At 54.5% G+C, this 68,851-nt stretch overlaps 12 protein-coding genes across 12 annotated transcripts in view; 4 read left to right on the top strand and 8 right to left on the bottom strand.

The window, feature by feature from the left end:
- Nucleotides 1-240, bottom strand: part of KRP23_11240 (putative diacylglycerol O-acyltransferase) — a gene marked incomplete at both ends in the record, with an annotated part of 1,560 nt that extends 1,320 nt beyond the window's left edge. Inside the window, 2 exons of the mRNA XM_067881770.1 lie at nt 16-108; nt 157-240. Of these exons, the coding sequence (XP_067741052.1) occupies nt 16-108; nt 157-240 (177 nt within the window). The remainder of the gene's footprint in view (nt 1-15; nt 109-156) is intronic.
- A 23,289-nt stretch (nt 241-23,529) lies between these two features.
- On the bottom strand, nt 23,530-24,744 carry KRP23_11239 (putative zinc transporter protein; the record flags this gene model as incomplete). Its single annotated transcript, XM_067881769.1, has 1 exon — nt 23,530-24,744. One exon carries the CDS (start codon nt 24,742-24,744, stop codon nt 23,530-23,532), a length of 1,215 nt encoding a protein of 404 aa, XP_067741051.1.
- Nucleotides 24,745-25,599: 855 nt separating this feature from the next.
- Nucleotides 25,600-26,897, bottom strand: KRP23_11238 (Cysteine proteinase 3; the record flags this gene model as incomplete). Its single annotated transcript, XM_067881768.1, has 2 exons — nt 25,600-25,995; nt 26,076-26,897. The coding sequence occupies 2 exons, from the start codon at nt 26,895-26,897 to the stop codon at nt 25,600-25,602; spliced, it is 1,218 nt and encodes a 405-aa protein (XP_067741050.1).
- A 498-nt stretch (nt 26,898-27,395) lies between these two features.
- KRP23_11237 (Phenylcoumaran benzylic ether reductase PT1) lies at nt 27,396-28,448 on the bottom strand (the record flags this gene model as incomplete). Its single annotated transcript, XM_067881767.1, has 4 exons — nt 27,396-27,807; nt 27,923-28,044; nt 28,147-28,240; nt 28,342-28,448. 4 exons carry the CDS (start codon nt 28,446-28,448, stop codon nt 27,396-27,398), a joined length of 735 nt encoding a protein of 244 aa, XP_067741049.1.
- Nucleotides 28,449-39,922: 11,474 nt separating this feature from the next.
- On the top strand, nt 39,923-41,104 carry KRP23_11236 (uncharacterized protein; the record flags this gene model as incomplete). Its single annotated transcript, XM_067881766.1, has 8 exons — nt 39,923-39,984; nt 40,038-40,189; nt 40,252-40,322; nt 40,383-40,439; nt 40,504-40,541; nt 40,615-40,763; nt 40,833-40,939; nt 41,015-41,104. The coding sequence occupies 8 exons, from the start codon at nt 39,923-39,925 to the stop codon at nt 41,102-41,104; spliced, it is 726 nt and encodes a 241-aa protein (XP_067741048.1).
- Nucleotides 41,105-41,188: 84 nt separating this feature from the next.
- Nucleotides 41,189-41,550, bottom strand: KRP23_11235 (Alpha-tubulin N-acetyltransferase; the record flags this gene model as incomplete). The annotated part of the gene is made up of 2 exons (XM_067881765.1): nt 41,189-41,452; nt 41,548-41,550. 2 exons carry the CDS (start codon nt 41,548-41,550, stop codon nt 41,189-41,191), a joined length of 267 nt encoding a protein of 88 aa, XP_067741047.1.
- Nucleotides 41,551-42,374: 824 nt separating this feature from the next.
- On the bottom strand, nt 42,375-42,927 carry KRP23_11234 (uncharacterized protein; the record flags this gene model as incomplete). Its single annotated transcript, XM_067881763.1, has 2 exons — nt 42,375-42,803; nt 42,865-42,927. The coding sequence occupies 2 exons, from the start codon at nt 42,925-42,927 to the stop codon at nt 42,375-42,377; spliced, it is 492 nt and encodes a 163-aa protein (XP_067741046.1).
- Nucleotides 42,928-43,108: 181 nt separating this feature from the next.
- KRP23_11233 (uncharacterized protein) lies at nt 43,109-43,974 on the top strand (the record flags this gene model as incomplete). Its single annotated transcript, XM_067881762.1, has 2 exons — nt 43,109-43,475; nt 43,553-43,974. 2 exons carry the CDS (start codon nt 43,109-43,111, stop codon nt 43,972-43,974), a joined length of 789 nt encoding a protein of 262 aa, XP_067741045.1.
- An 84-nt stretch (nt 43,975-44,058) lies between these two features.
- Nucleotides 44,059-49,808, bottom strand: KRP23_11232 (Myosin-12; the record flags this gene model as incomplete). Its single annotated transcript, XM_067881761.1, has 2 exons — nt 44,059-47,581; nt 47,665-49,808. The coding sequence occupies 2 exons, from the start codon at nt 49,806-49,808 to the stop codon at nt 44,059-44,061; spliced, it is 5,667 nt and encodes a 1,888-aa protein (XP_067741044.1).
- Nucleotides 49,809-50,150: 342 nt separating this feature from the next.
- On the top strand, nt 50,151-51,476 carry KRP23_11231 (Rhomboid-like protein 20; the record flags this gene model as incomplete). The annotated part of the gene is made up of 6 exons (XM_067881760.1): nt 50,151-50,175; nt 50,231-50,390; nt 50,466-50,680; nt 50,749-50,837; nt 50,911-51,309; nt 51,381-51,476. The coding sequence occupies 6 exons, from the start codon at nt 50,151-50,153 to the stop codon at nt 51,474-51,476; spliced, it is 984 nt and encodes a 327-aa protein (XP_067741043.1).
- Nucleotides 51,477-52,008: 532 nt separating this feature from the next.
- Nucleotides 52,009-53,477, top strand: KRP23_11230 (Volume-regulated anion channel subunit LRRC8D; the record flags this gene model as incomplete). The annotated part of the gene is made up of 8 exons (XM_067881759.1): nt 52,009-52,340; nt 52,407-52,655; nt 52,728-52,793; nt 52,861-52,929; nt 52,992-53,057; nt 53,119-53,178; nt 53,240-53,308; nt 53,384-53,477. 8 exons carry the CDS (start codon nt 52,009-52,011, stop codon nt 53,475-53,477), a joined length of 1,005 nt encoding a protein of 334 aa, XP_067741042.1.
- A 2,146-nt stretch (nt 53,478-55,623) lies between these two features.
- Nucleotides 55,624-57,183, bottom strand: KRP23_11229 (Purine-cytosine permease fcyB; the record flags this gene model as incomplete). The annotated part of the gene is made up of 1 exon (XM_067881758.1): nt 55,624-57,183. One exon carries the CDS (start codon nt 57,181-57,183, stop codon nt 55,624-55,626), a length of 1,560 nt encoding a protein of 519 aa, XP_067741041.1.
- Nucleotides 57,184-68,851: the final 11,668 nt, after the last annotated feature.

The raw sequence follows: 68,851 nt of genomic DNA, 5'->3' as shown, positions 1-68,851 counted from the left end.
CAGGTTCGACGGCACCTCCGTCACGAGCGTCGAGAGCCCAATGTTGCTGAGCTTGTGCGTGAGGTTGCGGCGCTTGGAGGAGCCTTCGTCGTCGCCCGCGTTCTGGCGCTACTGCGACACGGTGGACACGACGCCCGAGAGCGCCAGCACGAGCACCAGTGCCATCAGCAGCATAGGCGCGTCGCTCAGCGTGGGTCCGTTGGCCGCCATGCGGGTCAGTAGACTGTTCTCCATGTCCATCGCCGTATCGGTCGCTTGTAGAGCTTCTTTGGTCGATGGTCTTTTCAGGAATGGCGCACCAAGTCAACGGCGATGACCCCAAGCGGCCGCCAGATGCGTGCGTTTGCAGAAAGATTTTGCAGTAATTTAGATTTGATACCCTTTCATAATAGATACTATGAAGATACAGATACGGATCCTTTTGTAACTTTAATTTCATATACCCTTTCTAAATGGGCTAGTATCAGTGTTGTATATTGAAAATGAATGCTGTAATAGGAAGTGTAAAATGGAACGATGACGCGCCGTCGGACCCAGCCAATGTGCGCTCGAGTAGACATGCGACATGCACTTTGACATCAACATATCGGAGTGCGTCGGCGATCACTTGCGCGAGGTCAAGCACGGGCAGTGCACTTTGGCCCGCCGCTGTATTGCTTCAGCAGGAAGTTTGACTCGACTACTGTCACGGTGGTGACTCAGGGTGAGCACCGACCGCTTTATGCGCGGCCGCTTCAGGAGCGCCAATGTGGCAGTGTGCAAGCCTTGCACCAGCGCTCTCGCAGACAAAGGCAACGATATGGTGAAGCAATTGACTCAAGTGCCGGGGGAAACCTCAATCTCGTACAATGGGATATGGAAGGCCTCTTCCCACCTCCACTCGAACCGATCCAAAGTATTGTACTGCGAATATTGTCGATATGCTGTGGCCAAGAATACCAGCGCCACATGTAGTCGTCTCTCAAAGCCGCCACGGTCTTCCAAGAAGTCGACGAAACTTAGATTGTCGTTCGTTTCCGACAAAGTGCGTACACAAAGCTACATGTACTAAGCGCCGACGAGATTTTGAGGCGTACGAGTCTCTAGCGTTCAACCTCACGCTGGACATCGTGCTGCGACTGATGGGATATCGATTTTTGCAGCTTGCATGGTCTTGATGCGTCACGCTTGGAGAACGAACGGTTGAGCAAGGTTGAGTGAATGCTGCGTGGTGTGACGGAGGATAGCTGTGGGGTGCCGATTCTCGCGCTCGATCGTTAACCAAACTGCCTCAACACCTGCGAGCGGTGGCATTTTCAAGTTCACGATTCGTCTTGACAAAGTAAGCTTTTCGTGTACAATTAAGAGTTTTCGAGTGTCGGCGTTTGTTGGGGTATGTGCGGATGCGGGCCGCAAGGACAATGTCCTAGCATGCCGAATTTGTGGTGCTTTTCATGGAGAAGGGCGGCGTCATCTGGAGGATGACGTGGTTTATTGCATTTTTTGCCGAGACAGACTTGTGCTGCTGGTAGCTATGTGGCTGACGCTCACTTGGGTCAGCGAGTTCATAAGTCAATTGAGACGCCGTCTCGTTGCCGGCACGTTCCCTCACGCAGGAAGTGATGAAGCGTTGCTGGCCTAGCTGATTGGATTAAGGTTCGCATGAAAGAAAAGTACGTGCAAAGTAGTGGACGCACTTTTGGATGACTTTTAGATAAACAGTGATGGCATTCGTACTCCGGTAGGTGAATGTACGGCCGCGTGAGCTACCTCGAAGGGTTCATTAAGACGATCTTACTATAAATACTGCGGATAGCGCCAACATCAGCTTTTTGAGGGGCAGGTTGTGTAGATCAGATATACAATTGTTATCTTATCATCTTGAAAATGTCGAATGGGCCCTAAGGATATGGACCAAGTTTGGCAAAGGTCATATCAAGATAGTTAGTTGACTATGACCTGTAGTAAAATGGTACATCCGCTGAAGTATTTTTATTTGTGTGTGTGTGTTAGGTATATTGTTTTATACCTCCGCTGAAGTACGGGCACTCTGTGTATGCACACATTGGGGTTGTTTTGGTCATTAAAGAAAACAGAGTTCCCCTTACACTGACCAGAAGCAGCATTCGCAGTTAAAGCGGCCACGCCTTCTCGAGATGCTTGAGGAAATGGTCGTCGTTTATCGGTACTTCGGTGCGGCCAAAATTGTCTTGGTCGTTGAGTGCAGCACGAGCTGCGTCCGTGAGCTGATCCCACATGATCAGATCCTGGACTTCGCCAGAAGCATAATAGGGCACTAACTCAGCGCACTCATAAGTGGGCATCATGCGATAAAGGCTTGGAGTGGTGCCATTTCTAAGCGCCTCTGCAGGTACATACTTGTGTCCATACTTGTTCTCGGACGTTGATAGCGACAGACCCAACACTTTCGGGTTTTCTAGTGCGGGGTCGTCGATCCACACAACAGCATTAGACCAATCGTGGCGCCAATATGCGCGGCTGTCCCAAAAGCCCTTCGGGAAGTACCAGGCGTACATGATGGCCCAGACGTCGTTGTGCCATTCAGCACGGCCGTAGACCTGTGAGCCCAATATAGGACCCGTACAAGCGGAAGTACCCTTGGTTCCTTTGAGGCCTCCGCTGGTCTCACCCGCAGAGTTCACAGCGGGGTACGAGGCGCATCCGTGTTCAGTGTCAATGTGGAGTTCCGGCTTGAACTTGACGCCAGATTTTTCGGTGATTGTAACAGGGTCCGGTTGAGGGAACGGCTGTACTTTGTCGTGGTCAATCGAGGCGGCCTCGACGGAGAAGAACGCGACAGCCACGACAACGAAGAGGCGTCCGATGTTCATCGCTGGAGCTGGGATTCTGAGTCGTACTGTTAGGAGTAGCTTGTGGTTGGCACAAAGAAATCAAAAGTGAGCGTTTAGTGATTCTTTCCCAATGGCTGGCAGCTAGAGCCAGTGGGATATCTTCGTGAGGACGCCAAGAAAACTCCACAACAACACAAGTTAATCCACAGCGATGGTCTACTGCACAGCTTTGGAACCGAGTCAATCCACCGTATACAAGTGATCTGTATGTATTAATATTAATACATGGTGTGTTAGTGGTTATCATTCAGGTTGATGACCACACAGTGATGAAAAGGTGTGCCGATCAGCAACATGAAGAAAAAAACTGTTTATAATATAAGGGAGAGCGAAATCTAATCCACGGATTACTATCTTAGTGAAACGAAACACTATTATTGTACTCGTCCTGGAAGGTTGGACCAAAACTTATTAACATGCCACACAAATGGCAATAGCTCTTCGCACTTTTTATCCGATCAGATTAAGACGGTCACAACACTGTTCCTTAGTGCGTTGTACGTGCATTACAACTTTTACTTCGCTAGCAACATGTCCGGGTCAAACACCAAGGCGCGAGAGCTGACCCCATGTCCGAAGGGCTTTGTCGTACGGTGTCACGAGTTCATGACTATATCGAAGGAAGGAGGGCTCTTTAGGGGGAAGCGGCCCCGAGACCTTGTAGCTGCGTGTATGAAGATTGCTCGTGGCACCGCTACGACCGTAATGGACGAATACAGAGCCGACAACATTACCAAGTTCGAGGTCGGTGCACCATATTCGCGACGCCAGCACCTTATCAGGAGTATATCGTTAACCTGATAAATATGATATTTTCATCCCAAGCCAAGCAAGCGGGCATGAAACGAGGACAAACTACCTCTGTAAATCGATGTTGGCTTAAATGATTTGAGCCCCTGGATAAAATATCTATGGACGTTTTTTTACTACATTTGCACTTTCGCCTGTAAATCCATGTGTATTGCCCCTCCTCCAATCAGAAGTGCTCCTCAAGAGCAACCCGTTTCCCGCAACTCTGAAGCCTCAGGAGTGCGTTTGTAAAGCGACCCGTAGCGCAGTAACGGCTGCGATTCAGCCGATTTTGACCTCATTTTATGAAATCTAGACCCAACTTTGCACCCTATATCTAAATGTCGCTATAGGTTTTAGGGCTGTGAATCTTCAACACCGATGGCTACAGTTTGGTCCAACGACTTGTGAGTATCCGACACCCTTCTGACTTTTGGATTCGCCCCCCTTAAAAATGATAATTCACAATCCCTGTGGAAAAGCAGACGTTTTGCTAAAACCACCGAATTAGCACTCGCGAATGCTGCCATTAGATTCAGGAGGGGGGTTACCCAGAGAACCCTCCCAGCGCGGGGAACGATTCGAACAAGGTCCAACACTTGCATTAGACGTTTACTTCTCCTCTAGTCATGATATCTACTAGATGTCTTCTTCATCAGCGACCTCACCAACCTCAGCATCAAGGAGCTGCAAACGCTCTAGTTCCTCAGCAAGAGAATTAGACGAGGCCTCAAACATTGGGTCGACAGGCGGCACAGCAAGTATGCCGTTCGAGATCGTCGAATCGGACAGTCCCTCCCACACACTGGCAACCCAGCCACGTCATTCCTGGACGGCGCCTTGACCTCGCTGCTGCTGCTCTCCCTCCCCGCCAGCTTGGTCATCAGCCAGTTTACCCAGCGCTGCCGCAGACGCTGCTTCAGCGGGCGGTTCCAAGCAATGTCCGCCGGCTGGCAGACGCCTGTGTGCCCTGCTGGTACGCCCAGCAAGTGGATGTTGAGGTCGTGAGCGCGGTTGCGTACCTCCAGCGTTCAATGTGCAGAGAAGTCGTCGAGGAGTAGAAGGACAGGCTGTTCTGGATGCTGACGTCCACCGAACTGATACTCCAGCCAAATGAGAGTCAGCGACGTGTTCCACCAACCCGTGCTATTAACGTAGATCTGGACGCCATGTCTGTCCTGGAGGCTCTCGGTCTGCTTCCAAAGATGCTTGCCGAAGCTGTGTCTTAGCTCCGTGTTATCGGCTTGCGTCGCTGCGACCTTGGATGGGTGGCCCTTCAGTATCAAAAACGGCGTCCGCTTCTCGCCGAAAGAGGACCCAAGCAGCATGCACGTCACCCTCTCCTTGTCATCGCCACATGTACGAACCCACACCGTTCGTGCGCCGCGCTTGTTGAGCGTCGTGCGCGGCACGTACTTGAAGACAACGGGCGTTTGATCGACGTTGTAGGCGACATCAACGCCTAGGCGGTGCATGACTGCGCGCATCCTGGTATTAAAGCAAGAACAACAGCCTCGCCGTCTGCGGGACTCTTCTGTCCTTGGCGCATACGCGCACGGAACCGCAGCTCATGGCGGCGCATGAATCGAGCCCGCCAAGCCCATGTACCGGTGAAAACGCCGCGCGGTATACCATCTGCTGCCGCATACTCCTGGGCCTTGAGCTGGAGCATTAGAGCCGAAACTGGCTCCCCATCGGCATGGTAGGCGTTGACCCAGCGAAGAAGCTGAGGCTCCGTCTCAGACGAAAGCACAGTGGCACTTCCTGCAGGTCTGAGCTTGCGCAGCACGCTGAACGAGCTGCTCTTCCCGGCCTTCTCGATGGTATCGCGGCGTTTCCGTCACAGGTAGATGCTCTTGCGCTTAGTCTCGAGCGAGGTGTCTTTGGCCTCAGGGTAGAACTTGGCGAGTGCAGAGGACACTCCGTGAGAATCAGACCGGTGAATGACATGGAGTCGAAACTCATACGTCGGCGTAGAGCGCTTGTACTGCTGAGCGCGGCGGCCTCCATCTTCACTTGCTCATGCGCGGCCCATGAAGAGTTGGGAAATGATTGAGCTTTAGAGGTCTGGTGCCAAACTTTTATCGATCCTTGGCCACCAATTTTTGGAGGTGTCGGAAATGACAACGATCCGGTGGTGTCCAAATTGCAGTCATCGGATTGGCTAATATGGCTTGTCGGATATAACATTCTGTCGGATACTGCACAGGTTATACGGTAGAACAAAACCCTTGGATATAGGTTAATCTTACGTGAATTACTGCATGCTACAGCGCTACACTGTATAGCGCGTATTTACTCACTACCACGATAGTCGAGTTCTTAGCTATTATTAATATGTCTTAGCAATGCGAGTAACGAGCAGTAATCCTTCACAGAATTTGTGACTTCGTGCATGACTTCTCTCGTGTTCGATATGTCTGGCTTAGTCTTACTTTGTCCCTGCGCTTAAGGAGTTTGTACTATTATTGCGTACTTAATGGCACACAGACGCTTGCGCAAGGTCTACGTGCGTGAGCAAATTGTGCATAGCTCATTATATACGTCGCAGTAGCTGCACTAATCGTACCCCGCTATTTCTTCAGTGCCATAACTGTGCAGCTGTATAATGTGAAACTTGGAACCACCTGGACATGAAGAATGGAAACCCGCACTACGTGTTATTCAAGCTTGACGCGCTGTTAGCGCTTGCGCGAAACATGATCTGATCCAGCTTACAGGACTCTCGTAGCCCGTATAGTTCATTGACTACTTAGTTATGACACCTTGCAGGCTACATCGTACGTAACGCACAGATCACAGCTCGCATGTGTTTATTGTGCTACGTATGTAAGATCATAGTACTTCATGAAAGCGCTGAGTGAGAGTTAATACAATAGTTAAACAGCATATGCCATCCTAATCACCATGTATGATCCTATAGTGTCTGCCTTCCAACGCCTTTTTGGTAAAAATTAAAGGAGCACGATAGCTTCATTCACGCGCCGTCTTCTACGCACTCAACATAATCGTGCCCTACACACGCGCGCAACGAAGATGTCACTACAGGTTGCGTAGTGTTCATGGTGACGTGTAGTGCACGCACAATGAGGGTACACCTTGTTATTTTGGCCAGCGCTACGCTACTGTGTGGTACTTCAGCGTGTAGAAGCGTGCTCTTACAATATATCGCGCATGGCTATCTCACTCCGTGTCAATGAATAGTGTGCGGTAATGTGTGCAAAGCGGCCGTGACTGCAGTTGACTGCGCTCACACAACGTATGCTCGTCGCTGACATGCAGGCTTCATCAATGTGTCCTAAGCGAGCGGTACTTACTGTATAATCGCGCGACCTAACATAGTAAATTTGTGATGTATAGTAGCACTGTCAATGTCGAATTTTATTCATGCATCTTGCGGGTGCGTCGGTGTATACTGTATAGATCGCAACCGGCTCGTCGCTGCTAAGTATCATTGCGCTAACAGCATGAAGGACTTCTGATCACGGCAGCGTATAGTGTAGGTTTATAGTCTATAGCTGTGGTCTAGCGCGCGTTAGTCAGCAGTCAGCAGCACCCCTCTAGTACTATCACTGCAAAAAGGGTATTACAAAATGCGGTTGCTACTGCGCCCGATTTGCAGTCTCCACGGCAGGTTTTGTTATAATTTTGTAATTTGCGTAATCACAGCGGGGCCGGCCGCGCGAATATCAGCCAATCGTTTGTCTCGTGCTATTGAGGGTTACCGGTTTGGTATCGGTTATTGACCGTGAACCGGTTAACCCAAACCGCTTCAATCCGAACCCACGCCGATTACGCCACCTGTGGGTACAAGATTGTAGGTACAAGATGGGCTTCGACGTGGCGCTCTCTCATTGGCTGAAGTAACTCAGTATCCAGTAAAGAATCAAGTAGTGTGTATCCAGTAGGTCTAGGGTAGCGAGAAGGCTAACGAGCTAAAGACCTCAATCAATCACTTTTGAATCTTCATTCTACCCCTCCAGTGGTTTCCAGTCTCCGCTCCGGTCGTTCGCCCAGAGTGCTGCCCTCCCTCCGCTCCGTCAATCTTCGGTGTCCAAAATCCATACCTTCCATCAGGTTATGAGCCCAAGCACCATGTTCTCTGCCCACGACGCCTCCACCAAGGTCTCCATCGACAAGTTCAACGGAGACAATTACGCGACGTGGAACCGCTACATGCGTGGCGTGTTCCTGACCAAGTCGGTGTGGCATGTCGTGAACCGAGAGACAACGCCGAGCTTCACGGACTCGCGGTCCAAGGACGAGTACGTCAAGTCGAGCAACATCGCGTTCGGACTGATGTTGCTCCACATGGACGCGGACTACCATCATGTGGTTGACGACTGCGAGGAAGCGTGGGTTGCGTGGACGCGCCTGAAGACGCTGTACGGCGGTTCGCAGAAGGCTGGTCGCATCTACCTGAAGCGCCAACTCTTCAGCATGGAGATGTCGGAAGGCGGGAACGTGTTGCATCACTGCAACGAGGTCCTCAACATCAGCGCCAAGATGGAGGACGAGGACGTGGCGATCTGCTTGTTGTGCAGTCTCCCCGAGAGCTACGAGAACGTCGTGCTGAACTTGGAGATGAGCAGCGCTGAGCTGCGATCGCCAGACGTCGTGAAGGTGCTGACGAATGAGCACATCAAGCGGCAAGGCGAGAAGACGGCGACGGTGAAGACGGAGGACGCGGCCAAGGCGTTCAACACCGACCGAGAGTCTCGCCAGTGCCCGTACTGCAGGAAATTGGGGCACACGATCGATAACTGCTGGACCAAGTAGAAGGACGAGAATCGGGGCCCAAGACGCGGCGGCAACGGCAATGGCCGTGGCCGCGGGGCCAACAATGGCCAGTGGAAGAACGACGACGCCAGCTACGACTACGATCGAGTGGCGTTCGCGGTGTGGCATTTCGATGGGCAAGGATATGCTCGGCATGTGGGCGGTCGACAGCGGCGCAACGCACCACATCTGCAACGACAAGGTCAAGTTCGCCCATTTGATTGAGCGAAACGAGGGCGAACGTTCGGTGGCCAACGGCAACAAGGCGGCCATCATGGGTGTGGGGACCATCGTGGAACGAGTGGTTCTGCCCAACGGCGACGAGCGCGACATCGAGGTCAAGAACGCGCTGTACGTGCCGAGCATGAGCAAGAATCTGCTCTCGGTGCCACAGATCAACATGAGTGGTCTGTGTCCAAGTCGTGTTCGACGGCACCCAGATGCGCGTTGCGCACAAGGCCTCCAAACAAGTGGTGGCGGCGGCGAATCTCGTGGATGGAATCTACTGGCTTCAGATGCCTCAGCGAGCGGCGAATGCAGCAACCAGCGGGAAGACGGTCGACCTGCACGCGCGTATAGGTCACGCTCCGGTGGAGGTGCTTCGCAAGATGATCGACAACGACATGATCAATGACACGAAGGCAACTTCCAAGTCGAGTGGACCAAGCGTGTGTCGCGGCTGACAGCAAGGGAAAATGGTCCAGAAGCCGTTCCCAAGCAACCGTGACAAGCGTCGCTACGACACGTTCGAGCTGCTCCACTTCGACATCTGCGGCCCCATGGAAGAAGAGTCACTGGGTGGCAGCAAGTATCTGCTGCTGATCGTGGACGAAGCCAGCGGATGCATGAAGGGGTTCTGCCTGCATGCCAAGTCGGAGAGCGAAGACTGCATCAAGACGTACGTCACGAAGGTGCAGACGCAGTTCGGCAAGAAGGTCAAGTTTGTGCGGCACGACGGAGCTCGTGAGTTCGCGACCAACTCGCTCAAGTCGAAGGCATCGAGCAGCAAACCACGGTTTCGTACGCGCACCAGACCAACGGCACGGCAGAACGCGCCATCCAGACCATCGTCACGATCGGCCGCAGCATGCTGCATCACGCCAAGTTGGACAAGTGTTTCTGGGCTGAGGTGGCCATGACGGCCATCTACGTGAAGAACCGCCTGCCGTCACCCAAGGTGGAGCACAAGACTCCATTCGAGATCGTGTACAAGTCCAAGCCAAGTGTGAAGCACATGCGTGTGTTTAGATACCAGACGTACATCCTGACGCCGAAGGAAAAGCGGCGCAAGTGGGACCCCAAGGCTCGCGCCGGGTTGTTCCTCGGCTACGAAGAAGTGTCCAAGGCGTATCGACTTTATGACATCGAGGCGGGGCAGGTGGTTATCAGTCGCGATGTCAACTTCGATGAGTCGGCCTTTGGACTTTCGATGCATACTTCGGATGAAGACGCCGATGATGCTGCGCTGGACCTGGACGACAACGATGGACCGCGCCAAGTGAACTTCAAGCAGGCGGGGAAGCGCAAGAACCGACCGCGTGGCGAGGACGACACTGCCAGAAGATCGCGCCCCGTTCGCCACCGAGCTGGCTTAGAAGAAGCAAATGCGCCGGACGTATCCTCGTCGCGCCGAGCCGAACCCGACGAAGAAGAAAAGTCTGGGGACCAAGATGAAGACGACGCCTCCAGTGTTTTGGCGTGCCAGTGCCAACGCTGTGGAAGCAGCAGCCGATCTATCGGAGCCGACGACGTTCCAAGAGGCTGTGAACTGTACTGATCAAGTGCACTGGCGCAAGGCGATCCGCGCGGAGCTCAAGTCGATGCGACTGCGTGGTGTGTTTCGAGCTGCCAAGTTGCCCACCGGCCAGCGCGCCATCGGCACCAAGTGGGTGTTCAAGATCAAGCGCAAAGCGGACGGCTCGATCGAGAAGTACAAGGCGCGCCTCGTGGCCAAGGGCTTCAAGCAGAAGTAGGGCATAGACTACACGGAGACGTTCTCGCCCGTGGTCAAGTACGTGATGCTGCGCATGATCATCGCGATCGCCAAGTACGTCGGCTGGCCCCTCGACCAACTCGACGTCGTGACAGCGTTCCTGTACGGGGTCATGAAGGAGGTGGTGTTCTGCGTGGTTCCCGAAGGCGTCGAGCTGGATGGTGACTTCGACTGCCTGGAGCTGGTGAAGGCCATCTACGGTCTCAAGCAAGCGTCTCGCGTATGGAACGAGACCTTCGACGAGTTCATGTGCTCTATCAGCTTCCAAGTGTCGGCCTTCGATCCGTGCCTCTACATCAAGGTGGTGGACGGTCACTGCGTGCTCGTGCTGGTGTACGTGGGCGACGTGCTGATTACCGGGAGTTCGCCCGAGCTGATCGCACGCACGAAGGCGGACCTGAAGACGCGCTTTGAGATGACCGACAGCGGCAAGTGCGCGTTTGTACTTGGGATCGAGCTGGTGGACGACCCGGACGGCAGCCTGACCATGTACCAGCGTCGATACGTGGACGACATCCTGAAACGCTTCGCCATGGACGGGTGCAAGGCTGTGGTGAGTCCGGTGGACATGAGCACTCGACTGGTTCCAAGCGACGCGGCGACCAAGGTGAACGCTCCGTTTCACGAAGCTGTTGGTGCGCTGATGCACCTGATGACCGCCACGCGCCCGGACATCGCGTACGCCGTTGGCTATGTGTCGCGCTTCATGGAGAACCCCCAAGAGGAGCACTGGGTTGCGGTCAAGTGCATCTTTCGCTACCTGCAAGGCACCAAGACGCATGGCATCTGCTTCAAGCCGGGCGACAAGATCGACTTTCGTGGCTACTCGGACGCGGACTGGGCCGGCGACCTCGCCGACCGCAAGTCCACTTCAGGCTACACGTTCATGCTCATGAGTGCGCCTGTGAGCTGGGGAAGCAAGAAGCAGTCAAGTGTGTCGCTGTCCACGAGCGAAGCGGAGTACATCGCGCTCAGTCTGGCTATCCAAGAGGGCAAGTGGATCCATCGCCTGCTGTGCGAGATTCTGGCGGCTGCCAACGACACGGGACCCGAGCTCATGATCCGCGAAGACATGATCAAGAACCCGGTGAACCACTGCCGCGCCAAGCACATCGACATCAAGTACCACCACATCCGCGACGAAGTGAAACGCGGTGAAGTGAAGCTCGAGTATTGCGAGACTTCTGTGATGCTGGCGGACATCATGACGAAGGCGCTTGTGGGACCACGCCACACGGATCTGACGGCGGCTCTCGGCATTCATGGGACTTCGCATTGAGGGGGCGTATTGAGGGTTACCGGTTTGGTATCGGTTATTGACCGTGAACCGGTTAACCCAAACCGCTTCAATCCGAACCCACGCCGATTACGCCACCTGTGGGTACAAGATTGTAGGTACAAGATGGGCTTCGACGTGGCGCTCTCTCATTGGCTGAAGTAACTCAGTATCCAGTAAAGAATCAAGTAGTGTGTATCCAGTAGGTCTAGGGTAGCGAGAAGGCTAACGAGCTAAAGACCTCAATCAATCACTTTTGAATCTTCATTCTACCCCTCCAGTGGTTTCCAGTCTCCGCTCCGGTCGTTCGCCCAGAGTGCTGCCCTCCCTCCGCTCCGTCAATCTTCGGTGTCCAAGATCCATACCTTCCATCACGTGCTCCTGCTGAAATTTTGCCTTTTGTCCAATCGGATGCGCGGATATGGTCAGGTTCGTGCTACCGATCGCAGTCCGTGTGCCAGTTGTTCGCGGTTAAGTCCGATTTTAAGCCGTAACGCTTGGTCAGTTTTGTAATTTCGGGCATAGTTTGGACAGTCAGGACGGTAGGGGCAAGCGGTTGGGTGGGTGCGTGCAGTATGGGAGAGGGTCACTACAAAATATGCAAAAAGGCAGGAGCAGGCAGGTAGATGGGCGGCGGACGGACAGACAGACAGACAGACAGACAGACAGACAGACAGACAGACAGACAGACAGACAGACAGACAGACAGACAGACAGACAGACAGACAGACAGACAGACAGACAGACAGACAGACAGACAGACAGACAGACAGACAGACAGACAGACAGACAGACAGACAGACAGACAGACAGACAGACAGAGAGACAGACAGACAGACAGACAGACAGACAGACAGACAGACAGACAGACAGACAGACAGACAGACAGACAGACAGACAGACAGACAGACAGACAGACAGACAGACAGACAGACAGACTTACAGGACTCTCGTCTACTGAAGAGCAGACAGACAGACAGACAGACAGACAGACAGACAGACAGACAGACAGACAGACTTACAGGACTCTCGTCTACTGAAGAGCAGACTAGGTTACGCGGCGGTAAATAAGTGGCAGGAAATTCAATTTACTTGTGTTTGAAATGCGGTCGTGATGAAAGCACTATAGAGCGCCTCAATGTAGTCAGGTGCGTGCGCCTGTCCTGATGGGAACCAAGTAAGGTCTTCATGTTTCAACTCTATCAATTGCTAAAGCATGCCAATCCTGAAGTGCTTCATTCATCCAAGACTATAGAGTTCCAATTGTCATGCAGCAAAATGTGCACCAGTATTATTTTAAAAAAAAACGACTTGGAAGGGGAAACGTTGCAGGAGGTTTTGACCATGTGCCCGACGCTCAGACGGCCTCCTGTGCTGGAATACGGTCCAGCTGTGTAACCACGTCGACATTCTGCCATGGTTTTGCGGTGTCGGCGAATCAATGTTATCTTTTGTCGCGATCCTCGCTCACATTTGACTGGGAAAGAGCTCATCAGCTGTTATCCACAGTGAAGTGATCGTCATGAGTAAAGTACCGCAAAACTCTTATCGAAAGGCACCCCTTGCAGCACCAGGGATGCCGAATGCATGGGAAGAGGCATCTTCAAATAAATAACAGCTGCATCACTCGGAATCTATTTATCAAGGATATTTTCCTGAATAGATTACAGTCACCTCGCTGGTTCAGTTGGTGAAAGCGGCTGTCGTTGATGCGACAGACTGAGGGTTCAAATCCCTTGTGGCTACTCGGAAAGTTAAGTCATCTTATGATGAAATCTTGCTGCCAGGGTTCCAAGAGAAGTAGGTGCACCTACTTACGTCCCCTCCGTTTCATTCTCAACAATTGTAGTTTCGCATTTAATTGCTGTTATCTCGCTCTGCATCTTTGAGACGTCTTCACCGATCTAGCAGCTTTCGAGAAGTTGAATTAGTACCTGCATCTTTGCATCATACGCCCCATCTTCTAGCGGGACTTCGCGCTGATCCCACGGTACGCCAAGCTTCCTGAATCCAGCAACAATGGTGCTCATAGACAACCTGGCCCAACTTACATGTAGCCAACCCACGACGATCTCTCGTGTGGGAGCTGTTAGTACAAACCTACTCTGTTTACCTTGATGACGTTCGAACTGCTTCTCGATGTCCGACAGCCACTCGGCGCGCAGCTGAACCTTGAATGTAATGGGTCTGCTTAGACCCACTACTTAAGCTTACACGTGTGCGCACGTGTATGAGGAAGCGTAGGGGTATTTAACTTAAGTTCAGTATACTTGTATCCACAAGTATACTTAAACTAAGACAAAGGGACCGAACGAAAGCTTTGGTGCTAAATGAGAACTGTATTGATTGTAAATGGGGTTTCCTCCTAAAACTGATATTTCTAATGAGAGGTTCTGCCATTGGATGGCTGGCAGAACCCCTATCTATTGAATGACTCTCATTGGTAGAAAGGTGTTACTTTCTACCAGTCATATGCCTTTTGCTATGAATGTGGACCACCCTGTGGTGGTCACCTGAATGTATCCCTTAGTGCATGTTGCACTGAGGTAGGAGGTGAACCGAATGTGTAGCCCCGCTACACCATCCCCCCGTTAGGATTTGACGTGCCGGTCTCGAAACGTCAATCCGTATTTTCTTCGGGAGAACACGTGCTCATTCCCAATGAGCACGCCAACGACGTCTTCGTCCAAGACGCCGGCCGCTTCGGCAACAGCAAGTGCTGTCGTCGCCTCCAAGGTGACGACGGCCGCTGCCTCAGCCACGACCGCTACTGGCATCGCCTCGACGGCGATGCCGACAAGCGCGGCAACAGAGAGGCGACTCTCTGTTGCTGGATACCACTCGAGATGGCATGAGAAACATGCCATCCGAAACAAGACAGGCAAGATCATTGCTGTCGAAACCGGAGTGGGCATCTACTCTCCGGGTGGAGAGGGAGTTCCCCTCGACTACGGAAGCGAAGTCGAAGAGGGGGAACTCGAAGGAGACAAGGACACCTTGTCTCCGGGCCACACTGACCCCAATGTGGGTCTGTGTCGTCCACGCGAGGACGGCTCGAACGCTTCGAGCTCGAAGCGTTCGCGCAGCGGCAGTGAAACACCGCTCGCTGCCGCTGGAGCCTTGACGACTCCGCGGGATGGAGATGACTCTGCTCCATCCGCTATTGTTGCGGCCTCGCGCACTGAACCAGTGCGCGAGCCGTGGATGCCGTCTCAGTCTGAGATCGGCAGCCGATTCGGTGCGACCGCGCCACCGAATCTATACGCGCTGTATTCGTGCAACGCCATCGTTGACGATGACGTCGCGAAGCGATTACACTTTGATCCGTTAACGAATCAAAGGCGCGACTACTACATCGGGCTCTTCCATGAGCTCCGATGGTTTGCGAGCAAGAAGACTTCTCGCAGAAGCAAAGTGCCCGAGTGGCAGGCACTTTGTCAAAGTTGGAGTGCCTTTGTTGAAAACTTCAACAAGAACCCCGCTGGCTATCGCGACCGGATTAGCCAGGCGCGGGAGCGCTACGAGAGGTTCTCGAAGCGTGGTAAACTTGAACGACTGCACCATGGTGCAGTCGGTATTGGACTTCCTTGCGCAGTGCCTCACGACACTGCTTGTGAGTACTGCTACCCCGGAGCAGTACGCATCACCGAGCGGGACGTCAACGGGTACACGTCCATGTGTGTACCTGACGACCTCAAGACCCTGCGCGCCAGTTTTCAGGCGCAGGCGTCTTCTAGTGCTGCGGTTAATCGCAGCACTTATCCGAGTGCTGTAGGCGACTACAGCGCTCGCCCAAGTTTTACGCCCTTCGGCGGAGGTGGCGGTGGCGGCCTTCGTACGCCATCACCATTTCCGGAATATCCTCCATCAGGACATTCCGTGATTCCCACGTATCGTGTTGGGGAGGAAATCCTCTCCAACGAATACGAAAATGAACCGGATCTCGGGTCTGGTTCCGATGACCAACAATTCGCTGGACGATCCAGAGAGTTGCCCCGCGTGCGTCTCGCAACGGGGGTGGGGGGGGGAGGGGGGGGGGGCGGGAAGACGCCCCGGGTTTGGTCAACCAAACCTTGAGTCTCGCTTGGAGGCTGTTGAGCGTCTCCAAGCGTCGCAGTTCGCTGCTCTGCATCAGGAGCTGAGCTTGTTAAAGGCTCAGCTCGCGGAGGTTGCGCAGACGATCTCGAACGTAAAGGTCGAGGTGGGGACGAGGCTCTCTGCCGCCTTGAAGCGCGTCGCCGCGCTCGAGAGCGCTTTGGCGAGTCACCAGACGTAGGTGACTGGTGCTGCACGTACGGCTTCAGTCGCCCAACGTAAAACGTTGGGTGCAAGCGCATGCTGGACGGTATGTCCAGTGTGTACGCGTTGCCATGCTTCGCCAATACGGTGAATGGCCCAATGAAGCGCGGAGCAAGCTTGCTTGCTCCGAAATCGGAAACTGCATGTTTAGCTAGGTTCTGCGTAGCTAACAGAACTAATGAACCAACTTTGAATTCATTTGTGTTTCCCCTGCCGGTGTTATCGGCGTTCAGCTTCTGTCGATCGACAGAAGCTGCTATCGCGTCCTGGACAAACCGAATTACGGCTTGTCGGCGCTGGACAAAGTCCATTGCATCCGAGCTGAACCCCTGGTTCAGTTCGTGCTCCTTGTTCGCAGCAGGCCCGGTCTGCGCGTGATGTTCGTTGTGGTTTAAAGTGTCTACGCCCGTCGTAGACACTGTGTTGTCGTCGCCATGACTGCGCGCAGTACGTGCGCGAGTCGTCACAGCTGATACATTGCTTGTACCAGCGTGCTTATCCGGTTGTTTTGAATTAACCGGATATCCTCCCCCACTTAAGGAAGGAGCTACCGCACCGAGTACGCTCGGTACGCGTGGGTGCCTCATGGCATTCACGTAGAACGGTGTGTGTCCTGTCGAGACATGCACCGAGTTGTTGATGGCGAACTCCGCCATCGGCAAGCAGTCGCTCCATTGATGGAACGAGTGCACATAGCTCTTCATGGTGTCAACCAACACACGGTTGACACGGTCTGTTTGTCTGTCGGTCTGCGGGTGATCCGCAGTCGACATGGACAACTGCGTCCCAAGAAGTGTAAACACTTCTTGCTAGAATCGCGCTGAAAAGCGCGGATCCCGATCCGACACAATGTCGATTGGCATACCATGGTGTCTAAACACCAGGTCAACAAACAGACATGCCGCCTGTTTGGCTGTCACCTCGGCTGGTACTGCAGCAAGATGTACCATCTTGCTGAAGCGGTCAACAAAGACCACTATACCAGTCCTGCGCTTGTTGTCTTGCGGAAGACCAAAAACAAAGTCCATTGAAATGGACTGCCAGCACTCCGACGGAGTCGGTAGTGATTGAAGCGGAGCCTGCGAGTTGGGAGCAGGCTTCATGCGCTGGCATACCTCGCAAGCACGAACGTACTTGCGTACCCATTTGCACTGGTGACTCCAATAGAAGTCTCGCGTATGTCTTCTCACGGCCAGGATGTTCCGATGTCGGGGCATCGTGGTACTCGTACGTGATCTTGAGCTTCAACTCATGATCATCCGGCATGACAATGTGATCTGCGTTGTCGTCGACTGCGCTGTAAATCAGCAGACCATTGTGTACACGATAACGGTGTACACGAGTACGAAGGTGTTTGGCCAGCTTCTGACGAGACTTGTCAGAAGGTGTGGAGAAGTACTCCAACAACTGCTTCGCATCCGTATCATGTGCGTATGCGGCCTTCACGTCATCCACTAAGGACGACGAGGGTGTAGTCGTCCTGACGACGCCAACTGCGTTGGCGCCGGCCTCTTGCACCGCATAATCTGGTCGACGCGAAAGCGCGTCGGCCACGACATTCAACCTTCCAGGTTTGTACTCAACCTGGAAGTTGTATTCAGCAAAGAATGACAGCCACCGTGCCATTCTTTGTGATATGTGCGGCGACTTGATCGCCGTACGCAACGATGCGTGGTCGGTGTAGACCACGAATGGTCTACTCCCAAATAGATACACTCGAAACTTTGCGAGTGCATACTTCATGGCAAGGAGTTCCTTGTCATGTACCGGGTAATTGCGCTCAGCTGGCTTCAGCTGACGCGATTGGTAGTAAACCACACGATCACGACCTTCGTGATCGAGTTGCATCAGTGCGCATCCGATCGCGAAATCGGATGCATCGCACACCACGTGGAATGGGCGATCTTGGTCGGCCACCGCCAAAATCGGCGCCTCAGTCAAGCCCTGCTTGACTGCTTCGAAGGCCTGCTGACAATCAGCAGTCCATTCCCATGCAGCCTCTTTCTTTAAGAGCTGCGACAGCGGGCGAATCTTGCCCGCGTAGTTGCTCACGTATACGTGGCGAGTCCAAGGAACTGCCGCAGTTCCTTTACGTTTGAAGGCGTAGGCCATTCATTGATCACTCTGACCTTTCCTGGGTCAGGGCGTACGCCGTTCTTCCCCACGAGACACCCAAGTACGGGTATCTCGGTCGCCCCGAAGATACACTTCTTCAGGTTCGCGTAGAGCTTGTGCTTTCGCATGAGCTCAAGCAACTTGCGGAGATGCTCTGTATGCATCTCCACATCCGATTTCCCATTCACATCCCGGCTGTGAATGAACACGTCGTCGAAATAGCTCGGTGCGAAGTCGCGCACCGAGCGCAACAAGTGCGTGACGCACCTGTTGAACGTCGCTGGGGCGTTCTTCAGCCCCTGCGGCATCACGAGCCACTCCCAGAGCATGCCGCTCGGAGTGCTTACCGCCGTGAGAGGGATATCACTCTCACGCATGAGGATCTGATAGAACCCGTCTCTCAGATCCAGAGTACTGAAGATAGTACTCGAGGTCATCGAATCGATGATCACATCTTTTCGAGGTATCGGCGTCTGCGCCGGTACCGTCGCATCGTTCAGCTTGTTGTACGCATGAACGATGCGCCACCCGCCTTGTGGTTTCTTCACACAGAACGTAGGCGCGCTGTGCGGGGACTTCGATTCCCGCACTTGTCCTGCATTGCGACGACTTTCAAAGAAGTCGTCGATTGCCTTGACTTGCTCACGCGGCAGTGGCCACTGTCGCGTGACGCAATACTTCGTTCCCGGCACGAGATCAATCTCGTGCTGAACACCCTTGTCCTGCGGTAACTCCGCAGGAATGTCGTCCGGGAGTACATCCTTGTACTCACGCAAGACCTTGTAAAAGGGGCTCGCCTTGAGCGAGTCCCAGCCTTGCTCGTCGAAGCGTGCCTTCTTCGACTTCGCGCTGAGGGCGTCCGCGCCCTCAGAGATGAGCTGATTCAGCTCTTCTGCTTCACACGTCATCCTCTCGACGTCCGAGAGGATGCAGATCTGCTCGATGCGTCCATCGTGCAGGTCGCGAGCGAAACGCTTCCAGCTTGTGACTGGGAGCGACATCAACTCCGACGCTAACGTCGGAGGATTATCCAGCCTCATCTTCTTGTATTGGAGACCAATACTCGTACGCGTCAAGACACTCAATGTCTCGACGGTCGTCTCCAACTCCTGTGTCTGCCCGGCAGACACTGCTTGTAGCGTCTCGGTCCCTGACCGAGACTTGCGCAGCTTTTCTCGCTTGCGCCGTTCACTTCTCGTGCGGAGCCCGGCTCCGCGAGTTTCTTCTTGTCCAGGCCCGGCCGTGGACAGTTGTTCCTTGTATTCGCCGGCGGGTTTTACCCGCGGGCGCACGCGTTCAAGCCCGGCTTGATCGCGCACCGCTTCGTCGTGCAGTCCGGCTGCACGCGAGCTCGCAAGCATCTCCGGTGTGGGACGTTTGCAACCGTCCGCACTGCTTGCAGCGTCGGCTCCCAGAGCCGACGCGCCTTCTTTACCTCTACGCCTAACGGCGGAGTGTCTTTCGACCAATTGTGTGTCGACATTACCTGTCGACACTACCGCGTCGCCCCGGACGCTTCGAGACCCTCTCGAATCGGATTGAATCAGGCCCTGCTGATTCGGTTCACATCTTCTCCCAACGACTCTCGCAGTCGTTGGCGTTCGCTTGGGGTGACCGGAGACAGCCGCGTTCCGCGCTGTCTCTAGTGGAGGGTCGCATGCACCACGTGGTGCATGTGCTGCGCCGACAGGGCCATCGCTCTCTGTCGCGCTGCTGCTGCTCCCGAAGCGCACGATCGTGCGCTTCGTCCAGTCGATCACCGGATCATGCCGTCTAAGCCACGGCATGCCCAACACCATATCGAACTTATCGTCCAGTTCGAGGACGATAAGCTCGTCGACGAACTCCTTCTCTTGGTAAGAGAAGCGTACGCGTACGATACGCTTCTCGGTTCTAACAACGACACCCGTTGCTAGTCTCACTTCCAATAGACTTCGAGGTGTTTTCACCTCCTCGAAGTCAAGCCTTGGAAGGCTCTGCAGTCGAACAAAGTTGTTCGACGCACCACAGTCCACTAGAGCACGAAGAGACGTCTCTCTCTTCGAGCTTACCTTCAGGATGACAAGGTTCGGCTTGTCATCTTGCTTCTTGCAGTGAGATTGACTCTCACTGGGGGCAGCGATCTTCATTGCAGCGTGTCCGATGTCGACACGCTCGATCGCATCACCAGCAGGGCGCCCCGCGCCTGCTGGTCCCTCTAGGTTTTTGTTAGCCCGTGACGATACCCAGTATCGCCACGACGGCTCCTCGCCGCGTGCACAGGTGCTGTGCACTCGCGGGCGTAGTGACCGATGTTTCCGCAGCGGAAACAACGCACATTCGTTGATCCACGACGCTGCTGGGAACCAGCAGCGGTCGCACTCGAGAGGTCCATTGGTTCGGGACCTCCCGACGGCCTTACCACCGGTCGTGGCATTAGCCGTGGGGCGTTCACATGCAGTTTAGCCTGCCGCAGGCTAAACTCTTCTTGCATTGCAAGCGCAATTGCAGCCTCGAGAGTATTTGGATACTCTCGGAAGAGATAGGTCTTCACAGGCCCATCTCTAAGGCCCTTCATGAACGTGACGACTTTTGTCGCCTCGTCAATCGGGTTGGTCACGATGTTCGAGACCAAGTACCGTGCTCTTTGGGCGTAAGCATGCACGTCATGCTTGCCCTGTTGCAGATCGAGGAACTCCGCCCTCGATCGGAACTCGTTCTGCGGGGGCTCAAACGCTAGTTTGAGCTCCTCCTTGAACTCTTCGTACGTGCTGAAGCACGTAGGGTCCGTGAGTCGGCGTCCGTACGCCCAACTCCTTGTTCGTCTGCCAAGACATGACATGGCGAACGCAACCTTCGACAACGGGTCGACGATACGTCGAGCCGTAATGGCAGTGTCGACCTCGACAAGCCAACGGAGGAGAGGCTCCCCCTCTCTTCCAACGTAGCTGCTTACGTGGAGTTTCAATGACTCCACGCGTGGTGTGGCCGATGGCGACACCGAAGTTCGAGCAGCGGTTTCACGCTGTTCCTTCACGATGAAACCCAGAGCAACACCGTGTTGCTCCGTCGGTGATAGCGTTCGCAACATCGTTGCTACCGCCGCTTCCCCAATGACTGTTGACAGTCGTTGGAGGGCCTCCCACTCTGGTTCCGACAGGTGGGGGCAGTCTGCACGCGCAACATGCGTTGCAGACGTGTTTGGGCTACCCACGGACATGTTACTGTCCGAGGGCAGGTTCTCAGCCCCGCGTTCGTATTCCATACGAACGTGTTAGTCGGTCGTTGGACGGACTACAAAGTGCTACCAGGTGTAATGGGTCTGCTTAGACCCACTACTTAAGCTTACACGTGTGCGCACGTGTATGAGGAAGCGTAGGAGTATTTAACTTAAGTTCAGTTTACTTGTATCCGCAAGTATACGTAAACTAAGACAAAGGAACCGAACGAAAGCTTTGGTGCTAAATGAGAACTGTATTGATTGTAAATGGGGTTTCCTCCTAAAACTGATATTTCTAATGAGAGGTTCTGCCATTGGATGGCTGGCAGAACCCCTATCTATTGAATGACTCTCATTGGTAGAAAGGTGTTACTTTCTACCAGTCATATGCCTTTTGCTATGAATGTGGACCACCCTGTGGTGGTCACCTGAATGTATCCCTTAGTGCATGTTGCACTGAGGTAGGAGGTGAACCGAATGTGTAGCCCCGCTACATTGAAGGGTTGCATCCACGCGATGTCAGCAGGCTGGCAGACTGAAGTGTATCCACCAGGGACTTTGAGCAGAAGCACATTCAGCTCCTTAGCGCACGCCTCCACCTCGGAAGTCCAGTGCCCACTAAACTCGTCTCAGATGAGGAGGACGGGCTCATCGATGTCAGTGCGCGCTGCGAAGTGGAACCGCAAGAACAACACGGAAAGCTCAGCATTCCACCACCCACGACTGTTGCAGTAGATCGGCATCCCAGTCGATGCCTGCATCGCTTTTACCTCTTCCAGAGGTCTCGACCGAAACCCTTCTGCTCCTTGTGGTTATGCTGTTCGGTGACCGGCACTCGGGACGGTGGCTGCTTGAAAACGAGGAAGGGGGCGCGCTTGATGCCTCGCGAGTCAGCCAGAACCATGGCTGTGAGACGGCTCTTTTCCTTCCCGCTGTTGCGGACCCACACTGTTCGTGTGCCAGTCTCATCGATGGTGTGCGTGGGGAGATGCTCAAAGTTGAGCGCCGTCTGGTCTGCGTTGTACACCTCCGTGATGCCGTTCTTGACCATCATCCTCTGCACCTCCTCGCGAAACTTCTCCGCCACCTCACGCGAGTCGCCGGGGGTCTTCTGGCCGATCCTGGTCCGGCGCCGCAGTGAGAGCCTGTACGACTTGAGAAATCGGAGGCGCCACGACGAGCTTGCCGAAAACTGGTCGGAGCGAAGACCCAGCTCACCTGCTACTGCACGTGCCTTCATCTGGAGCATGAGCGGAGAGACTGGTACGCCCTCGCGCCTCAGGTCCCTTATCCAAAAGGCTAGATAGTCCTCCTCCGCCCGAGGAAGAATGCAGCCGACGCCAGATCGTGGTTCCTTGCAGAGGTGCCCGTTGCCTTGGGCTACTTGTTTGGCGATGTCATCACGGGCTTCAAACCACTTGTGCAGTTGCCGCTTCTTCCGCTTTCGGGCTTCCGCTTGGAGAGAGGGATAGAAGCGTGTTACTGCTGCTGCCATGCCGTTCTGCTCGACGAAGCTATTACTAATATACTTGCGCTGGTAGCTGATAGCAGTGCGAAGGCACTGGCTTGGCGAAGCCTCGAAGCCTTTCACGCGTGGGCGGCTTCCTCGGGGCATTCTTGCAGACTGAGTACTGGCGAAGTGCAGTGCTGATGAATGGCTAGCTCGCTGCGTAACCTATCGACTGGTGGTAATTTATCTCCGGGGTGCCTTTCGATATGTCATGATAGATGATCAAAATGGAGTAATCTGATTGGTTGATATTTTTTTACCGTCGCCTGCAAGGGGTGCCTTTCGATAAGAGTTTTGGGGTAAGAACTGGAACAGAGAACCTCCGATCCAAGAAGCAATTGCTTCTTGAACACAGCAAAGCCGAGATCATGAAGATGGAGGCTTTCGAGGAAAAGGAGGAACTGAATATGCATATTCATTGTTCGTATATGCATATGCATAGGGAACTTGGTAGCGGGTAGTACACACATATTAACCTTTACCGATGAGGCTGAGACTAGTTTTTTTAATTCGCATTACTATCAATCCCTGATCCTGACGATGACAATAGTATGACCAGCTTCATCCGGTGTACTCCGGAGTTTGGAGACTCAATAGTGGAGTGTGATGGTGGCCTTTGGGGAAATTGTTGTCAGCCGACCAAGATAACACATTCGAAGTCGATTTATTTCTTGCTGCTAGTCCGCTACTCTTCGCCAGCATTGATCATGCAGAAATCTAATCGCTATTTTGCGGCGAATCCTGGCCGCACTTGAGGTCGGAGTTGCAGTCGCGCGGGTACAGCGTCGCGGTCTTCTCGATCTGGATCGTGGTGTGCGTGATGCCCTTCGACATGAGGAACCGTTGTGCACCGTGCAGCGCCGTTTCGGCGTCGTCCGACACCAGGTGCACGCTGAGCGACGGAAGTCCGGCGCTCAGGGACCAGATGTGCAGGTCGTGAACGGCCACCACAGAGGGGCAGTGACGCAGGCCACGCTCAATCTCGTCGGCGTGGATACCGTCGGGTGTTCCTTCCATCAGAACGTGAATGCTGTCACGCACAATGCCAATGGTCGTGGCTAGCACCAGAATCGAGAAGATGAAGGTCGCGATGGGGTCCGCGATCTGCCACTCGGGCTTGTACCAGATGAGGCCACCAGCGGCGCACACGCCCACACTCTGAATGAAGTCGCCGAGCGCGTGGATGTAGGCCGCCTGGATGTTGAGGTTCTCCAGCTTCTTCTTGGCGGGTTTGGGAGCTTTGCCGTTCTCGAGGTCTCCGTGGCCGTGGCCGCCGTGGGAGTGGCCGTGGCCGTGGGCGTGCGAGTGGCCATGTCCCTCCTCGTCGCTACTGGAGGCGCTGCTGCTGTCCCCGTGCGCGTGGCCATGGTCCTCTCCCCCGTGGCTGTGGCCGTGGCCGCCGCCTCCACCGTGACTGTGGCCGTGGCCCAAGATCTGCATCAGGATGAGGTTCACGAAGAGGCCGATGCAAGCCACGATGAACATGAGCTTGCCGTTCACGTGCTCCTTCGGGTTGGGCTGCAGGCACTCCATGAAGCGCTCCACGGCCGCGTACACGAGCACGCCCGTGAGCACCCAGATCACCAGCACACTCGTGACGGCGCCGATGACCTCCGCGCGCTGGAAGCCGAAGCTCAGGCGGCCCGAGGCCGGCAGCGTGCCCACCCAGATGGCGAAGAGCGAGATGCAGAAGCCGGCCACGTCCGACAGCAGGTGCGCGGCGTCCGTCATGATGGCCAGACTGCCGGCCAGGAAGCCGCCCACGATCTCGGCGCACATGAAGAGCAGCGAGCAGAGGCAGGCCAGCTGCAGCTTCCGCTGCGCGCGCTTGGCGTTGTCAGTCAGCGGGATGCGGCGCGAGCCCTTGCGTTCCATGGGCGGCGGTCCCTTGAGCGGCATGGTCTCGTCCATGCTGTTGTAGCTGCGCACCATGTGTCACTCGCTGTGAAGTCGCAGGCTGGCGGCGAAATCCTTTGTGAATGAGGAGGCGGCAGGATCGGGGTCGGAGTTTTCCATGGCCTACATTTGTCCCCTCATCCATTTCGCCGATTACGTCGTGAACCAAAAGGAGGTGGAAACGACTCTTTTTAAAGTCGGATTTTGGCGCGACCACGACGTATTTTGGGAATTGGCGAGTGTTACCTCTGATTAATAAATAACCTGCGATCGAGTTTGGCTGAAGTAAGGGGGAGATCTTGGTGTTTGTATGTGGATTGTGGACGGCCTCGCATTGTTTATGCGTCCCACTGTGCAGACGCGGCTGATCGAGTCGGAGGCAACTCGACTGGCACGTGGCTCGGGCCTCTCGCTGTCGATGTCCAGCATTGTCCATGTTGCGCGCGCCGGACCCAGGGCAGTTCCTGCCGGTGACAAACTCCCTACCACTCGTTGCGTTGCTGAACATTCCACCCACACAACGCTGGCAGTGCGAAATGGTCGCCGAAAGTTTTTCTCACTTATGCCTGCATTCCTCTAGCCTGCAAGAAGCTGCCCAAGCACATGCTGTCTGCACTGCAAACGCTGGAAGCATTCGCCGAAGTGTCTGTCACTCAGTCCGCCGTCGGCAGCTTTTATTCCGACGACGCCGATGCGCGTAGTACCTCACACATGTTCAACATATATTCCGGTGATCTTTTCATTTTGCTTCAGCTTATCCGAATAAAGGTCCACCTTGTCCGACGGCGGCGGAGTGTCGAAACACGCCAAATGCGAACAAATCAACATATGCAGGCCATTACGAACCGTCATCGCTCACCAAGAGCTCTTCGGGCTCATGCCATCTGATTCTCACAGCACCACAGGGTACGAGGCGCAGTCGGCCACGCCACACATGTTGCGGCCGCGCGCGATCTGGAAGAAGCCGTCCATGCCCCACTCGGCGCCCCAACTGTTCTTGACGATCCAGTGGTTCTTGCCGTCCTCCACGCCGTAGCCCACCGCCAGTACCGCGTGGTTCACGTCCTTCTCGCCTGAGTGGCACTCCGTCGACTCGTACACGCCCGACTTGTAGAACCGGAAGTCCGACACCACTTGGAAGGCGATGCTCACCGGACCGGCGGAACCCACGGCCGCCTTCAACTCCTTCTCGTTCCGCGCCGTGATGTTCACCACCTGGTCCACCTGCGCACCGACATGATACGTGTTGAACTTGCACTTGCCCTCCTTCGCCTCGTACGGGTACGTCTACCAAACAAAAATCAAAACAAAAGTCATCAGTAGCTGCTAGTCTCCGGTACCAAACCCAACAACTTAAAGATACGTACCTCCTCCTTGTCCAAGCCTCCGTTGTACTTGACGTACTCGAACGCGTGCGACGGCAATCCGCCATTGCAGCCATGGTTGTCAAAGTTCTGCGCGCAATCCAGCAGGTTCTGCTCCGACAAGATCGTGAACTCTCCGTGCTTGAGCTTGACGTGGCTCTCCAGGCACCCCGTGGTGGAGAACGTCCAGCACGACCCGCACTTGCCTTGATTCTTCACTGGAGACACAGCTCCATCAGCTCTCCAGTCCTTCTCCGCCGGCACTTCCCCGTACTGCAACGTGTTTTCCTGCGTGGCCGAGCACTGCTGGGGGGCGCCCAAGTACCAGCTCTGGAACTCTCCCCACGTCGTGTCCGCGAATTCGTTTAGCTCCATAATGAAGGTTCTGTCCTCCCTGCTGTTATGGGCGGCCACGGAGCGTGCATTGACCTCGAAGATGCCTCTGCGGAGCTCATTCTGAATGGGCGAGTCGTAGCTCTTACCGTGCTCGCCCTTCCACGCCTCGAAGAGACTGCTGAGCTCCGCGGACGTCGACGGAACCTGCTTCACGTCCCAGGAGAACGTCTGCTGCCCCTTGTCGCACTGGAACACAGCGGGTGGTAATTGCTCCGCCTCTTCCGCTGTGTAGCAGGACGACGGAACGGCCGCGCACATGCACCAGGCGCAGTGATTCTGCACGCACGCGTCCTTGGTCGTGAAGCCGTGGCAGGAGCCTTCGGCCGTGTTGGAGAAGACCAGGGGAAGGTCGGAGCGCGCTGGCACTTGTGCTTGGGCAGCTGCAGCCATGCAGGAGAGAGCGACGCCGACGACGAGGGGGGACTTCATGGCGATGATACAGTATCAGATGCGATCTGAGCGATAGTGGTCGATCAGACCCTCGGGATAGTGACATTTACTTCAACTTCGGAAGCATCCAGAACGTCAAGTTCAACGCCGAGCTGCTCGTGAAGTGATGATCGGACTCGCATTGCAAGTACCTGGCAGCCGAACAGAAAACGAAAAACATATTTCCTCAAAATCATAAAACCAAGCGCACAGCATTTGCATGTTGTTAGCGAAAACAAATTCAGATAACACGGATTCTTGTGACGTCAGCATTCCCCGCTCTTCATTATCGCTGGAAACTTGCCAACTTACTTGAAAACAAAAAGTGTGTTATTCTGCTATCGATGCATTTGCATTGCGTCGTTTCCACATACGCAAGAATGATAAACGGCACACAAAACGTAAATCACGAAGTATATACTTGCTGACGGTATCAACAACTTCAAGTCCGAGATACTAGTCGCGTCTACTGAGTAGCGCGTGTGACGAGTTTCGAGTCTACTTGTTCGCGATGAAAGCCTCGTACGGCGTTGGCTTCCAGTTCGGGTAAAACTTGGCTCTGGCTGCCGCCACCTCCTGATTCGTCCCCGTCACGGCGAGCCCGTCCGTGGCCAGCGTGCTCAGGAACGAAGCGAAGTCCGTGAGGTAGTTCGCCTTGTTCATCTCGTAGTCGACGAACGTGAGTTCCATCTCCTTGCCCATTTTTTTCTGAGCCAGTGCCGCGATCTCCAGCGGGCTTTTACGGTCGCCCTCGAACGGGACCTTGGCCCACTTGAGGTCGCGCTTCGGCACCGTCGACACCACCTGGGCCACCAGTTCGCCGACGTCGTTCGCAGCCGTCAGGCTGAATTGCGTCTTACCGTCGCCCACCACGTCCATTTTGCCCTCCGAGTACTTGTGACCGAACGCACTGCAAGGAAAGCGACATAAAATAAAGCCACCGAAATGTGTTAGATACCACCGCCTCGTACCATCGCATCGAAGCACCAGACACAAGTCGTATGCTAGCAGAATAACAGACTTACATGGGTGCGAACTCGTAGAAGATGCCAGCGTAGAAGATCGTGTAAGGCAGGTCGACCTTCTTGAGCAGGCTCTGCACCACGCCCTTGGGGGTGTTCGGGCCTTCCGTCACGTACACGCCGTACTGCCGGATCGAAAACATGTCACCAGAGGCAAGACGAAGAAAGCGAAGCGTTAGATGAACTCTAGAGCCAATCACATCTTAGCGAAATGCATCTCCACGTACCTCCGAAGGGGCAAAGAGCTCCACACCAGCTTCCTTAGCGGCGTAGACCACCTCGATTTGGGTACTCATCGACATCGGACCCACAGCACTCACACTGACAAAACCCGTAGACCAGCCAACCAATACACATGCGCACCGATAGAGCATCAGTATCGCCGATCAGCTCAACAACAGCAAAAACAGATATCCGCATACACTGCCTCGACGCCCATCAGTGCATTCTTCAGCGATTCGCGATTCTCGTAATCGACCTTGGCGAGCGTCGCGCCATTTTTCTTAAACTCTTGCAACGACGCCTGCATTCAGACGCAGTACAGACACCGTTGATCATCGGACATGCACGCATACGGGGAGCGACAGTGAGTTGAATTGCTAGCACTACGAACATACCTTCGTATCGTCGCGCGTGAGAATGGTTACCGCAAGGTTCTTCTTGAGCAACTCGCGGGCGACAATGCCTCCAATGTTCCCGCCTCCAACGATCGCGAAGCGCTTGAAAGTAGTCGCCATTGATGTAGAGAGGATGGCGAGTAAAGCAAAGTGGTGGGTGAAGCAGTTGTTGCTCTGGGGATTTTTCGGTTGTGAGATTGATTCTCCACAGCGATCCACTCGCAACTCTAACCGAACAACCTGCAAACCACAGATCACACGTCTTGAGACCCAAGTCAACACGGCAGGGACGCAACAAAGAGCGGGAAACTGTGAGGTTTGCGTTAAGCTAAGCTAAGAAGCAGTTCGATTGCGTAAAGCAAACATGTTTGGCTAATTGACGGCAGCAGACATAGCACGCAATTACTGCACTATCCTGGCCGGCAGAAACAGAAGAGCTGGTTGACGAGGCGACTTCGAGCCTGCGCAATCACTGCATGTGGTATGAATTCTCAAGATAGGTGTGTGCTTTTGGCGCCGCGGCAACAGCAAAAGCATGAGCTCACAGCCAGGAGTGATGAAGCGGGTCCGCCCAGGGAGATAATTCGGCGTCGTGGCGCGAAACACGTGGGACTTTCATGGAGGCCTACGCTAGTCGAACAGCCTTTTTGCCGACCCGTACTTCAGGTAACCAGGTCTCTCTCCCACGTTTTGAACAGCCCCCCCCCCCCCCCCCCCCCTTGAAATACGATTGCGTCTGGGAGGACTTTCATCGTCAACAAGATTGGGCAACAGACCGTGGTGACTATCTTGTTTACGATGGAGGTTCTCAAAGACGCAATCTCGGCTACCCGCTTGGGCACCACGACTCGTGTCGCGATTCACGAATTCTTAACAAACCGAGAGGCACGAACAATCAGGTTGAGCAAGTTGTGCTCTGGTGCAGCGACAAATTCACACGCCTAAATAAATACCTGGGGAAATCAAGCGATTGCGCAGACTGTAAGGTATTTCGTAAACTAGCTTCGTTTCTGTCGGCCAGGAGCACAGTGACATACATGTATTGACTAGCCGAGCGCCGCCCGCGTTGCGGGCGGTGGGTGCATGGTTGGTTGGTGCCCGTTCGCTCGCTCATCCAGCTCGCTTCACTACTATTTTTACTATGACAGGGTTATGTTTTATCTCAGTATATTTTACAGTAGACTTGTATCAAAAGCCTAAGCCCGCTACGGCTCGCAAGCTTCGCCTTCGCTTGTCTACCATGCACTGTTTGGTCCTGGGTTTTCACCCGCGTGCTTCGCACACGAACATCAAACCGCAGGCGTACTCGCTGCGCTCGTCTCACGTGGTTCCCGTGTGTACGAACCCTAAGCCCGCTACGGCTCGCAAGCTTCGCCTCCGCTTGTCTAGCATGCACTGCTTGGTCCTGGGTTTTCACCCGCGTGCTTCGCACACGGACTTCAAACCACAGGCGTGCTCGCTGCGCTCGAGGGGGAATGGTGACTCTCAACAATTACCGCTATGCAAAGTGACAAATGTATTCCTTTCGTAAAATATGCATTCACACGAAGTCGCTGCCTACGCCCTCTCGAACAGCTGTCGGTACACTATGTTCGCCGTGTACACTCCGTCTTCTTCCTCCCGCTCTGGATACTCGATCAACGCCTTGAATCTCGATCTCGACGTAACCCTCGACATGGCCACATACAGCTGACCGTGGGAAAAGCAAGGAGTCGCCAAGTACAGTCCCAGGTACTGCACCGTTTGTCCCTGCGCCTTGTTGATCGTCATGGCAAAGGCAGTCTGGATAGGAAACTGCCTGCGTCTCAGTCGAAATGGGAAATCGCGGATGTCGCCATCACTGATGAACACGATGCGCGGGATCAACACATGATGGCCTTGCCTGTCGCCGGCCATGATGGTGGCGTGGATGACATGATCTTTGAGTTCGACGATTCGCAGGCGTGTTCCGTTGCACAACCCCAGGTCGGGATTTAAGTTCCGCATCATGATGATCGGCATCCCCTTCTTGAGTTCAGCTTGTGGGGTGGGATGCCACTGATGTTCAGGGAGTTGAGCACCTCCTGCTCGAATAAGTTCCCGTCCTCGTCATCCTCCACTGAGTCCGTGGACACATATTCTCGAGCTGGCCCAGTCATGCGATCCGCTACGGCTTCGTTGATACGATGGACTATCGCGTTCGTGGTGGTAAGGATGGTGCGACTCGCAAAGTACTCGTCTGTTGCGACTTCCGAATTGTTGATGTCGGCGTACATCTCGTCGATCATGCGCCGCATACCTCGCGGAATAGCTCCCGGACGGATCTCCTCGTCCTCATCTGGATCACCGGCGGGGTTGTCGATGAGCATGTCGCGTGGAATCTTCATGTAGTCATTCCCCAGATCATTGTGTACCTCGCGTCTCCCCTCTCCAACCTTCAGCAGGTACTCGGAAAACGCAACCATTTCAGCAGCACTATCGGACGTGGCAGCCGTATGTTCTCTGTCAGACACCGTATGGAAAAGTGGCCGCCGTTCGGATGACTTCAGGCATGCGTCGATTGTCTCTGTCGCCGAGCCGCCCTTCACCACCGGGAGAATTTGCCTGAAATCTCCCTGAACCTCGACCACGTATGGGAATGAAAAGAAACGTTGTTGAAAGGCGGTTTATTTTGTCCAATCAGCAGTGATTTCATTCGGCTAGTTCCGATGTGATGTAGTTCACTCTACGCATTATAATAGCCAATCGCGCAGAGGCTCCACTATATAGCCAATGAGAGGGCTCGAATTATAGTATTGGCGAATGGGGAGGCCGCCTTCGCTGCGCTCGGCAGCTATTTATAGCCAACGGAAAGTCCGGATTTGCGTTACGCTCGAGGTGCGTACGGAATGACGGACAGACGGACGGACGGACGGACGGACAGGTTACTCTGTTACTTGTAGGAGATGGTTTGCAGAACAGACTGAAGCTCCAGGCGTGGGAACTCGTGAAAAGAAACGTTGTTAAAGGCGGTTTATTTTGTCCAATCAGCATCAGTGATTTCAGTCCGCTAATTCCGATGTGGTGTAGTCCACACTACGCATGATAATAGCCAATCGCGCAGAGGCTCCACTATATAGCCAATGAGAGGGCTCGAATTATAGTATTGGCGAATGGGGAGGCCGCCTTCGCTGCGCTCGGCAGCTATTTATAGCCAACGGAAAGTCCGGATTTGCGTTACGCTCGAGGTGCGTACGGAATGACGGACAGACGGACGGACGGACGGACGGACGGACGGACGGACGGACGGACGGACGGACAGGTTACTCTGTTACTTGTAGGAGATGGTTTGCAGAACAGACTGAAGCTCCAGGCGTGGGAACTCGTGAAAAGAAACGTTGTTAAAGGCGGTTTATTTTGTCCAATCAGCATCAGTGATTTCAGTCCGCTAATTCCGATGTGGTGTAGTCCACACTACGCATGATAATAGCCAATCGCGCAGAGGCTCCACTATATAGCCAATGAGAGGGCTCGAATTATAGTATTGGCGAATGGGGAGGCCGCCTTCGCTGCGCTCGGCAGCTATTTATAGCCAACAGAAAGTCCGGATTTGCGTTACGCTCGAGGTGCGTACGGAATGACGGACAGACGGACGGACGGACGGACGGACAGGTTACTCTGTTACTTGTAGGAGATATGCTGATCATCGCGGAGGCCTCCGACACAAGTGCGACAGCTCGAGGATACTTCAGTGCGCCACTCACAAGAGCAAATGCAGGCGTGGAAGAAGGTAACGAACGCAGTCCACGCCAAGAGCAGCAATATCTTCCTCCAATTGTGGCACACTGGCAGGATCAGCCACCCGTTAAACCAACCTAACGGACAGCCACCAGTGTCGTCGAGCTCCACCATGGGCACCACGACGGGCCGATTGATCCCAACGCCTCAAGGACGCGTTCCTCACGTGACACCTCGAGCCCTTGAGACGGAGGAGGTCGCGGGTATTGTCGCGGACTTCAAGACTGCCACTGCTAACACGATAGCCGCAGGCTTCGATGGTGTCGAGCTCCACTGCGCCAACGGATACCTACTGGAGCAGTTTCTCAGAGAGAGACAGATTTATCTATTTGACCTTATTGGCGACTAGATGTCTGGAATTTCCTAAGCCTGGATAGCAACGCCGGTGTCTGGTCTAGATCCGGTGGTTGTACGAGGCCCATCACTTGTGGTGACTGCTCTCTGGGCTTATGCTCTAGCTCTTGCTGGCATAGATACAGCCTCGTCCCTTGTATCATCTTGTCGGGCGTCCTGCGTTCTCGTTTCGCAAGAGCCCTCAGTTGACTCATTCCGGTTGCCCAGAATTCCTGCACGCTGCTGTCTACAGATACCTCCTCTTGCTGAAACAATACTCTGTTTCGTTGAACCCACAGGCTCGTGACGCATACACTTGCCAGTATGCGCCACATCCTATTCCACACTTGCTTGGTTTCCTTCTCTTCATCTGGTGTGTCCAATCGAATCCGTTTAAGCCTCCTATCTGAAAGTCCAGGTGCTCTCCTGCTCCCACAGTGCTGTTGAAAACTTTGAATGTTCTCCAGGTTCCTTGTCTCTCCAGTCCAGTGCTGAATCAGTTTGACCTAGCACGCCTCCGCACATGGGCACTCCAGAGTATGTGTTCCATTGTTTCCTTGGTGTCCTTGCATGCCTCCAGTTTGCGGCAGCTATTGTCTTGCCCTCGTCCGTTGAAGTATAGATTGAGTTGGCGTACCGCAATACGGTACACTACCACTCCGTCAGTTCGTGATTGTGCGCCCAGACTTGTTTTGGCGTTGGCCTCATGACTGCCCGCTGCCAACTGCTCACTTGAAGTCGTTCCTCCATCCCTTCGAGCAGCTTTTCTAGTCCTCTGCCTTCCACTTTGTACCTGTCATACGGTTGCTGCTTGAGGACTCGCAGTACGTGTTTGTTTGCTATGCTGTCTTTGACTCGCCACGGAAATCCATGGAGCCGCGGATGCGCGAAAAAAATAATGCTTCCTTCCTGCTGGTATCTCTGCATTCTTGCCTTGTCTGCAGCAGTTATCAGGTCCTGCTGGTCTGTCTTCCACACTCTCCAGTGGATTCTGTTTGGTTGTTGCTCTACCTCGATAACGTGCTCAGCTCCTTCTCGTGTTCCTCTCATCTTTCCTACTGCTCGCCCTGGGCGCTCGCTCTCCCAGTCGTATTCATTAATGAGCTTCATCGGGTGTCTCAGCTGCAGTTTCAATGACACCTGCACTGCCCCCTATTTCCAATTTCGGCGCGTTGAGCAGTTTCGCTATCCCCCACCGTCTTAACTTTGGTTATTGGTGCTGTTTTCCCCTTTCCCCGGTATTGTGAAGGAGTACGATATCCTGTCCACTCGCGTGATATTGAGTTGCTCCAGTGTGCACTCTTTAATCTTCTCGTATTTCCTGGTAGACAGCATCCTGCCTTCTTTGTCGACTACCCACGGATTATCGTTCCACTGATATGTCGGCCAGAACTTTACATCTTCCTCGTTCATGCCTAATTGCGGGGGCGGCCTCTCATGTGGTAGTTCCAGTAACCATTCTCCATTCACTGTTCAGCTGACTGCGCCTGATACCATTTCCTCCATGTCCTCTCTGTACTGAAGTATCTGCTCCGCTGATCTCTCATTTTGAGGCTGGATCCACTCCCCTTTTAACTGTTGCAACACGTTCCCCGGGGTTGCGTCCCGCAGTCCACTACGGCACTCTCTCTCCTTCCGCGGGGATATCCCATTCCCCCACGGCGCTGTCGTTTTGCGGAACATCCACTCTCGCCATGCCGCAAAGTAGACATTTTTACGTTGGATGAGCCAAAGGATTGTGTGCTTGGCACGCTGCGTAGTGGCACCGACGCAACTCCCACTCCTCCTGCTTCTCTCGGCGCGAATACCAGTCCCGGATTCATCTTGTGCCTGCTGGCCTCCATACTTGTTGATCCTCTCCATAAGAATTGCTTTTGATATTCCTTATTTGATCCGCTGCCCACTTGGGCATGTCGAATGCTGCCGCTGTGAATAACACTGAGGGCAGTAGTATCACATTGAGAATGATGACTCTGTTCTCCACACTCGTTGTCAACTGTGTTGCTGTCGCTAATCTGCGTTGAACTGCTCTGATGCGTCCAGCCCAATTTACATTCGTCAGCTCTCCGGTCCCCACTGCGTAACCCAGGTATCTTACCGTGTCTCCGTGCCGGACGACTGGAATTCCACAATAGTCCGTCTCCCGTACCGCCTTGTTCAGGAACAGCAGGTGGGTTTTGGTCGGTTGCACCCTGAGGCCTGATAGTCGGCCAAACTGCTCCACTATTTCCAATACTCGGGGCAATTGTTGCGCCTCCTGCAGGAACACCGTGGAGTCATCCACAAAGGCTGAGAAACTATGACGCTCGCCGTGACCTCCAGGCACTTGAATTCCTACTAATTCCTTATCCTGCCTTATTGCTAATGCCAATATTTCCGCTGCAAGAATAAACAGTAACGGGGCAAGTGGGCATCCTTGCCTGATGCCCGAGATCACCTCCTGAGGATCAGACAGTTCCCCATTCACCAGAAATCGTGCTGTTGTGCCAGCATGTAGTCGGCGCAACATATTCACAAACTCTTCTGAAAACCCGATTTTGATTAACGCTAGAAACAGGAATTCCCGAGAAGCCGTATCATAAGCTTTTCTGAAGTCCAGCAATAGGATCACCCTACTTTGAGCTGCTGCTAGTCCCGGTTCATCATTCGCTTGTGCTAGAATTGCTAGCATCATCATTACTGTCTTGAGCATCTGACGTCCATGCACGAATCCCTGTTGAGAGTCTCCCAAGTACCTTTTGCGTGTGGCGATCACTTTTGTGTACACCTTGTACCCTGTCTGTAGCAGAAATATTGGTCTGAAATTCATTGCATCACTTGAATCTCCTTTCTTCCTAAACGGAATTATCAATCCTTCCAGGAAGGATGGGGGTGGTTCTCCACCTTTCAGAAGCTCATTTCTTATTGCAACCATGGCTGGTACGAGTAGAGCTTGCGCGTCCTTGAAGAAGTCATTGTTGAGCCCATCTGCTCCCGCCGCTTTGTTCCGATTGAGAGCATCCACGGCTGCAGTAACCTCATCCTCTGTAATTGCCTTCGTGAGGGACTTGTTTTGCACGGGCGACACTCTCCTGTGCTCCGGTATCCTAACGAATTTATCAAATTCCTCCTCTAACCTGTCTGCCTTGTAATGATTGTGAATTACCCCCAGCGCTGATTTCCACTCTGATCCAAACCGATTAGCCGTTGATATTCCCCTTCCAAACGAGGAAATACCATAAACACTGGTAAGAATGGAGGCCAACACTGCACGTTTGAGACCAGCACCTTACCGAGACAGGACGCGCCAACAGGTTGCCTCGTCTGCCGGTGGCGGCGGTCGTCGTCACGCCACGACCAAAAATAGGACTACCAGGTAGTTACTACAGGTAGTCACTCAGAAAGAAATCCCCCCCCCCACTCGCATTTGGAAGGCCGCAAGGAAACGTGCTGAACCAGCAGTCCCACGCAGCCCGCGCTCACCCACGGAGTCGGCGCTGGGCCACGCGTCCACGGAGCCCGCGCTCACCCTGAAGCTCACGCAGCCCGCGCTCAGCCAGAAGCCCACGGAGCCCGCGCCGCCATGCGCTCTTCAAGTCCAGCTTTTCAGAAGGCGTGCGAGTTGCTGCGATCCTGCACGATATATACCGCAGGAGTGTGACGATTATTCTCGCTGGCGCAATGTCGACACCAAATATTGCGGGACCTCAAGCAGAACTGGTAAAAGAGATGAAGGGCGTGTGTTTGATTCTCGCTAGTTGTTATCTCTGATGCCATATCTGTGACCGGTGTTCATTCCATATGCAGCGCGTGGCCATTGACTCTCGGGCGTCCGGCCGGTTGCGTTCTTGCTTGCGCACATTTGCGCTTGTTGGTTCCCCGGTAGAACAGTGTCTCTCTACCAGTGGCGTCGAAACACCTACGGCGCCGAGAGCAAACAGCAGATGAACGCACGACCCGTGCTTCATGTTAAAGCAGCATGGGCAAGTCCGAGCTTCAGTGTCCACTTCCCATCCACACAGTGGCATGTCCAAGCGTTCCATCCTGGCCGTATCGGAGTTCAGCTGCGCTGTGGCGGGGTGGTTTTCGCGCGACCGGCGCTCGAGATCATCAAATACGTGGGTGGCAGGAAGTACCATGACGCGGATGGAGCTGGTGGTGGTCCGTGACGGCGCGTCAGCAAGAAGAGATGTGATGCTTCCTCGCTGGAACACCTTCTCGTACAGAAGTCCATCGCGGGTCAGAGCCCGAGCTCGCCTGGCAAGACGGTCCGAGAACGTGGTCGTCGTTGCAAATGGCTTCGCCCGCACACTCTCGCCACCACAGAGGATCATTAGCTGGTCCACCAGCGCGCCGACCTTCAATCGCCGACGCATGGTGACATCACGCTTGATGGCCGCATTGAACGTCTCGCACGGGTTGGTGGTGGTGGTGTACCCGCTGGCCGTGTGGAAACACTGCCACCGCCAAACCTTCTCGTTCAGCCACACCTTCTCGAAGTACGCTCTAATCCAACGATCTGCACCCAGTTGCTCCATTCTGCTTTCACCTCTGCAAGCTTCTTGTTGAACTCAGTCTCGGTGCTCGTAAAATGAAGCTCGTGTAGGTGACGCAACACCATGGCTGCGACGCTGGACTCTAGGCAGCGAGTCTTCTCGTATACTTTTTTCGCAACATGAAAAAAGCACATTAGAAAGCGAAACGCGCTGTTGATGCTGAAGGCGTCCTGCAGCGCAGCCCACTGCGCTAAGTCAGCATCGCCCATGGCATACTGCACGCACATGTCCTTGCCAGTCACCAGCTGATACACCCGACGCAAACTTGAGAGAACCTCTGTGTACTGCTCCTGCGTCTCTTAAGAGACCACAAAAAGAGCAACAAGGTGGAATTGCCGGGCTCTATCGGACACGCCGACCATCGCCACGGGGTATCCAACCTGAGAGAGTTTATACGTCGCATCGATATGCAGGATGAAAGACCCGGGATCGCGGTCGGCATTTTGCAGCAGCTTTTTCGTCGTGATGCCGACTACGAACGGGTCTTGATCGGTACCGTTACCGATAATGGGCCTCCCTTCGGTGTCATTGCGCCACGAAAACGTAAACGCAGACGAGTCTTCTTCGTGCCTGGTGTAGCCAGCATCACGGATCTTGAGGCGGACAGTCTTGAGCAAGTCGCAGCCCCCCAGCGTGCCCACGACCTAGATGTGGATGAAGCGCTGTACCGTTGCCAACGGCGGCGTATCAGCGTCATACAGGTTGAAGCGACGCATCAGCACGTGCCACGCGCGCAGCGGGCGAAGGCCCTTCGCGGCCCAGTCGCGAGCCACGTCCTTCATCGCTGAAGCCAGCTTTGGCTTCACCGCCGATTGGAGTGGCGAAAGGTGAGCGTGCAGCTCGTCGACATTTGCCACATTCAGTGTGCTACATGTTCTTACACGTCTCGCCAAGGGCAAGTTGCACCAGTCGTTCGCGCCTTGCATGCATCGCAGCTGCAGCGTAGGAGCTGCGTGCGCATCGAGTGGGGCGCTGCAACTGTGCAAATGCAGCATTGACCCAGGTCGCTCTTGCTGACCGTGAAGCTCTTGAACGTCTCCAACAGCATATCAGCGTCCGCACGGGGGAGCGCGATAGCGAGGTTGACCGAGGGAAGGTAGCGAGGCATCGCGGCGGCAGGTGGGTTGGTAGCTTGGTTAGCTTGGTTGGTAGCTTGGTTCGATGGAAGGAGGAATGGTGGACAAAGTGCATCTCGATCAGAGCTCCTGTTTCTATTGGATAAAAAACCGCGAAATAAAGCCAATCGATTGGCCAATACTTTGCGAAGTGCAGGGATTTTCCTTTCCGTGTCGGCGAGCGATTGGTGGTATTAAAGGGGCTCGTGGGGTGGTGGCCGTGAAAGCAGAGTGCTCGACGGATTTTAAAGTGCTGGTAGCACAGGTCGCATAGAGTTCGGTGTTAAGAGCTGGTCCTCCTTCCAAACGGATCCCCGTGGATGTGCTGAATGGTAGACACCGTTTGATATTTCTCCCAGTTGGAAATTCGTTTAAATCTCCATCTCAACTGCTCTCGGGACCTCTCCAGCCTTTGACCCATCCGAACTAAGTGTTCATCCTGGACGTCCGCTACGTTTTCTCGTAATAAGTCTTTTCGTGTGATCAAGTGCACTCTGTTCTGCGCCTTAATCTTCTTGACTAGCGCTCGTCGCCTTGTGGTCTCACGTGTTGTCAGTCGTTGGATGCACTCAACACACGTCCTCGTAGTACTGTCCCACGAACTTGCCGTGGCTTCCTTCCCGACCCCAGTCTCTGCCAAATCATGGAGGAGTTCGTCATGTATCCTTTCCTGCTTACTGGAGCAGTTTCTGCACGACGGGATCAACGACCGCACCGACCGCTACGGCGGCTCGGTCGAGAATCGCGCCCGCATCGTGTTTGAGGCGCTGGACGCGATGCTCGAGGTTATAGACTCGAGTCGCTTGGGTATCCGCTTCTCGCCGCACAGTCTGAGCTTCAGGCAGCGCGACTCCAACCCGGTTACGACTTACCAACACGTGCTGCAAAAGTTGAGTTCCTACGGCCTGGCGTATGTTCATTAATCGAGCTGCGTGGATTCTTCCTCCACGAGAGTCCGCATGCGCCAAAAGGCAGCATGGTGCATCTCTTCCGGCCCCTTTACGATGGCACTCTGATCACAGCTTCTGACTACGACCGCAGCTCGGCGATCAAGACCCTCGAGGACAGGGAAGCGGACTTGGTCGCCTTTTGGCCGCTACTTCATCTCGAACCCGGACCTCGTGAAACGCTTGAGGCTGGATGCGTCACTCAGCTTGTACAAGCCCAACACCTTTTACCTCCCGGGCGCTGCGGGGGTACCTTCCTGGAGGACACGCAGGAGTCGGCCGGCGTCTCCTCTTCGTGAAAGGTTGAGTTCACATTGCTCGGCGTGTGCTTCGTAGTACTTCTAGAAGTATACAGGATGCCTTGATCTTGATCAGAAGAACATGGGTTTCGGTAATGTCGGGATGGAATACCATTTCAATTGCCTCTCTTGGCAAACAAGGCTTCTTCGTCGTTTTGGTGTCAAACTTTCCCTTATACTTCATAACGCAGCATCACAAAGCAACGACTTTCGTTTACGCTGATCCAGGTAGGCCCCGCTGCTGCCTTGACCGGAAATAAGTGCTCTCCTCAGGAATAGCCGGAATCCAATAATTTGTTTACCCCAATTTCCACGAATGGACTGTGAAATATTGTGGCCACAACTGCAAATATTGTGACCACTACTGCAAATATTGTGAAATCGTTTCCAGGCTCGTGGACATGGACGCCGAACGGGAGCGCATCGAGCGCGCGCGCGCCAAGAACCTCGCGTACATCCGGCAGTAAGCGCTATACGAAGCTCAATGTCTGTCAGTTGTACTCATTCCAGCTGCAGACAGGACGAGCAGCAAGCGTCTCAAGCGGCGGACGAGCTGCTGAGCTCCGTCCTGACATCTCCTGCAGCCCAGTCGAGCGCCAAGCGATCCACTGGCAACAGCAGCGTCTACATCACAGGCCTGAGCACGTACATGGCCTGCAGACAGCTCGGTCGGTTTGCGTCCTGGTCTGTCCTTCTTCCGGTGGCTCACAGTGTGCTGCATTTGTGTCAGAGGGCGTGTGCTCCAAGATCGGCAAAGTGCGACGCGTCAAGTTCTACAAGGACGAGCGAGGAGGACTCAAGGTGGAATACAGAGGAAGCTGTGGACGGAGTATGGAGACTAATTGGTGGGGTTGACTGCAGGGCGACGCAGTGGTGACGTTTGCGTCGAGGACGACGATGGCCAAGGCCGTTGACAGGGTTAGCAACAGAGGCTTTTGTGGCTGGTGGGCATGTTGCTGATGAGCGCTCTTGTCCCGTGCAGTTGAACCACTTTGAAGTCAAGCCGGGCGTGATTATCACGTAGGTTGCAGTCTGCTGCTGGGGTAACTTCACTGAAGGTCTAACGTTTGACGTGAGAGGTTGGGCAATGCAGGGCGACGGAGGCAACGTTTTCGAGTAAAAAGAGTTCGAGTACGGAGGGAAGCAAGGCGGATGCAGGCACGAGTGATGTTGGTGTTCAGGAAGCTAAGCAGGGGTTGTCGGAAGTAGCAGCAGCGCCTGCGACGCTGAAGCCCTCGGAAGGTGACACAGCATGTCTGGACTTGCCATCGCGCTCCATCATTCTGAAGCATATTTGGGACCCGCTTGAAGGGAGTGATGCCGCATTCTTGGACGAGCTGGAAGACGACATGCGCGCGGAGTGTGGCAAACACGGAGCGGTGGAGCACGTGCAGATTGTAGCGGACGGGTCGGTGGTCGTACGCTTTGTAGAACTGAAAACTGCCGTAGTTTGCCTGAAAGTGATGAACGGGCGGTGGTTTGCTGGACGGCAGATCGAGGCGCAGTTTGATCAATCCACGACCGAGGATCCCGGCGATCCAGATACGAAGGTCGAAGCCTTCCTGGCCTCTCTTGGCGAGTGATGCGCAACATGCGGTAAGTTGATAGTACACAAGGCTCACGCACGCCGTAGCAAGGCACTGGCGAGGTTGCATTTAGTTTTCTTCTTACTGACGAGATTGGAAATACGCATCGAAAACGACGAAGCGGTTGGGCTGCGGGAAGTACTCCGTCAGGCCTGCGTGCTTCTTCAGGAAGGCGAAGAGCTTGGGCGATGGCCGGTCGTACGCTAGCTGTGCTGGTGCGACTCGCTCTTCCTGGAGAAGGTGCTGGAAGAGCTGGATCCCCACGCCGCGACGCTGCCAGGCCACGTCGACGTAGAAGTCAAGCACGCAGATCGGATCCACCTCGACGTACTCGCCTCTAGGGCTCTGTGTAGCAGCAGCAACAACAGTAACAACAGCGCAGGGTAAACACGCACGTCTCCACCATCCGGCACCACCAAGCGAGCCCCAAAATTTGTTACCATGTAGAACAGGTGCTTGATCCCGGTCTTCAAGAAACCCACGACGCCCTCCACGTCGTCCCTAGCCAGCGTCAATGCCTGCTGTGATGCCGCGGACGCCGCAAACAGATCGGCCGAGGTGATCTCATGGGAGAGCTTGGGCCTGCCGCAGGAATCGTCAATAAATGGCGATGGAAGTGATGGCCCATCGTTGGTGGTACATCGGATGGACAACGTACAATGGCCGACTTGCTCCCGAGAGTATCAACGACGTCGCTCAGCGCTGCCGACAATGGCCCGGGCGCGCGCACCACTTCAATCTGCATGGCGGTCGGCGCGAATTATACACAGCGCCAGCCGTTTTCGGGGTGTTACAGACGCTCCGTTTCTTAACCTCCCAGTCTGCGGTCGAGCATGGGCGCCGAGCTGTCCAAGCCAGCGGCGCTGCCGAACCCTTGCGCGGGCGAGATGCAGACCTACGTCAAGTGAGTGGCACGCGTCTGCTGATTCGGTGTAGCTGCCGATAGAATCCAGCGGAAGGAGGAGACTGAAAGTGTGTTCTTCCCTTCAGGTGCGTGGAAGCCAAGACCGCCGAGAGCGGAGGACTGCGCGACGGCGAGGAGTGCGAGGCGGAGAGCGAGGCCTATCGCGAGTGCAGACGGAAGGCCAAGGAGCTCCAGGCCGCCATCAACAAGTGAGCCCGTGACACCTTAGAAGCATGAGGGACAGACCACCGTCCATTGAACACAACATCGCAAACCATTTTCCCCTGTTCATACACCCGCCTTCTTGTCTATTGCTACCCCCATGTACTAGTACACTACCTACCTGCTCTCTTAGTGAGAGTCTCACTTCACTCGAAGCTCTTGCACCGAAAGTCTGTTGTTGTCCACGCGTCGGTTCGCGGGGTTGTTGGTCTCGTCGTCGCTGTACCCGAAGCTAGATGACGCCGTTTTGATGCCGTAGGCGTAGCTCTTGTCCACTGCATCTGCGGCATTGTTGCGCACCACACGCACCGTGCCCGCGCCTCGGGCCGACGAGTTGCTGACTCTGGACGACGAGGCGTAGGATGAGCGCGACGCCATGTGGTGGGGGCCGAGTCGCTGGCGGCGCTGGGACAGCACCTGGATGTCCTTGGGCATGAAGGCGTCCGGGATGAGTTGCTCCGAGTTGGACAGGATGGAGGCCACCGACGAGTCCGTGGCCGTCGACAGCGAGCGGCCGCGCTCGCCCGACGTCCGGTCCAAGTCGCTGCCAAAGTCTTTACGCTGGTAGTGCTGCGGGCGTAGAGTGCGTTAGGCTGCTGGGGATGTAGCAAAGAGATTAACACACGCGTACCAGTTGCGGGTCGTGGTTGCCGTCGCTGGCGCTCAGGCCACACATGGACAGCGCTGCGCCCATGGTCTGGCAAATCTGAAACTGAGCTCGTCGGGTTTCTGATCCCGCTTAAGTACGAGTCTGTGTCCAAAAATTAGAACTTGGCTTCCAAAACTATCACAGTACATCTAACGCAATATTACATGCTACTGCAATATTTGTGAATACGGGAACTGGATTTCCTCCACAGTCAAGCTTCTTCGAGATGGCCGTGCGAGTGCGCCGCTGGAGCGACGTGGAGGCGCGGCGGCGGCCGCTGCATCGCGCCGCGTACGCCAACAGCACGCCTAGCCCCGCGCCCGTGGCGCCCGCGTCGGCCGCGCCGGCCCCGTCCTCGGCCCACGTGCCGCTGGCCGTCATGGAGGACGCGCCCGAGTGCGTCATCTGCCTGGACGAGCTGGCGCTGGGCCGCGCGCTGTTCACGGCCGAGTGCGGCCACCGCTTCCACTTCAGCTGCCTACTGGAGAACGTCAACCACGACGAGGCCAACTCGGACAAGTGCCCGATCTGCCGCAAGGCGCAGACGCAATGGCCCGAGCAGACCGAGGGCCTGGTCAAGGCGCATCCATACTGTGAGTTTGTTATCAACCGCCTTCTGATATGTACAGACCACTTAGCTGTTATGTATGTCGTGCTATTTAACGGACAGGTACAAACTGCGGTAAGCGCGGGTCAGGAGGACAGTTCTGCGACGGATGTGGACAGTCGCTGGCCCACACGCCCACGGCCCAGGAACGCGCTCGGGCGGCGGCCGCAGCGGCCGCGGCAAGGAGCAACGTGGTGGTGGAGTGCCCCACGTGCCGCATCCGCTGCCTCGTGAGCACCACGGCGCGCGGCACGCTGCAGTGCCCCAACGGACACTTGTTCCAGCTGCGCATGCCGCCAAGCACGGGCAACTCGCAGGGGCTCAGACAGAGCTTCAATGGTGGCGCGCCCATGACGTCCGGGCCCAGACCCATCATGCGCCAATGCCCTACGTGCTACACGCGCGTGCAGATGCCTCCGGGCAGTCAGGCCGGCCAGTACATGTGTCCCCACGGCCACACGTTTTACTTTTCCCCGTTCCAATAGATTGATGCGCGTTTCACTGCTCGCTTCGAGTTGACTTTTGTATTCAAGAAGGTAAGGAAGGGACTAACGTGCGAGTAGTGGGTCTTACGTGTCGTACGTCTGCGCTTGGGAGATCAGCATCTCGCCGGAGAGGAACGCGTCGGCGCGGTGCAGAGTGTTTCGCGACGACAGATCTACTGGGTACTTGTACATTTCAGCGGTGAGAGGCGCGCTGTTGGCCGTGCGCTGGTCGACTTGCAGGTACGTCCAGCACTCGGGGACTAACACGCTGGCACCAAGAGTTGGAGACGTAACACCGTCATTCGTTGGCGAGACGGACGAAGTGCTGGTACTGGCAAGCTCGATTACGACGCAGGCTGCGTGTGGCAAGTTCTCTAACGGCGTCTGCATGTGCCACGTGAAGCCCCAGAGGAGCGCGTTGGAGGCTGCCACAGGCTGTACGGATACTTGCTGCCTCATCTCGACGAGATTGCGCTGTCCGTCCATTACGGAGATGACGATGCGCGGCCTTCGACTACCCAGTGATGCCGCATCGTTCAGTCCGATGAGCTCGACGAAAAGCGACACGTACGAGCTGTGGCGCACTTTACCCGGCTGCTTGATCAAGAAAAGCAACGGTAGCTCTTCCTCACTTGCACTCAAGCGCCGTGTTAGCTTGTTGGGTCGCTTCAGTAGGGCTGCCAACAGCGAATTTGCCGTGCCACTAGGTGGCTGAGGAGCGTGTGAGATCCCTACGGATGCGCATGCAGCTGAAGAGATACTTGTGATAGCAGTCTTCGCCAACTCAGCCTTCAAGCAGCGTACCAGAATCAAATGCGGCTCAGAAAGCCCTGACGCTAGTGCCCCGCGGTCCAGCAGCAGCTTTGCCAGTACCAAGTGACCGGCTTGCAGCGCCAACTGCAGTGGTGTTTCCTGCCGTGTTGTCATCGCGTTGATATCGGCTCCATTCTCCAGCAGCCACTGCGTCGTCTTCACTAGCTCCAGCTCAGCATCCAGGAGTGACTTGGACTTAGAAGAGGCTGCGACGACGGTAACATCCAGCTGTATCTCACTGTTGGTATTGTTCGTGTTGTTGCCGCGATCATCATCTTCAATCGTCGCTAAAATCACGAGACTGTTGCAACTTGCGACCAAGTGCAGTGGCGTCTCCTGTCGCGGCGACGTACTTTGCAGATTGCAGGCCTCCTGGCGGGTCTGAAAGTCTACAAACTCAAGCTTGTTATTCTGGGCGGACCGGTGCATGGCAAACACGCGCGACTCGATGCTGCTTGGGATGCTGTTGCGCAAATGTGCGAGCCAGCACTGAATTTCAAGAGCACCCGATGCCGCGAAGTACAACCGACCCTCCTTGTTGCGCCCACACAGCAGTTGTGGAGAGTGCAGCTCGAAGGCGAAAGGCAAATCCACGCTTGTCTTCAGCAGAGCATTGGTCAAGTCGATCTGACGAGAACTGGGTCCAGCCAGCGTGGCCTTGCGGTCGCTCAGGTAGTAATCTAGCTGTGGACGATCGTGCTTATCCGCAGCTACACTGAGCACCACGTATCGACGCATCCAGCGGGAAGTTTCTCGCCGCTTGCGGAGAAAGCCACTGAAGACCACAGTTCGCTCCACCTCTGTGGTTTCAGGCTCCCCGTCTTCTTGCTGGTTCCCAGTATGATCCGATAGTATCGCTGTATTGGCATCCACCTGCTCCGGTCCCTCAGTAGAGCTCGTTTTGACAGTTTGCTCTGGTGCTTTACGGGTTGACGAGATGGGATTACGAGCTCGTGTGGCTGTCAATTCTGTTGTCTGTAGCGCAAGGAATTTCACCATTGCATGCTGGCCGTAGGTGCACGCCTCGTGGAGCGCGGTAAATCCGCGGCCGTTCTTGAGTCCAAGTAACTCTTCGTTGGAGCGCTCAGTGAGCATGTACTTTACGACATGGAAATCACCGCATGCTGCCGCTTCGTGGAACAGCGAGTTGTAGCCGAAGGTTCGTGGCTGCAACGTAAAGAAAATATCCGGGTAGCTCCGCAGCTTGGCCATTCGTCGGTCCGATTCCTCCATGCGTGTGTGCTGTGTCCAGGACGAAGAAGTGATACCGCTGCCTGGTGCTGCGGCATTTGATCCTCGATATGCAAAGACGCTAGCAACCTCTGCTTCCCAACGAACTCGCCGATGATGCGACCGCCACGACTTCTGAATGCGTCTTGACGCGGTACGAACACGCCGGAATCGCCGGCAAAGCAACCAGCTCGTTACACAGTACTGAAGCGTTCGAGTACTTTGCTTCAGCGAGACGTAGCGGCACCTCGCGATCCAGCCGATCACAGCGTGCTGAAGGCAAGCCACCGCAGCTTTTCGGACGTTAAATATCTGTCGTGCGGTACGCTGACGGCGTAGACTCTGGACGCAGACGAGAGCTCTACGTAGCGCGACAAAGCGACTCCGGGCTTCCCACTTGCGAACCATCGCTTGTGTTTTCACGATGCAGGCTTTGAGCTTTCTAAAGCGCCTTCGCTGCAAAACCTGGCGTGTAAATGCTGCCAATACGATTGCTGCCTTCTTCTCGCTCAGGAATCGACGACGCTGGGTACGAGCCCGGTACTTCGTTTGGACACGAACTGCTGCTCGTCGCTGGATCAAGAAAGTTCGACGATGCACATGCATGCGCTGCCACGACTGCAGCCTGAGTGTAGCGCGAGCGCGCATCTTTCGCTCTCGCTCAGCTGCAGTGCGCAACATGAATCCTCGAACATGACGCTGAATCTCAGTTGCGGCCCGCGTGGACTTGACAAAGCGCAGGAACTTGCAGCGCGTAACATATCGCCGTGACGCGCGTGTCAGAACGATAGCAGCACGCTTCTTCTTGTGGAACAGTGCGTGCAATCGGAAGCCACGGAAGCGGGCTTGAATCTGGATGGCAGCTCTCCGCTGTTTCAAAAACTTCACACGTTGTACTCGCATCCGCCACAGCGCTTGCCAGTGTAACGTCGCTCGACGCAGCAAGTGGAATTTCTTGAAGGCTAGTCGGGAACGCACCAGCTTGGACTGCAGAATCACAATGCTCTCTAGTCGAAGTGTGGCCAATGACGCCTCGAGCCGCTCAACCTGACCGTAACGCAGGAAAATCTCGTTCTTGCCCATGGCAAAAATTTGTCGAGCTGGTGGTCGAGTGGGCTTTGCATCAGCCTCATCCTTCTCAACCTCAGGCGATTCGTCGTCTTCCTTTGTCGGGTCACTTTCTCGTTCGAGTTCCTTATCCTTGAGCCACTCACGGGCGATTGCTTCACAAGCCTCACGAGTTTTGCTGGAATTGCCTCTCGTAGCTGCTACGCCATACTTTGCGGTCGCCAGTGGCCAAAAGAGCTCGTAGAAGACGTTGAACTGTTTGCGGATTGGGAACCCCTCCTGGCGAATTCGTACAACCTCCAGCACACCGCTGTACACGAGCTGGTCGCGCACGAGTTCACAGCTGAAACCACCCGGAAACTTCAGGTTGTTTGGCTTGATGCATTTGATGTAGCTGGGAGACGTGCTCCACAGAACCTCCATGAGCTCAGCCAGCTGCGTGCGGAAGCGACTCGATACGGTAGTCGTGCCAGTGAGCGATGCACTCTGTGTGCGCCTGTGCATTGCTCCAATTGGCGTCGTTGGCCCTCCACGTTTTTTGCCGCGCCACCGATTGCCGCCGCAGCGGGGACGTTAAACATGGTTTGCAGAAGCGGCTGCGAGCTACGACGCAGCAGGTCCAGCAAGTCTTCGTGCAGATTGTCGGTGTTTTTGGCGATGAAGTCGTGGATGTCATAGATGACATCCCCTGCGTAGTGGCGAATGATGAACTCGTCGCACTCGAAGCGCGGCTTGGCGTAGCTCGAGTGCTTCTCGAGGTGGTTTCCGTGGTAGATCGTGAGCAGTTGCTTATCCGTGGTCTTGCGCTTGAGCAGCATCTGCTCCTCGAGTAGTGGCAACAATCCGAGCGGCGGTTTCTGGATCAAGTCGAGACATCGCTGGTTGTCCTGAAATTCCACAGGGGACACTGCGATGCCCTCGCGAGCGTATCGCTCCTGCTCCAGCACAAACACGTGCTTGTTGAACTGCTGCTGCAGTGTTTCATTTGTGAAATTGATGCACAACTGCTCGAGGCTGTTGCGCTTCATCACCTCGAACCCGAAGATATCGAGAATTCCGATGAACGGAGCCACGGATGGCGCCGTTGCGCCGCGCGACTTTGGCGTCTTTTTGTCGGCACCGGCTGTAGGAGGGATAAGGGATGTCTGCTGTTTGGCACAGGCATTGATACGCGCGATCACATGGTGGAAAAGCTCGCCGTACAGATATTTGCAGAAAGCATCCATGGCATTCTTGGCCTGCTCAGGGGTGAGCTTGATCTCCAGAATACTGCCGCGACCGGTAACGGTGGTTTGTGTTACCATCTTGTTGGCGAACTCCGTAGCGTCGACACCCAGCAGCATCGCTACATGCTCAAGGTTCACACCAGCATCACATTCTGGGAACACAACTCTGGTTGGCTCGTCCTCTCGACGATCATCTCCATTGCTGTTATCTTGTGTTGTCGAGCTTTCGAATTGCACGTTGCCGAGGTGAAGAATGGCTGCCAGAAGCTCGAACATAGGGCGCTGGAAACTGGCGCTGTCCATTCCAAGCTGCTCCAGACACCGTCGGAGCTGATCAAACTCGGTGGCATCGTCCACTCCGTCCACCTCGACACAATCTCCACGGGTGAGGTACGTGTAGTTCCACACGTCGTTCCGCAGCAGTAGTGGCCGATCGGAGTCTGCAGGGTCTGACGTTGTATTCGTCAATGAATCAAGCCCCGCTAGCAACTGGTAGAAGATGTGGTAGTTGCGCTCGTTAGCTTCCGGGCGTACGAGTCTCGTCTTCTCCAGCAGAAAGTGGCGGATCGAGACCCCGGCCATGCGGCCTTCGCTGCTGTAGTGGATCTGGATATACTTGCCGAAACGACTCGAGTTGTCATTGCGCGAAGTCTTGGCGTTGCCGAACGACTCGAGGATTAAGTTGGAGAGCACGACGCACTCCTCGATCTGCTCGTGAACACCTGCAGCAGCAGCTGCCGCCTTTCCGGTACTAGTGCTGGCGACGTGCTTGCTCGCTGTGGCGAGGTACTTCATGATGTACTTGGAAGCCTCCGTCTTGCCGGCACCGCTTTCTCCGCTGATGACAATCGACTGTGGAGCGCCAGAGCCCGGGACGACGCCTTTCATGCCTGTGTACGCCTTCTCCGCGATCGAAAACAAATGTGGCGGCGCACTGCTGTCGCTGTTTGAGCCGTCTCCAGTGGCCGTAGCAGCTTCCTGACGGTTGTTCATGAAGCCGACGACGTCATACAGCAGCGGAATAGATTTGTACGGGTTGATCGAGAGCAAAATGTCTGCTGTGAACGTGTAGATCTGGTCCCGCTCGAAGCGCTGGCGCAGCACATTGAGCAGCGGCGCCTCGTGCATGTTGTTCATGAGCGCCACGTCGGTGTGGTCGACGATGTGCGAGGCGTCGAAGGTAAAGAGCTGGTCCATTCGCAGGGTTTGCACCTGCTCGTCCGCTGCATCGGGAAGGTACACCTGCGCTGTCCGCCTGTCTTCGGCGATGGTTTGCACCTCGCCGATGCGCCAGAGCACTTTGGCGTCTGCCACCCACACTTTGGCGCCGATCTGCAGGTGCTTGGCGTCGATCTGTCCGAGCACGGGGCGTCCTGCATGGTTGGCGTTGTTGCTCTGCTGCTGGTTGCTGCTGCTGGGGCTGTCGACGCCCTTTCCGAGCGTCTTGGAGCTCGGTGGGCGAGTAGAGATCGTCGGGGGCGTTCGTCGCGCGAGCATCGTGGCAGATCCACCCTCTGCGATCGAAGGTGCGCCAAGCTTGGGGCAGGGCTCGAGTGCTGTAGTGGCGCCCCTTGAAGAGCCCTGCTGCCGTCGTTTCGAAACGATTTGGATAGACCGTTGCATACAGTAAATGGAAAAGGCAAGTTGAAGTTGCTCGTACTTAGTCGGACAAAAATAATTTTGACCAATCTGTCGAATTTTTGTTTTTACCAATCGCATCCTTCGAATGTGAACCAATTTTTCTGGTCTGGATCACCCTCTTGTGTAACTCTGACTCCTCGCTACGCTCCATAATAATTAGTAACAACAGCGACGTGGCCGGATAACACACACCTCAAGATGCACGGCGACTTGCGCGGCTTCTGTGCGTGTCGCTCTCCTCTCTCTCCTTCTTCTTCCTGTGCTAACGCTCTCTGTAGACGGCGCACCTGTCACGTATGCCTTCTCGCTCGCAGTGGGTGCCTGCAGCTCCGCCAGTCTCCTGCTGGACCGCGGTCGGCTCCTAGCGCTGGACAGGGACGCCATTTTCGCTCGCGCCCAGTATTGGCGTCTGCTCTCGAGCCAACTCACTTTCCACCAGTTGCGTCTTTTTTCCCTTAAATATGTATCTAGCTATTGCGATATTTGCTAACGTATTTTGTCTTATCTGTCCAGTGGGCTGGCCGTGTCATTAGGACTCTACGTCGTGTTCCAGTTCCGAGTGCTGGAGCGGCAGTTGGGCTCTCGCAAATTCGGCAGCGTCCTGGTCTTCGTGCTGCTCATTTCCGGGGCTCTGCAACTGGCGGCGCTGACGTCGACCCCCTGGCTGGCCAAGACGATCCCCGGAGGAGCGTACCCCGTCATCGGAGCCCTTGCAGTGTACTTCAACAGTACGTGGCTATCCTACTGCTTGGTGGATTGAAGAGCTGCTGACGGAGTTCGGTGATTTTTTACTCAGAGTTTGTGCCCAAGCTGCAGCCGCGCTCGTTGAGCGTGTGGGGGCTCCACTTCTCGGACAAATCGACCACGTACCTGCTCATGCTCGTGGTACGACAGCGCTGATTTGGACGTGGGGGTTGCTTTACAGGTTGTCTGATGAGGCTACTGTCTGTCCTTTTAGCTACTCGCACGTGACTCCCGCGCGGTGGTTCCGTTTCTGGGTGGGTCGTTCCTGGGCCTCCTGTTCAGCTCCACGCCGCTTGGACGACTTCGACTGCCGTCGTTTGCTTGCTCGGCTTTTAGTCTACTGCACCCGCTGTTCGAGGTGGTCCCTGCGAGTGCATTGGCTCTCCAACGGCAGCGGCGTGCGCTCGAAGCTCAGCGCCGAGTGAACGCACGATTGAACCGCGGCCGCCCAGCAGCCCCTGCAGTGGAGGGTCAAGGCTTCCGCGACCAATTGCTGCCGGGTGCAGGTGGGATGATGCCTGGTGGGGCTCCTGCAGCTGCGGCCGCTGGGGGCATGCTACCACCCCACCTTGCGGCTGCACCTCCGTCCGAGGATGCCATTCAACAACTCATGGTAAGACGCTGTGCTTGTATTTCAAACAAAGTGTCGGCTTGACTCACGACGGGTTTTGTTTGCACCTGCAGGCCCTTGGCTTCGACAGAGCGCGCGCACTACAGGCGCTCCAATCCACAGACAACAACGTGGAGGCGGCCGCAAATCGGCTCCTAAACGGATTGTAGAGGAAGCAGGTGGACGATACAGAGATAAAGACGAAGTCAGGCATCGCATGCCGATTTTCCAAGTAAGTACATACAACAAAGCCCCGTGCGTTCCCCTCATTCCAAGCGTCTGCATTGTAAATCGCCCTGCAGCCACGAACCGCTGTCGATACGTCATTTTTTCTTGGGCTATGTCGGCTGCCATCACGAGCATGTCTCCTTGCGGGTATAATGCAAGCTCGCTGCTGAAAAGTGCCCGTCCTTGGGGTGTCGTGCTATCCAGGAGTTTGGCTCCATGACGTTATGAAGAACGTTAGTCGACCGTAGTAAATCCAGAACTCTGGACTCATCGAGGTGTTCAATGGTGAAAGTGACGATCTGCTGCCGGGCAGTAGAGGTCAGTCAATGGCTGCACAAATTCCCCACCCATGTGGATCCACGAGAGGAGTCATTGTCCGAAAGACGCTGCCGAGTGGAAGCCTGACAGATGGCTAGGACTCACGTAGCGTGGCTGTCAGTGTACGCTGCGCTTGTAGCTTTGCAAGCAGTGGCGATGACACCACCGGTATGCATGAACTCAGGGGGGATCTGGGGCGGTGGCACTCTTCTTTCATCGTGCAGCGGCCAATGCAGCGGCGGGGAGCTCTGCGATGTAGCTGTCGATGGAGCCTACACGTGCCTCAACTACACAGACTCAGCCTTCGTCCTCCTCATCCGAGATTCAGGCTACGTGGGCGACGAGGACTCAGCCTCGCGGGTTGCCGACCCGAACTACGTCTCGACAGTAGCCGATCTTCCAGACGACACAGGCCTCTACCCTCACATTGACAACTGCTACCTGTATGATGTCGCCAAGCTGGAAATCCCCTCGGACATTGACCAATTGTAAGTGTTACTTCGACGTATTAGACTTGACTGTTGGGTGGATGGTCTTGCTGAATGATGTGGCAGTGTCCTGGCAGGAGGCGACACGTACAGAGCTTACTACAAAGGACGCGTGGGGTACCTCAATTTCAACTCGAACTTCATTGCCAACCAGTCGCAGATCACCAGAGTGTCACTGATCAGTCTCAACCTGAAAAACATCATGCAAGACCTCCCGTCCAAGTTACCAGCGAACATCACGCAGCTTGATTTGAAAAATACGTTGACCTACAGGTTTCCGGACCAACTCACAGCGCTCACGAAGCTTGAGGAACTGTACGTTTTCCTGAACAAATGGTTTGGCGAGAGCAATCCTGGTCTGACTTCTTAACTATCTACTGCACACAGATCATTGGAGGGAAACTACATATCGACTCTCGGTAAAACCGACGTGATACCTACGCTGAAATCTTTGTACGTGTGTGAATCGCCTGCTAGAAATGCTTGAAAGACTAATGTCTGAGCTGCTTGCTGTGGCCAGAAATCTTGCGTCGAACAACATCACTGCGATGCCTACATCCCTTTCAAACCACGAGAATCTCGAGAGTCTGTAAGTATTTAGAGTCCATGCATAAGGAACATTTTGACTTATTGGTCTTGGATTTTGATCAGAAACTTGGGTTCAAACAAGATCAAAGAAGTATCATCTTCGGACTCCTCAGACACGCTCACAATGCTGTACGACCCGACTTTGGATTGGTTTCTGTTTTGTGAACGACGACTAATCCTTACCCTGTAGGAACTTGAGCGACAACAGTATTGTGACTTTCGAGGCAACCTATCCAAACTTGGAGACTTTGTACGGCGAAAAGCTCTAGTTTTTGCTATATTATTTTGGTTCTAACGTTTGTTCATTGCAGATACCTAGGCAACAACAACTTGACTGAAATCCCAGATGCCGTATACGATTGCACCAAGCTAAAGCACCTGTACGTAATGTCAACGCCTTCATGATCTCAAAGTTTGGCAATCTCATTCACTTCCATTGTGTATGTGGCTTACAGGTATTTGTCCGGCAAAAATCCATCTCTTGTCTCCGATTTTCACGGAAGACCAGTTCCAGTTCTTGCAAGATCTCGACACGCTGGACGTTGCTGAAGATGATTTCGACACTCAAGTAGCATGTCAGTCGAACAATACGCAGCAGCTCCGCAGTACGATTCAAGTCTGCCTGACATCGACCACAACCGCGACTACAACGGAAGCATCCAGTGCGAATACCAAGACATGGAAAATTATCGCACTCGCCGTTGGTGGGGGGTTAGTGGCTCTCGTCCTACTTGTGATCGCAATTTGTATGTGCCGCCGACGTCGACGGGCTGCGAAGTTCATTACTGCTGAATTGGATGACCCACAGCTGGCACCCTTGATGTTGAAACCGGGAGATATCAAGAACATCAAGAAGATTGGCACTGGGGCCCATTGCGTTGTATGGCTTGTCAAATACCGCAAGACCCAGTTGTTGGCCTCGAAGCGTTTGCGGAAGGACTTGGCACGTCGTCGAATCACAAAAGCCTTTATCGAAGAGATCAAGTTAGTAGCGCCACTCGACCATCCTAGTGTTGTCAAGCTCGTCGGGATCGCTTGGACCGTCAAGACAGACATTCAGGCGCTCTTCGAGTACGTGGACAACGGCAATGTGAACGACTACCTCTCCAGACCTGGGACGCTCCACGAGTGGACTCAGCAAAAACTGCAGATCGCCTTGGAGGTGGCGGAAGCGCTCGTCTACCTTCATTCATTTGCGCCACCAGTTCTGCACCGAAATCTGAGTGCGAGCGACGTGCTGCTCACCAGCGGAATGAAAGCAAAAGTGAGCAAGATTGGTGTATCGCATCTGAGGGTGATGGCGAGCGGAGACAAGGATCAGCAAACCGCCATGGGTCCATGGCAAGCGCCAGAGGTTCTGATGGGAGCAGATGATCGTGATCCAGCGGTCGATATCTTCAGCTTTGGTGTGCTCCTGTCCGAGTTGGATACCCACGCACCGCCGTACAATGACGCTCGAAGTTTGAGTGGCACGCAGCTAGCAGACGCTGTGGTTCTTCAGATGATCGCAGCAGGCGCGATCCGGCTTCGATTTGGAGAAGACTGTCCTCCGGATTTGAGGTCTCTCGCCGATTCCTGTCTCGCCAAGAACCCTCGGATGCGTCCTGCTGCGTCCGAAGTGGTGTATGCGCTACGAACCATCAAGAAGCTTGTATAGTTGAGATGAGGCAGCGTAGCGTTCACGATCGTGATTTTGTGTTGTGTCGTACAGATCATCAAGTTGCAAGGCACTGCCGATACGAATAGTAATTCAATGATGAATGAACTACTTTCAACAGAGTGGCGACTTGAGAAAGAAGTTTGCGATTCCGCTAGTACTGTTAATAGTAAGCACCTGTACGCGCAGAAGTTGGCTCTGAGGTGGAGTTCGTATCGGGTGCAGATGTCGCTGCTGGTCGAGGCAGGTGGTTGACGAGGGGCTTGCGTGGTGGGGCTCTGTGCATTCTTCAGGGGGTAGTGTCGCTTCCAGTGCAGTGTGCGACTGCATTTTGCACCTCGACCTTGTTGCTCACTCCGTTGTACGTGCAGTTGGACAAGGAGGCTGTCGTGGGAGACTTCCCCGGTCCAGAGTTCGTCGTCGCGCGTTCCAAGCGATGAAAGGCCCAGGACGATGGCCAGCAACGACAGGAGGCCATCCATGGGCTCCGGAGTTGAGAGGAAGCACTAGACTTGAGCGGAGATGAGGAAATCTGAAGGTGACAAGAGCTCTAGCGGTGGAAAAACTTGACATCGGTGCAGCTACGATTAACTTGTGTATTCGGTTGAAGCTTGAGTAGGGCACGTTGGAGTTCTAGCGCTAGGGTGCAAACGGCAGGCTCTCGAACAGCAAAGTGTACTTCGCAGCACAGGTTATACCAGGATTCCGTGTACAGAACGTGACAATATGGAATCCTCGGTCAACGCAGTATTTTTTAGGTTGATGATTCCAGGCTGTTTTGTTTTTCATCAAGCAATCGACTGGTCTCACAGCAAAGGGCTATCGAGTCATATTTTATTGTACTGCTGCGCAGCTAGGTTCCGCCGCTGCGGCTCTCACGGCAGGATCCGCCTTCGTCGGCGTTGGCTTCAGGAGCAAGACCAGAGCAAAAAGTGTAGTAGCCGCTATCTCCGCGGCTGGGTCTACTGATTTACATCAATGGGCGGCACCTACAAGTGCAGCGTCTGCATTGACGATACCGGCCGCCGGAGGGAGCGTTTACTTGCCAAAGTAGTGCAGCTCGATGGGCCGCGTGACCAAGTAGGACACGATAGCGAAGACCCACGCGAGCTCGACGCCCACGTCTCCTCCGTACGGCTCCTCGCCGCACTTCTTGGCGATCGGACCGACATACCACGTCTGGCTCATGCCCAGCACGGCGCCCACGATGCCCACGCAGAACGAGAAGACGGCTGCAATCCCGTGCGGCAGCTTCTCGCGGTTGTCGTAGTCGGCTGGGTTGTAGCCCGAGTAGCCCTTGCGGAAGTAGAAGTGGTCCGTGAGGCCGATGGCCGCGTACACGGACATCCAGTAGCCGATGACGTTCATGAAGTTCTCGAGCACGCTCTCGAAGTGCGAGTAGCCCGGCAGGGCCACGACGGCGTAGATGACCGAGCCGACCAGCGTCCAGACGAAGCGCGGGATGCTGCGGGTCCACTCGCCAAAGACCTGCACAGTGATGGCGAACGAGTAGATGTTGGGGCAGTTGTTGGCGATGATGGACAGCGCCAGCAGCACGAGGCAGAACTGGCCGAAGCCGCCGAGCGGGCCGACGATCACGGCGCTGATGAGGCCGCCAGCGCCGGCCTCGTTGTAGCCGTCGCGGTACTTGCTGTCCGGGTTGCTCTCGTCCGTGGCCGTCATGAGCGCCACGCCGAGGAACTGCGTGAAGAGCAGCGGCAGGATGAGCCCCGTGTACGCCGACAAGAAGACCTTGGTCTTGCTCTGGGTCACGGGGTGATACACCGTGTAGTCGGCGGCGTAGGACGTCCAGCCGATGGCGAAGCCAAACACCGTGGCGCCGAAACTCAGCACGTCTCCGACTTCCGACGTGCCGGTGCCCATGGGGATGTGGACATAGGCGCCCGAGACGGCGAACTCGATGAGCACGATCATGAAGACGATGAAGGCCGGGATCCACGACCAGAACTCGTAGGCGTGCACGACCTTGTAGCCGAAGAGCGAGACGATGAAGGTGCAGACGGCGATGATGATGATACCTGCCCAGCCGGGCACGTCGTTGTTGACGGCGTTGATGACCTGTGCGCCCACGATCACGTTGATGCAGGACCAGCCGAGGCACGCGATCACGTTGAAGAGCGCCACGATCTTGACGCCGTGCCAGCCGTACCAGAAGCGCGAGAGCACGATCTGCCGCAGCCCGAAGATGGGGCCGAAGGTGGAGAAGTAGCACACGGGCAAGATGCCCACCATGTTGAAGAAGAGTACGACGAGGAAGGCGTCGGCCGAGCCCAAGTAGAAGAGCGACTTGCCCAGCACGCCGATGGCGAAGGAGCTGATGACCATGTTGGCCGCCAGCCACATGCCCACGTTCAGCAGCGAGTCGTCGTGTCGCTCGTCCTCGGGCACGCGCTCGATGCCGCGCTGCTCGATCTTGAGCTTGCCGGCCCAGCGCTGCAGACGCGCGTACAGCGAGCTGCCGTCCTCGAAGTTGTGCTCGGGGCTCTGCTGCAGCGGCACGTCGCCGTCCAGCTTGGAGTAGGCCGCCTTGGGCGACTTGTCCTGGTGGTCAGCCAGCTGGCTGTCGGTCTTGTCCATTGTGTACGGGCCGCCACGCGAATCGAGGAATGAGTCCCAGCGTCGCCGCCGCGGCCACCCGTGAGATGATGCAAAGATGGCACCAACACGGTAAGGGGATGCGACCGCGCGACGAGAAAAAAGAAGAGCTCCGCCAAGTGCAGAGAGCGGTGAGTGCTTGCCCAGCTGGCCCGTCACCAAGCAGGACTCGCCACAGAGTTTCGCTAATAGGAGCACGCTCGGTTAGCAAGCGAAGACAAGCGGCGAAGATCGGTGTGGCGGCGGATGCACTGCATCATGCAGCAGAGGCGTGCATGGAGGCAATCGCCTTCGCCATTGCCACCGCGCTGCGGCAAACCATTTGACTTGGCCCAAGTCAAATTGACCTGCTGACATTCGGAGAGTGGGAGCGCATCCTGCACATCGAGAGCGGATACTTTGCCCGCCGCCGACGTTGTTTGACAGTCGAACACACTTGCAATAGTCTTGTTGCCTCTACTGTCGCTGCCGCTGTTCGCCACGGTTTGCAGCAGCGCGTGCGGACAGCAGCGAGAGAGCCCTCTTCCGTAGCGGTGGCCGGTGGTCGCCGCGGCCATGGTTTGAAGCGACCAAGCAATGCTTGGCAAGCATCAACTGGGCGTCGTGATAGCCGTACATGAGACCGGCCAGCAGAGCCTGTCGAGTGAAAAGCGGCCACGGAGGTGCCTGTCACCAGTCGATGCTGGGTATGCACAAACCGGCTAGTCGCGACGTCTACAGGTCATGTTCGGCCTATGTCGGGCAGGCGCTGCACACGAAAACCTACACTTTGCCTTTCGGAGTCTCGCTCGCGGCGGCCTGATGCAACACGACCAACGGACCGCCAGACCGCGAGCGCAGATTAAAACCGGCACTGTTAACGATTGTAAGAGCTGCAGTGAGCAATAACTCGAGCTGGTCGACGTTAAAGAGTGTTGCTGCCGCCCGCGATGAATGCAAACATGACGCGCATTCACCTTCACCCACTCCCCGTTAATCTCTGTTGACGAGACCGCCACCACGGGCCGTGCGTCAGTGTCGGTGCAACCAATCACCCAGTAGGCTGGTGAATCACAAGACGTCAATGTCGGTAAGAACTTTTTACTTCGAAAGACGGCGAGTTGTCAATGCAGTTAAGTGTTGCTCCCCAGGTCCGCCAGGAAGATCAGTTGCTTATCAACGAGCTCGGTCGCAACAACGCGGATAATGCCTCTGTTATCAAACCGCGTGGGCTAGTTTCTTGAGGAGGACCGGCGAAGTTGGAAATTGTCTTCTTATTACTTCCTTGCAATCAACACGCTTTGCCCAGAACTAAAGCACGGAGAAGCTCTGGGGTTTTATCTTCTGATGTCAGCGGCTCTCACTTGAGTTACAGGCTACTCACACGAGCCACCACTACGGCATCCTACCGGGCGCTATCTTCACAGTACAGTGTCTACGGTAATTGGTCTTACTGAGACTATTTTATGTGGACTGTTTCTCAGTTTGCTCACACTAAATAGTCTAATTTAGACTATTTATTGTCAAAGACTAATTTTGAAGAATGGCAAAAATAAACATTTTCACAAGCGGAATCGAACCCGTGCCACCTCATTTGGAACGATGCCGCACACACGACTGAACCAAATTGGTATAGGTATTGCAACGTGCCAAACACTATATAAAACGTAAAAATGTACCGCTAGAGTCTGTTCATGGCCATCTCTGCAGGATTTGAGTCCACAGGCTCACCGTCAAAGTGCACTCGATGTTTCTTGATGATCTCTTGCAGGTGTGGATACAGTTGCTTCCCAGACCACGCCCCATCAAGTCCAAGCAATAGTCCACACCGAAGCATGGCCTTGCGAGCGTACGACGTTCCGTTTTTATCTTTCTGGTGATTCACTGCTCGTACCGCCTTAGCTGCTAGCTCCAGAAAAAATGTTTTCCTGGTATTTTGAAGTTTGCCAGACCACGAATCGTCCTTTCGGACAGTATTTTGCCAGCGACCGTCGTTTATCAGCGCCATCTTTTCTCATTCCACTTTACCTTCCAAGCATCTTTGATTTTTGCGATAATGAATGAGTCTGCTGGCTGGCACAGATCTATTGCGTTCGGCGGGGAGAATTTTAAGTCGGAATTAATAGCGTCGAGTTCTTCACGGCACTCATTGGCCTCTAGATGTCCAGAGCAGTTGTCGAGGAAAACAGTCTTCTTGCGTCGACGTGCGTCTGCCCTCATTGCCCTTTTCTCATTGAGATATTCTCGAAAAAGTTTGTGTCATCCATCCTTTCCTGCTGATACGGTAACACACCCTGGAACATTATCTTTTACGCCGCGAATTGGATGCTTCCCCTCAGCATTCATGAAGATCATCATCGGGGGGGAAATTTGCGCGCTTGCTCCACCAGAAAGTCGTACAACCATCGTCATCCCTTCACCGCCGGACACAACGTCGGCGTACTTAATCTGCTTCTCACCCGAGAATCCCAATGTTTTACCATTATCAAAATCCACCACAAAATGCGTTTCGTCCATATTGTCAACTGTATCTTCATCCAGCGATCCATCTGCAAACCCTCGTCGCAGTTCACCAAGATGGAAAGCTACAGACTTTCGATGTGCAAGATCTTGGCTTCACTCAGTTGCTTTTTACCCGACTGCGTCCTGAGTACGATTTGGTGGGCCTCCATAAAGGTTTGAATCCATCTCGAGGTAATTTTGTCGATGATGAGTGCCCCCTTGGCATCGACACTTCGTGCATCGTAATCTTCTGTGCTGTCGCGCAATATCTGCTTTGCTAACTGCAACAAAAGCGGTGGCTCGAATTTCACTCCCATCTTTCGGAGGCAATCAAATTCGTCAAGCAAGCGTGGGTACAACCACTCCACCCACGGGCTTCTTGGGCGCCCTCGGCCACCGATCACCTTGGTGCTAGATCGACGCCTACCACCTGCACGACGCGCCGAGATGACAATCAGCCCTCTTTTGCCGCCCATAAGCCGTTCCTGTGTCCGCCACCAATCCATTGTTTTCTGCAAGTTGGCTGCTCGCGTAGCTGAATTAAAAATATCCGAAAAACGGTCGACAGCTTTGGCATACATTCCATTCGTACCATTCTTCTGTTCATATGCGAGGAGCCATCGAGTAACTTCCAGACGGTTTGCAATGCTGGTCACGACTTGTGTGTGCCGCCTTGACGCTGGAGGGGCAATAGAGGTGTCGGTAGTCATCTCGTCCTCGCCCTCACAGCTATCCGATAGCTCAGCACTGTTAGGATCTTGACCAGCAAGTGACGAGACCGTCGTTGCAATGGAGTTCGTCCGATCACATTGGGGACATTGAATAGCCTGTCCAAATCCTTCTTCACCTACAGCGCGACCGCAGAACGGATGCATGTGACGAGAGAACACGTGGCAGCGATGAGCAGGTCCAACGGGTTCGTCGCATCCTCCACACGGCGCAGTAACCGTGTCTGCTGCCATTGTTACTTCGGAGGGTAGTTGGTAAAAGAGATAATGACACCGTGAAAAATAAAAACCTTAGGGTCAAGCGTTCAACTATCCAGCCAAGCCTTTCACCCCTACCACCTAGGTGAAGGTAACATCAGACACGTCAGCCAGTAAATTAATTGTGGTTCTATAAGCGCTTGCACTTGGTCGGCACTTCGAGAACCACTCACAGAAATGTTGGTGGGTGTGATGTCACACGCTTGCGTGTGGGTTGCACACCTGCAGATCCCGGATGGTGCGCTCCAAGACTGCATATGTTGCATGTCAAGTTGCGTGTGGGGTGCCTTTAGGATCCCATGCGGTGCATTTGGGTGCGTGTGAGACACGCACAAATAGAGTGTGTTGTACGTGTGGCTGGCGTTCCGTAGCCCAAGTGATTAACGGGGTTGTGTGTAAGCCAACTGGCGTGGGTTCAAATCCCACCATATCAAGGATCGCATGGCATGCTTTTTGTAGCATGTGGGATGCGCATTTTTATGGTGCCATAGGGCTCGCAGGACAGACAGGTAGAAAGTAGAGCAGACCAAGTTAACTCAATCAATCTCACTCACTTTTGGTTTTTCAATCTCGGTCCGAAGCCGTCTTCTTCCTACCAGCCTCCGCACGCGTAGATAGCCAACTTTCTTTTGGTTATGAGCCCCCAAGTTCAAGACGGAGCCCTTCGATGGGTCCAACTACACGCTGTGGAGTTACAAGATGAAGATGTACCTGATGTCCAAGGGATTGTGGGAGGCCGTTGAGGGCAAGGCTGAAGCCTCTTCGTCGAAGGAGCAACAAGCACATGCGGCGATTGTGCTGAACCTCAACGACTCGCAGCTCATGTGGTGACTGCGAAGAGTGCCAAGGAAGCTTGGGAGAAGCTAGAGAAGTTCCACAGAGCTCAGGATGTGGCAAATCGACTGTGGCTCAAGGAGAAGTTCTCATCGTTCAAGTACACGACGTCCTCTGTCAGCAAGCACGTGACAGAGTTGGAGCAGCTCGTGCTGGAGATGAAGAGCGCGGGCTGTGAGCCAAGTGATGAAGACGTCTGCGCAACGTTGCTGCGGAGTCTGCCAGCGAGCTACGAGAGCCTGGTGCAAGCGTTCCGGATGTCGATGACGGAACTGAAGCTGACTGATTTGGTGGGCAAGTTAATTGCCGAAGAAGTGCGTCAGAAGGATTCAACACGGATCGAGGAAGCGACGGCACTACTCGCGAACAAGGGTTACACGAAAGACACGAAGAAGAAGCAGTAGGGTGGGCGCAGGAAGCCATCTGGGGCGTGCTTCAACTGTGGCAAAATGGGCCACTACGCGAGGGACTGCCGTTCCAAGGCGAGTCCAGAAAATGAAGTCCTAGACGAGTCGAACGTTGCATTCAATGTAACCGAGATGTTTGCAAGCGAGAGCTGGGTCATGGACAGTGGGGCGTCGACGCACATGTGCAAGACGCGAGAAGCGTTCAAGGATTACACTCCGATGACGAAGTCATACAGTGTGGCGAGCGCAAAGAGCAGTGCCAAGTTGAAAGTGCTTGGGCACGGAACGGTGCAGTTGCGTGTCTGGAGCGGGAGGTCATGGATCAATGCGCGGCTGGAGAATGCACTTCACGTTCAAGATTTGAGCAAGAACTTGTTCTCACTCACAGCGGCGACGGCTCATGGCGTGACAGTCATTATGACTCAAGACAAGTGTGTGATCAAGCGCGGTGACGTCTCAGTTGCAACTGGACGAAAGATTGGCAAGTTGATGTATCTCAACACAGACGCCGGCGAAGAATGCCACATTGTAGAGGAAGACGTTGGACTGTGGCATCGGCGTCTCGGGCACGCGTCGTTCCAGACATTGAACGACATGATCAAGGACGGGCGGATCAGCGGTACACCGGCTGAAAAAGGCAACGTGTGTGGCGTCTGTGCGACCTCCAAGCAAGTGCGCAAGACCTTCCATTCGAACAAGGGAGAGCTTGAAGCCAGGGAGAGCAAGCGCACTGACGACATTGTGTGCTCGGACGTGCTCGGACCTATTACGCCAGCATCCAAGTCCGGATACAAGTACATTGTGACTTTCATCATGATGAAGAGTCGCTACGTGACGATCTACCCGTTGCGTATGAAGAGCGAAGTTCCCGACGCATTCGCTAAGTTTCTCAAGGAGATCAAGGTGACTGCGGGACTGACAGTCAAGATTTTGCGAAGTGACAACGGCGGCGAATATCGTAATGCTATAATGGATGCGCTGTGCGGTGCCAAGACGATCAAGCAAGAGTTTACGGTGCCTTACAACCCTCAACAGAATGGCATGTCGGAGCGGATGAACCGGACGCTGGTGGAGATGACACGGTGCATGCTCAAGGAGAGTGGGCTTGACAAGAGCTACTGGTGCGAGGCAATCATGACTGCGACAGACATTCGAAATGTCTTGCCGAATACGTCTAACCCTCACGCAAGTCCGTTCGAGATGGTGTTCAAGCGGAAGCCTCGACTGGACCACATGCGGGTGTTCGGATCAGAGTGCTATGCACACGTGACCAAGGAGAAGAGGAAGAAGCTGGACGACTCTGGAGTGAAGTGCTACTTTCTCGGTTATGCGAAGCAGAGCAAGGCGTATCGACTTCTGAATGCTAGTGACGGATCAATTGTTGTCTCAAGGAGCGTCACATTTGCGGAGCATTCATCGGACAAGGTGGCTACGGAGAAGGGTGACGTGATTGATATCATTGATGAAGATGATGACAAGGACACGCAATATGAACAAGGCGTTGATGATGGTTTCCGTACTCCAACGATGGAACCACAACAAGAACCGCAGCAGAGCGAGCATGCAGGACCAACGCACGCTGTTCCCACGCGTGGGTCAAGCACACCAGGGCGAGATGGCCAAGAAGAGTGGATGGTGCGACCAGAGCGCAAAAGGCGTGGGGTGGTGAGATACCAAGATGAGTACACAGGCGCGCAGCGTGGACATTTCAACCTGGACGACTTTGAGGCAGAGTGGGACTCACTTTACTGTCTTCACGCGGAGGATGATGACGGCGAACATGCCGTATCATACGAAGAGGTCATGCGCAGCAAGTACAAGGACCAGTGGCTGGACGCAATGAAGAGCGAGATGAAGTCGCTAAAGGATCACAACACCTGGGAGCTGGTGAAGATGCCACGCGACAAGAAGGCTATCGGATGCAAGTGGGTGTTCCGCATCAAGCGCGACCCAAACGGGAACGTTGTGAAGTTCAAGGCACGACTTGTAGCCAAGGGCTATACTCAGCGACCCGGCATCGACTTCACTGACACCTTCGCTCCTGTTGCACGGAAGGAGTCGATCAACGCGTCGTTGGCGACAGCGGCTGAGGAAGACATGGAAGCTGAAAACGTTGACGTGGACACTGCGTTCCTCTATGGCGACGTGGAAGAAGAGCTCTACATGGACCAACCTGATGGCTTTGAAGACCAATCAAACCCAGCAATGAAGTGTTTGCTGAAGCAGGCACTGTACGGTACGAAGCAAGCGGCGCGCCAGTGGAACAACAAGTTGAACAAGTATCTCGAAGACCAAGGATTCAGGCGCTCTGATGCAGACCCCTGTGTTACGTTCGTCGATCAACTGACGAGTACAGCATCGTTGTCATCTATGTGGACGCCCTCATGCTGTTTAGCAAGACGAAGGAACACATCGAGTCGATTAAGGTGACGCTAAAGAAAAAGTTCAGCATCAAGGAGTTGGGAGAGCTGAAATACTGCCTTGGGATCGAGATTGACCGCAACCGTGAGGACAAGACAATTTTGATGAATCAGCGGGCCTACATCAAGCGACTCGCGGAGAAGTTCGGCGTGGACAAGTGCAAGGCTGTACACACACCAGCAGACTGCAATTCGAAGCTGGTCAAGATGACCGAAGAGGAAGCGTTTGTGGCGAAGTACCCGTACCGTGAGCTGGTGGGAGCCCTCATGTACCTGGCAACATGCACTCGTCCGGACATCGCTCAAGCTGTGGGAGAGGTGGCCAAGTTTTGCAAGCGCTACAACAAGAGTCACTGGGTTGCTGCGAAGCGGATCCTGAAGTACCTCAAGACTACTCAGGACATGGGCACTGTGTTCAACGGCGCGATCAAGGGAGAGCCTATCGGCTACGCGGATGCGAACTGGGCTGGTGACCTGGACACCCGTCGCTCAACGACAGGCTATGTGTTCTTTCTGGACGGCAGCGCGATCTCGTGGAAGTCCAAGCGACAGCCGACTGTGGCGACGTCAAGTACGGAGGCAGAGTACATGAGTCTGTACAGTGCGACTCAAGAGGCGGTGTGGCTGCGCTTGCTATTGAAGGACATGGGCTATGAAGATCAAGGTGCTACACTCATCTACCAAGACAACCAAGGGTGCATCGCGCTAGCCAAGAATCCGGTGTACCATGCACGCACGGAGCACATCGACATCAAGTTCCACTTCCTGCGTGAGAAGATTGAACGTGCGGTCATTCGGCTGGATTGCAAGCCGACAAACGAGATGATTGCAGACGGCATGACGAAGGCATTGACACGTGACAAGCACCGCCAGTTCGTTGAGGGCCTGGGCATGAGGGCGTAAGCTGACACGCAGCATTCTCATCAAGGGAGAGTGTTAGTGGGTGTGATGTCACACGCTTGCGTGTGGGTTGCACACCTGCAGATCCCGGATGGTGCGCTCCAAGACTGCATATGTTGCATGTCAAGTTGCGTGTGGGGTGCCTTTAGGATCCCATGCGGTGCATTTGGGTGCGTGTGAGACACGCACAAATAGAGTGTGTTGTACGTGTGGCTGGCGTTCCGTAGCCCAAGTGATTAACGGGGTTGTGTGTAAGCCAACTGGCGTGGGTTCAAATCCCACCATATCAAGGATCGCATGGCATGCTTTTTGTAGCATGTGGGATGCGCATTTTTATGGTGCCATAGGGCTCGCAGGACAGACAGGTAGAAAGTAGAGCAGACCAAGTTAACTCAATCAATCTCACTCACTTTTGGTTTTTCAATCTCGGTCCGAAGCCGTCTTCTTCCTACCAGCCTCCGCACGCGTAGATAGCCAACTTTCTTTTGGTTATGAGCCCCCAAGTTCAAGACGGAGCCCTTCGATGGGTCCAACTACACGCTGTGGAGTTACAAGATGAAGATGTACCTGATGTCCAAGGGATTGTGGGAGGCCGTTGAGGGCAAGGCTGAAGCCTCTTCGTCGAAGGAGCAACAAGCACATGCGGCGATTGTGCTGAACCTCAACGACTCGCAGCTCATGCATGTGGTGACTGCGAAGAGTGCCAAGGAAGCTTGGGAGAAGCTAGAGAAGTTCCACAGAGCTCAGGATGTGGCAAATCGACTGTGGCTCAAGGAGAAGTTCTCATCGTTCAAGTACACGACGTCCTCTGTCAGCAAGCACGTGACAGAGTTGGAGCAGCTCGTGCTGGAGATGAAGAGCGCGGGCTGTGAGCCAAGTGATGAAGACGTCTGCGCAACGTTGCTGCGGAGTCTGCCAGCGAGCTACGAGAGCCTGGTGCAAGCGTTCCGGATGTCGATGACGGAACTGAAGCTGACTGATTTGGTGGGCAAGTTAATTGCCGAAGAAGTGCGTCAGAAGGATTCAACACGGATCGAGGAAGCGACGGCACTACTCGCGAACAAGGGTTACACGAAAGACACGAAGAAGAAGCAGTAGGGTGGGCGCAGGAAGCCATCTGGGGCGTGCTTCAACTGTGGCAAAATGGGCCACTACGCGAGGGACTGCCGTTCCAAGGCGAGTCCAGAAAATGAAGTCCTAGACGAGTCGAACGTTGCATTCAATGTAACCGAGATGTTTGCAAGCGAGAGCTGGGTCATGGACAGTGGGGCGTCGACGCACATGTGCAAGACGCGAGAAGCGTTCAAGGATTACACTCCGATGACGAAGTCATACAGTGTGGCGAGCGCAAAGAGCAGTGCCAAGTTGAAAGTGCTTGGGCACGGAACGGTGCAGTTGCGTGTCTGGAGCGGGAGGTCATGGATCAATGCGCGGCTGGAGAATGCACTTCACGTTCAAGATTTGAGCAAGAACTTGTTCTCACTCACAGCGGCGACGGCTCATGGCGTGACAGTCATTATGACTCAAGACAAGTGTGATCAAGCGCGGTGACGTCTCAGTTGCAACTGGACGAAAGATTGGCAAGTTGATGTATCTCAACACAGACGCCGGCGAAGAATGCCACATTGTAGAGGAAGACGTTGGACTGTGGCATCGGCGTCTCGGGCACGCGTCGTTCCAGACATTGAACGACATGATCAAGGACGGGCGGATCAGCGGTACACCGGCTGAAAAAGGCAACGTGTGTGGCGTCTGTGCGACCTCCAAGCAAGTGCGCAAGACCTTCCATTCGAACAAGGGAGAGCTTGAAGCCAGGGAGAGCAAGCGCACTGACGACATTGTGTGCTCGGACGTGCTCGGACCTATTACGCCAGCATCCAAGTCCGGATACAAGTACATTGTGACTTTCATCATGATGAAGAGTCGCTACGTGACGATCTACCCGTTGCGTATGAAGAGCGAAGTTCCCGACGCATTCGCTAAGTTTCTCAAGGAGATCAAGGTGACTGCGGGACTGACAGTCAAGATTTTGCGAAGTGACAACGGCGGCGAATATCGTAATGCTATAATGGATGCGCTGTGCGGTGCCAAGACGATCAAGCAAGAGTTTACGGTGCCTTACAACCCTCAACAGAATGGCATGTCGGAGCGGATGAACCGGACGCTGGTGGAGATGACACGGTGCATGCTCAAGGAGAGTGGGCTTGACAAGAGCTACTGGTGCGAGGCAATCATGACTGCGACAGACATTCGAAATGTCTTGCCGAATACGTCTAACCCTCACGCAAGTCCGTTCGAGATGGTGTTCAAGCGGAAGCCTCGACTGGACCACATGCGGGTGTTCGGATCAGAGTGCTATGCACACGTGACCAAGGAGAAGAGGAAGAAGCTGGACGACTCTGGAGTGAAGTGCTACTTTCTCGGTTATGCGAAGCAGAGCAAGGCGTATCGACTTCTGAATGCTAGTGACGGATCAATTGTTGTCTCAAGGAGCGTCACATTTGCGGAGCATTCATCGGACAAGGTGGCTACGGAGAAGGGTGACGTGATTGATATCATTGATGAAGATGATGACAAGGACACGCAATATGAACAAGGCGTTGATGATGGTTTCCGTACTCCAACGATGGAACCACAACAAGAACCGCAGCAGAGCGAGCATGCAGGACCAACGCACGCTGTTCCCACGCGTGGGTCAAGCACACCAGGGCGAGATGGCCAAGAAGAGTGGATGGTGCGACCAGAGCGCAAAAGGCGTGGGGTGGTGAGATACCAAGATGAGTACACAGGCGCGCAGCGTGGACATTTCAACCTGGACGACTTTGAGGCAGAGTGGGACTCACTTTACTGTCTTCACGCGGAGGATGATGACGGCGAACATGCCGTATCATACGAAGAGGTCATGCGCAGCAAGTACAAGGACCAGTGGCTGGACGCAATGAAGAGCGAGATGAAGTCGCTAAAGGATCACAACACCTGGGAGCTGGTGAAGATGCCACGCGACAAGAAGGCTATCGGATGCAAGTGGGTGTTCCGCATCAAGCGCGACCCAAACGGGAACGTTGTGAAGTTCAAGGCACGACTTGTAGCCAAGGGCTATACTCAGCGACCCGGCATCGACTTCACTGACACCTTCGCTCCTGTTGCACGGAAGGAGTCGATCAACGCGTCGTTGGCGACAGCGGCTGAGGAAGACATGGAAGCTGAAAACGTTGACGTGGACACTGCGTTCCTCTATGGCGACGTGGAAGAAGAGCTCTACATGGACCAACCTGATGGCTTTGAAGACCAATCAAACCCAGCAATGAAGTGTTTGCTGAAGCAGGCACTGTACGGTACGAAGCAAGCGGCGCGCCAGTGGAACAACAAGTTGAACAAGTATCTCGAAGACCAAGGATTCAGGCGCTCTGATGCAGACCCCTGCGTTTACGTTCGTCGATCAACTGACGAGTACAGCATCGTTGTCATCTATGTGGACGCCCTCATGCTGTTTAGCAAGACGAAGGAACACATCGAGTCGATTAAGGTGACGCTAAAGAAAAAGTTCAGCATCAAGGAGTTGGGAGAGCTGAAATACTGCCTTGGGATCGAGATTGACCGCAACCGTGAGGACAAGACAATT

This window comes from Phytophthora ramorum, assembly GCF_020800215.1.
Source record: "Phytophthora ramorum isolate Pr-102 chromosome Unknown Phyram_PR-102_s0011, whole genome shotgun sequence".
NCBI lineage: Eukaryota > Oomycota > Peronosporomycetes > Peronosporales > Peronosporaceae > Phytophthora > Phytophthora ramorum.
Note: the sequence above shows the minus strand (reverse complement) of the source record. Positions and strands in the feature narration are given on the sequence as shown.